At 38.1% G+C, this 72,089-nt stretch overlaps 1 protein-coding gene and 1 long non-coding RNA gene across 2 annotated transcripts; one reads left to right on the top strand and one right to left on the bottom strand.

The window, feature by feature from the left end:
- Nucleotides 1-14,052: 14,052 nt before the first annotated feature.
- On the bottom strand, nucleotides 14,053-64,523 carry braf (B-Raf proto-oncogene, serine/threonine kinase). The gene is given in 20 exon segments (XM_030149039.1): nucleotides 14,053-21,625; nucleotides 22,888-23,041; nucleotides 24,836-24,970; nucleotides 28,269-28,400; nucleotides 28,486-28,604; nucleotides 29,203-29,249; nucleotides 29,778-29,954; nucleotides 32,342-32,426; nucleotides 33,783-33,893; nucleotides 33,896-33,899; nucleotides 33,982-34,118; nucleotides 38,945-38,984; nucleotides 39,075-39,234; nucleotides 40,387-40,506; nucleotides 41,889-42,037; nucleotides 42,144-42,246; nucleotides 47,116-47,219; nucleotides 49,752-50,039; nucleotides 50,773-50,874; nucleotides 64,364-64,523. Coding segments are annotated over 20 exon segments (2,346 nt in total). The 5' UTR covers nucleotides 64,520-64,523; the 3' UTR covers nucleotides 14,053-21,602.
- LOC115429516 (uncharacterized) lies at nucleotides 40,047-57,359 on the top strand. Its single transcript, XR_003936796.1, has 3 exons — nucleotides 40,047-40,171; nucleotides 46,358-46,362; nucleotides 57,348-57,359. It is a non-coding gene; the product is annotated as an uncharacterized LOC115429516 (long non-coding RNA).
- Nucleotides 64,524-72,089: the final 7,566 nt, after the last annotated feature.

The following is a 72,089-nucleotide window of genomic DNA, read 5'->3' as shown; positions in this document are numbered from 1 at the left end:
GAGATTTCAGAAATAGTTGGAGTGTCCATAAAGACTGTTTATAATGTAAAGAAGAGAATGACTATGAGCAAAACTATTACGAGAAAGTCTGGAAGATACTATTACAGAAGAATGGGAGAAGTTGTCACCCGAATATTTGAGGAACACTTTGCGCAAGTTTCAGGAAGTGTGTGAAGGCAGTTATTGAGAAAGAAGGAGGACACATAGAATAAAAACATTTTCTATTATGTATTTCTTGTAGCAAATAAATCCTCATGACTTTCAATAAACTAATTGGTCATACACTGTCTTTCAATCCCTGCCTCAAAATATTGTAAACTTTAGCTTTCCCACCCTGTATAGTTCTGTGAATCCTGTGTTAAGGTACAATAGCCTCACCAGTTATGTTTATGGACCAGTTACTATCAGCTTAACTAAGAAGCCCACTAAGGACAAACCAAACTTTCCCAATAATGGGAGTGTTCACATTTTTCAGCCAACATAGCAACAGCCCAAATGAAACTCCAGACATTAGTCCAAGAACTACTGAACTCACAGTGACTGTGACAAGGTTCAAGGTTTGAGTTGCATTTTAGTGACGTTAAGGGCAAAAATTCAAGTTCTTGGTTATGGACTGAAAATATATCAGTATAGGGTCAAATTTTCTCAGGAATCTGAATCTGAAATAATTTATGCAAAACCTCTGGTTACACTGGCTTCATCATTGACAGAGCAAGTCAAAATCTAACAAATTGGTGGGCAGTTTCAAAAACGAATATGAAAATTTGGTTGTAAAAAAACACTTGATCTCACTTTAGGAAAGTAAATGAGCCTAAATAATATAAACTACTTGTAGCCCATGTAGGTGGGCATAATTGATTAAATTTTGGAGGCTAGATATTGAAAATTGAGTGAATGCAAGTTTTGTTTTTTTTTTTACAATGGTATGTATTTTTTTCACAAACTAACAACTGATGGGGGTAAGGTTAGTAAAAGTAATGATTTTACTTCTCTAATATTAGAATATACTTAATTGTAGGGTAATGTTTTATTCACAACAGAAAAAGAAAGAGAATGGTACATAATACATACAGATTTATGATAATATCAACTCTACATACAGAATTATTAGTCAAATTCTTACCCAGAGGCCAAAAAATCCAAACAAAATTGTCACATGACGTCCTCTGAGGAACTGGCTGATATGACGTCATTGACTTTGAACTGAAATCACTGAAACTGATACTCATTCAAAAGGCCATACCATAAGCTCTTCTTCTAAGGTTCAAAGTGTCATGTCGGCTTTTGGACTTTGTCTGTCTTTTCTGTTTTGTTTGTCATTTCCTGTTTTATTTTGTTAAGTTTCCCTCATGTGTCTTGTCTGTTGTCTTTACTTCCTCTTCCTGATCAATATGATAATGACACTCAAAGTTTCAACCTTGTCCTATGAACAATTCTTTTATTATCTTTATGGTGTGAACATGTTGCTATTTCTTAACTTTTTCTCATCTCAGAGTTTGGTTCTGAGTTTGTGCCAACTCCATTCTGGAACAGACCACATCAGTCCAACCTGTCTGGTCCAAGGACGTTTTCACTGACATTATGCCATAACAAAGTAAGATCTATTTGTGTTCCTATTTTCAAATCCAATGCCGTAGAGCAGGGGTGTCAAACTCATTTCAGCTCAAGGGCCACATACAGCCCAAAATGATCTCAAGTAGGCTAGACCGGTAAAATAGTCTAAAGTAGTGAAAACGGTCCAATTTAAGTAAAAGTTAAATTATGATTAATGTTTACATCTACAAAGTTTCCATAAAAATGTGAATAACATGAACAACCTGAAATGTCTTAAGAACAATAAGCACAATTTTAACAATATTATGCCTCAGTTTATCATTTACATATGTACATTACAACTTAAAGATCACAGAGAATTTACAAATACACAAAACATTTAGTAAAAGGCAAAGCATTTGGTAAAATTGCACTGACTTCTATTAAGATATTTTAGGTTGTTGATATCTTCTTCAGGTTTTTAAATTTTTTTGTGAAAGGATCATTTGTAAATGTAAACATTTTCATGTAATTTTACTTTTTTACACTAAAACAAAAAGAAAAATTTGGGGCTGTAATTATTCATTCATTTTCTGAACCCGCTTTATCCTCACTAGGGTCACGGGGGTCGCTTGGAGCCTATCCCAACTACATAGGGGCGAAGGCGGGGTACACCCTGGACAAGTCGCCAGTTCATCGCAGGGCGGGTTGTAATTATTTATAGGTTATTATAATTGGGCTGTATGTGGCCCCTGAACTAAAATGATTTTGACACCTTTGACTGTTAATATCATCTGTTTCATTTTTGCATTTCACAACTTCATCCCATGGGCTGGACCCTTTGGTGGGCCGTTTTTAGCCCACGGGCCATATGTTTGACACCTGTGCAGTAGAAGGACATTTTGCTTCATTATTACAGGGATCGCCCCTTTGGCTACCGCTTGTTTCTACAGTTTTTATGCCACCCCAATAATTGCTGCATGTCACATAACAGTTTCATCATATGTGACAGAAGTGTAAGGAGACAAAGGTAAAGTTCAGGGCAGTCCAACCAAACATTCAGAACACTTCAGAAGCACAGTCTTATAATGCATGATCAAACAAACTACTAATCAGCCTGAGATAATTCGGAAAAGACTATTGACTCCTGTATGTGATCAAAAGCTACAACATATCCCTCAATATGGACAAGTTTTAATTGATTTCACTATATGTATAAGAGTCTTTTCTTCCAGAATGAATTAAAGTCAGATAAAGTTTTATCAGTCACAAGCTGGAGGGACTTTGGAGCCTTCACAGCTCCAAGAGGAGCTATGTTTGGTCCTATTAAAAATCCCGTCTTCTTGTATTATGTAGTGGTGGTTAATAAGTCATGTCTACAGAATATTTTACTCACAAATGTCTCTGTGGGGTATTGCATCTTTTCTGCTGGCTTCATTACACCATAACCTTAGGTGCATGTCAGAGCAGCTTGCAGCTGAGATGGAAAATGGGCAAAAATGTTCATAAAAAGTGCCTGGTGGTGTAGTTCTAAACTCAGGGTCAAATTGAGTTAGACATATTGTGCAGTAATATCACGTAAACCGGTATTATACCATAGTGTTTTGTGTAGAGACACATGGCCTGAAGGTGACGATGTATAGATTTATGTTTGATAGACTTGTGTAAAAACTCTCCCTCTAATGTTATGAGCTACAGGTAGTGATCAGTGCAGCCAAATATACCGTAGTTAGCACTCCCCAATATGTTATTGATTCATTCAAAATGCTCAAACCTCTGAAGGGTCAGGGGGAAAGCTGGAAACAGTCCCAGCTGATACTGGGTGAAAGTGGGGTACACCCTGAACATGTCTCCAGTCCAGCACAGGTCTCCTAATGTGTCTTGGACAGATTATATGTGACCTGTCCAAACCTCTGAGGCACAATAGTGAAGGTACTGTTTAAATACCAAAACCTGCAGTTTCTTCAAAGTAGTACATGAGGTGGAATGAAAAACTGATGGAACGTCTGTTGACAACATGTTGAAATAAACAAACAACACAACATTTTTGAGCCTGATTAAAAAAAAGGCTTTTACTCTTTTTAGCATAATATGTCTCTTTTCATGTCTAATAACATGATGACATTATGAATAAAATACAAACAAGAGCATAACATATCTTGACAACATTTCAAGCAGACTTTAGTTGCTTTCCATTGAAAACAGGTGTCAACACTAGTCTCTACTGTACAGGCTTAAAATTATATCACTAAAGCAACATAAGTGTTGTATTCTAGCCTCAGAGGATGAAGCAGTGTTGCCAAGTCTATAATAATATTCAGACAGCTCTACTGTGCATGCATGGCCGACTGTTTTAGCAGAGTATAGAGTGCATATAAGTAGCGGATGAACGCCACTTGACACCAATTCACAGCTTTTGGTTTGTAATGCAAAGCTTTTGTTATGTTGACTGATCAGATTTGGATAAAATGGGCTGAACTACAGGAGCCCAAGGGATCAGAGGTGAGCTGATCCTAAATGCTTGCTTACTGACTTGGTAAAAGGGTAAATTTCTTCAAAAATTAGAATAGAATAGAATAGAATAGAATAGAATAGAATAGAATAGAATAGAATAGAATACTTTTATTGTCATACACATGTACAACAAAATTTAAAAGACAAAGTCATTTCAAAGTCTTTATTGTGGAACTTTTTCACCACTACTACAGTCCAGTTGTCAGGGAAAAGCATTTTATTAAAGAAACTAAAACCCCAAAAGGCTGTCGCACAGACTTATTCATCGAAGACAACACAACAGACCTCAAAGGCTTCTATTTTCCTTGGGATCTAATTAACAGAGGGGGAACTGATAGATGGAATGAATGAGTCCTGGAGAAGAAATAATCTACTAATAATGTACAAACAGTACTTTTAGAGATCAATTCAATATAAGTCTATGAGAGCTCACTTCCATGGCCGTCAGTGGTTTTACAACTTGGCTTCATTTTTAAGTCCTTGTCCCTTGACAGTGACACAAATTAACTTTTTGCATAATTGCAATTTATTTATAACAGTCTTGGAAACTTATAAAATAAACCAAATAAACCATCATGGTGAGCCATAAAAAGTTTGTCTGAACTGGAATGTCTTCAGTCCTTTTTTGTAGGAGTCCAGTGACTGTGGCACTCTGAGGTGACACAACTGTCAAAGGATTCTGTCACACAAATGTTTTATGAAGTTTATTGTCATGACAAAACTTAACCTTAGGTACATTACCTAGTGTCAGTATTTAACTGCATTTTACTCTGTCGGCTAGCCTGTTGAGGATAGGACACTAGTGCTAATTAATGTTTTTATGTGCAAAGTTGGCATTACTGTTATAAAACACAGCTCCAAGTGTTAACATCCATCCATTTTATGAACTGCTTAGTCCTTTTGAGGGTTGTGGGGGTGTGCAAGGGCCTATCCCAGCTACCATCAGGTGGAAGTATTTTACACCCTGGACGTGTCACCAGTTTATCACAGAGCTGATTTACACAGACAAACTACTAGTCACGTCTTTGGATGGTGGGAGGAACCTTTTAAGAGACACGGACACCATTCCAACTCCACCTCTGTAAATTACTTTCAGCTGTGTCACTCACTCTTCCCCAGTGCAAAACTCTTGTACAAATATAGAACCTTCTGAGTCCAAGATGACAGTCAAAACACAAAACAGTTGTCAAGGACGGAATCTATTATGTTTATTTTTTTATAAAGTCTAGCTTCTTGCCAAATTGGTGTGAGAGCCGGCACTTTGTATATTAGGAATAAATATGATGGGGAGAAGAACTGACAGTTCAGCAAATCCTATGGGGTAGACTGGCCCTTCTGGTAGGGTGCAGAATAGTACTTAGGCACTGGAAAACTACTACTTAAAAAAAAAAAAAAAGCCAGCTATGAACAACTGATTTTCAAAGTCAATAACAGGAGAAAAAAAAAAAAAAAAGGGGCCCCTTCTTAGATGAAGTGCACAATAGATAATGGACCGGACTCAGCTGCAGTTTTGGGTATTCCTATAATAACTTAAAGCTGCCGGAGACTTTCGTCACCAATTTTTCATCAAATCTGTAAAACCCCAGTTATATCCTCAGTATCACAAATCCATAAGTCTTTCTGTGATTACTCACCTGAATCTCTTCCCTCACAGTGAACAATTTCAAAGTGCCATCCACCATAAACAAACCATGTGTTTAGAAACAGAGCCGGGAGGTAACTTGGGCATCTTCGGAATTTTGTTGTGACGTGCATTGTGGGAAGTGGAGCTCCAACCATTTCCACGTCTTGTTTGTTTCATCCATTTATGGTTTCATCCATATAATATCATATGGCTGCGCTGCCAGGCAGCTATGCGAGCATCCGCTTCCCACAATGCTGTTACAAACTCGCAAGACTTGGACCCAAATGCACAAGACAGAGACAAAAGAGAACTTAGAGTATTTATTAACTGAATATATAAACGCAACAACAACAAAAAAAAGTCTTCACAACTGTGGAATCAAAAATTAACACAAAAATCTTCTCAATTGAGATATCAAAAAATTCTAACAAAAAGATCTTCACAAACATGGTATCAAAATATTAACACAAAAATCTTCTCAGTCGAGGTATCAAAAAATATAACAAAAAGATATTCACAAATGTGGTATCAAAAAACTTACAAAGTGTATCAAAGCAGCACAGAGGATCAGGAGAAGGTTCAGGGAGCTCTTGTCTTGACGTAGCATGAAATACACACTGGCAACAGACACGAGGAGAGGAGGGTATATAAAGGGTGGAGAGACAATGAACCCCAGGAGCAGACAATCAGGGAATCAGGGAGGACGCAGACAAGACAGACACAGTGCACACAGACGAACAAAACCCCTCACCAAAATAAAACAGGAAATGAACGAAACCAACTAACATAAACTACTAGCACCGCTGAGGGCGGTGCGTCACAAATGCACGTTGTGACAAAATTCCGAAGATGCCCGAGTTACCCCCCAGCTCTGTTTGTAAACACATGGTTTGTTTATTGTGGATGGCATTTCGAAATTGTTCACCGTGGGGGAAGAGATTCAGGGGAGTAATCACTAGAGGTGGGTAATCCCAGCTCTATAGAATAAAAATCCTGCCATGAATTGGTTCTACCTGTTCACTTGACACAGGTGATTCCATTAATTATCCCTTCATCTACCTGGATGAGGAGTTGTGCTCATCAAACTGGGCTGGTTCAGTGAATGGTTGGAACAAATACATGGCAGGACTTTTACTCTATGGAGCTGGGATTACCCACCTCTGGTAATCACAGAAAGACTTACAGATTCATGATACTGAGGATATGACTGAGGTTTTATAGATTTGATGAAAAATTGGTTACGAAAGTCTCCCGCAGCTTTAAGGGACGGGTATTATGATACCACAATGTATTATGGCAAATGTTTTATTGTCTTGGCCTTGGTCCTGTATCACCTGGAAAGAGTTATAATGTAACAACATATACTGTATAACAAAACTGACAGTACTCTATTGTTTTTGTTCATCTTTTTGTTTGTTGGTTGTTTGTTTTTTTTTTTTGTTTAATGTGTTTTTTGGGGGGTTTTTTTTGCTGTTTTTCCTTGTTTGTTTTTTTTTACATTTGTTTTTCCATATTTTTATTGATATATTTTCTTATAACTATATCCTGTTGTATCACTGTAAAATGTTTAATGGGTGAAAAGAAAGAAAAAACAATGAAAAGTGAGTTACAAAAAAAAAAAAGTCTTTGCTTCTGTGTTGGCCTGAAGTGAAAAATACTTTGAACTTGCTCTTCATCACACTCCTGCTCCAAAACATCCCCTCTATTCGCAGTGAAAGCTAGCCATTTCCTTTTACAGCAGTGCATATCAAGTCTTTGAGAAGCTCCTCCTTCACTGCTTTGTGCAAGGGCACCTCCACTGTACATGAGGGAGTGGAGACAGTGATTCATTCACCTCTCCCATATTTTCCCTGTCACCATCTTCCCAGACGTTTCATAGTGTTGCACCGTGTGGGAGGATTAGGATCGTATAGCTATTACATGCTGTCATATAAATAAAGGTATCCACATTGTAACCACAGTGGTGATAAATGGGAAATAAGATATGAGGGACAGGCAACCTCTGTGCTTTTATGGAGGGTGGTAAATATGTTTAATCATGTGCATTATCATATTTCAATGACAGGCTGAACACCATCTGGAAAATTGAGATAGAGTCTGGTCATGGGATGATGCTCTGCCATTATATAAACACCTCTGAACTGTACACATACATATGGTGTGAAATGACTGTGCTATGGTGGTATCTGCTAAAACACATGAATCAGTCTAACGGACTTTATTATGTGTGTGTGTGGTGTCTTTGGAAACTCAGTTTGAGTTTTTAACCACTGAACTGAGGAAGTCACCGACAGAGTGGAGATATTATGGCTGGTGCTGACCAAGGTTATTATCGTTAATGAAAACTAACAAAATGACGAAAACTAGAATTGAAAAAAACATTTTTGTTAACTGAAATAAATAAAAACTACAACTAAAAGAAAAAAACAATAACTAACTGAAACTGTATTGTGTTCTTACAAAACTAACTAAAACGTATAAAACTTATGGATAAACTTCCCTTAGTTTTTGTCTTTGTCAATGTCGGATTAATATGAAATCGATTTTTTTTTCACTTGAGCAATTTTAGCTAGCGGCACCATACAGCACTTCATGGTTCGTCACTTCTCGTCACTTGCCGTTTAGAGTCATCTTCTCGTCCCCACTCTACTTGGGAACATGGAGACTAAAGTTGGGAGAAAACAGCAGAACACTGTAAGGGATTTGTTTGAATATGACGGAGAAGATATGAAAAAACTAAAACTAAACTAAAACTAAGCATTTAGAAGAAAATGAAAACCAATGAAAACTAGCAAACCTGCTCTAAAAATGAATTAAAATGAACTGAATTGGAGAAAAAAAATGTTAAAACTAAATAAAACTAAACTATAATGAACTAGAAAAGCACTTGTAGAGCGCAGACCTCCGCCAAGGCAGATCAGCCCCCCCGATCATCACCAAAATTTAATCATTTGTTCCTTGTGCCAGTATCATCATTTCCTGAAATTTTCATCCAAATCCATCCATAACTTTATGAGTTATTTTGCGCACGGACAGACAGACAGACAGACAGACAAACCACCGCTGGCAAAAACATAACCTTCTTGGCGGAGGAAAAAATCCAAAACAATTAGAACCTTGGTGCTGACCTCTGGATGAACCTTTAACCCATTAAGACCCAAACATCCACCATCTACCAAAATCATCTACTGATATCAACTATTCAGTACCTGTTGATCCACTAATTCTATCAATCCATGTAAATAATTGGTGTAAAATACAGTTTGTCATCTTTTCATGGTCATCAGATATGACCCATTTGGATGTTCAGAGGCTCTGCAGTTACCGTGGAAACACCGTCATCTTCTACAACATTGATTCACCAGTAAAACCCATGGAGCTGGATCAATGACAGTGGATGGAGACACTGGGTTTATGTTCAGTTTATGATATACTTACTGAAAAAGTCACTTTTTCTTCCATTTTCTTTATTTTTGATATAATAACCCTCAACTTTACTCCGAGCTTTTATGGACATCTGTATGTTCAGTAAATTAAATGTTGGAAAATACCTGATTTTCACAGAAAAAAAAACAAATACACAAGATAATATTACAATAAATTTTGATAAATCACTTAAGAATGATTAAATATAAAGAAAAATTCATTTGAGAACTGCAACAAATGTCACACTGGGTCCTTATGGGTTAAATGTCTTTTTAGGGGTTTAGACTCAGGGTTATGGTTTGTTTGTGTGTGTGTGTGTGTGTGTGTGTGTGTGTGTGTGTGTGTGTGTGTGTCTGTGTGTCTGTGTGTCTGTGTGTGTGTGTGGTGGTGGGGGGGGGTCTATGCATGAAGTATAATTCATCTGCTATTGTTCACATTTAATGAAAAATACCAGATTGAGGACTATTTTCATTGTACAGTTGTAAATGCAGTTGTATGGTGACACCACAGACTGTATATGAAAAGTGGATGCTTGTTTCCATGAGGTCACCTGTTAGTTTGTGAACTGCTGTTTACTGAAACCTAAAATATAAGTCATTTTCGGCGGATGGAGCTGGGTAAGAGCTAGGTCTAAAACTCACCAACATCATGCTAAATGAAAACACTGACCTCATTGAATAATACTGTAAAGTAATTTCAGCCTCATAATATATATATGATCACATACAGTTGTGTTTGAAAACACTGATGTCAGTGTTAAATGATGTATAAATTAACAAAAAGTTGTGGTGACAAGCCAGGTCAGGACAGGTACTGCAATTCATTTCCAGTGAACTGTGTGAAATATTTGTGTGACATCCTCAACTACAGTTATAGTAGAGGTGACTGCAAGAAATACTGTTTTAGTCAATAAACAGAAGAGCTAGTTGTTGATCAAAATAACACAACAGAGAAAAACAGTATTCACACACCTGTCATAAGAGCAGCCACACTCTTAATGAATCATGCATCATTTTAAAGCAGTGGTTCCCAAACTTTTTTGGCCCGTGACCCCATTTTAACATCACAAATTTCTGCCAACCCTAGACATTCAAAATGGAGACTTTTTTTTTGATAAAATGAATTTGTTTTCAATCATGTAATAGTTTGCTATACTATTGCAACATCAATTTTAGACTACATCTAGTCTATATAATGTATATTATTATGGATGGAGGCAGAAAAGCCAGGTGTAGATTACTGCACAAAGTGAGAATTTTATTTTCCTTGGTCAGGATATGTACAGTCAGTCCAGCTTGGATTTACAAGGCTGACAATTAATACTGAACAAACAAGAACTCAAACTATGAATTATGAAAGAGCTGCAGCATCTGAAACTGACCACAATGAACATTTGAAAGATAAACAGTACCACAGTGCTTCAGTTTCAGCTTCAGAGTTTGTCCTATGTTTTATGGATTGGGATTGTCTCTCTCAACTCACCATATATTTTTTATTAGTACTTTTTAATAATTTTTATCAATTACTAGAAATTTCAGGCAACCCCATCTGAATTCCAGGCGACCCCATGCGGGGTCTCGACCCCAAGGTTGAAAAACACTGCTTTAAAGGAACTGCATATAAGAATTATGTTCCCAATAATTATAAAATGGCCCTGAATGTTACCTGACATTAAAGAATCATGTTCATTTCAAATACTGATATCACTGACAGTAGTAGTCCAGCCAGACTATTCAAATTTGACAAGTTAAGTGTCAGCCCCTAAATAATGTTTATGTTGTCATTTTGTGTTTTGGTCTGATGCTCCGCCCATCAGCTATCTACCAATCATAAAGTTGGTAGTGTTTGGGCATCCAGGTTTCCAGTTCCCACTGAGCTGCAGCTGGAACATTTCTGATCACAAATGTCTGACATTACTAAACCTAAAAGGCCTCTTATTATCCCCAAATATGTCCTGACAAAGTGACAAACAAAACAAGGATATGAGTCAAAAAAGAAATAAAACTTAAAGTAACAACCTTCATATATATTTTAGATGCATAACAGTGAAGGGATACTAACAGGAATAAAGATTTATGAATACATGCGTCATCGTCATCACCATCTGCTCTTACAGCACTGCTGATGCAATCACACATTGTACCTATGAACAGAGGTGAAGTCGAGGCTTTATCACGTTCAGAGGATTTTTTGACATTTATATCTAACATCTCGACATGGTTCCACAATTCAACAAAGAACAGAATCGAAATAGTTCCTGACAAACGGTCCCTTCTGGAAAAAATCCACTTAGCATAATCGAGCATCTACCTTTGAGGAAATGCTTTTGAAACATGGAGAAGTGGAGAAGAATTTGAAGACTGACGCTGGCTCTCCCATGGTCTCCCACAGCCCAGGCCACTTTCTCACCACCTGGTAAGAGCCACTGAATGAAGAGACCCAGGCCTGGGCGGCGGTCTCTTCACCGGGTCCATATTTATACCAGTGTAGGACTTGTCGCTTGCCATGGTAGCTCCTTGTAGTAGACACTCATGCTGGATCTGGCAACCCCTAGTCTGGGGGGAGGGGGAGGGGATACCTTGCTCTACAGTATGTTGAATGTGATTGCAGTACCAGTTTTGGCCACAAACCTACATATGACTCCTTTAAGCCTTAACACAATAACTCGTGACTCAATATAAAACTTCACCCCCATGAAAGGGGAAATTAGCTTGTAAAAGAAGTGTTTTCTGTGGCAAATTGGAATCTTTTTTTTTTTTTTTTCCTGAAGTAAAGTGGTGCATTTTAACATGAAAGTCTATGGAGATTGACTCACTTTTGGAGTCAGCATCCAGTGGCTAATAAGGAAATTGCAGGTTTTTCTTGCTTGCTTCATCTCTCACCACTGGAGGGTGTCCCTTGGTCTTGTCATAAAACTGACTTCGCTTTACTTAATTGTAGATCCTAGTACTTGTTGGTTGCACATACCAAAATCACAGATACCTTCTTTGAGGCTTTGTCAGTTACAGTCTCTGCAGGTCCTGCCTATCTTTGCTAATAAACAAAAACTATTGGATTCATGAATGACTCTTTAAATTGACTTCTGCAGCCAATGCATGTCAAAATACTGAACTTTTACTGTGAAGGTGAGCTTCCTCTGGATCCATCTCTTGACTTTCTTGCTCAGTTTTCATTGTACAGGTTGGATAATAGAAAAAACTCGGCCTTGATGCGGAGCTTGTTCAATGTGGCAAGGACGATGAAAAAGGGAAATACCTTTAAAATGGCATTTTTCATTAGACTAGTTGAACAACTGCAGATGAATTATATTTTATACAAAGACCGTAGGGAATGCATATGTCATTGAGTGCACTCACAATGTTATATGGTGTAATTGTGTGTGCTATGTGCAGCACAGCCACTGATGAACTCCACTACACACATTTCTAGGTAATAACTTGTGTTCGACAAGTATTTAATACAGATGGATGAATTTGACATGAAATTAATTTCTCCTGGCTCGCATTTTCCCTACAAGCCAAGTTATCTGATCTGTATTTATGTGAGTGGGTCTTTGTGTGTCTGCGACTGTGTGTGTGTGTGTATTAGACTCAAAGAAATTGCAGCTCCTTAGTGACTCCTGCAGCATTAGCGGAGAACTACCTTGAGACCATCCTTTCAAAAGGTACTGTTCTTTTATTAGTCCTCTTTTGTTTACCAATACACACATCTGAGACAAACAAATGAATCACATGTTGCTGCCAAAATAATAGAAACATGTATTCAGAAGGGACATGAGTGGTTCTAAAACATACTGAAGGGAATCCTGACAAAAAGGTGCACACATTTCAATTACAAGAATTATTTAAGGTTAAGTAGACCTTTGCCATGTTGGCTCAGTTGACATCCTTCCTTATTTTTTCCTTTGAAAAAAATTACATTTATAAACAATATACTAAGCATTTTAGATATTATGTACATTTAGAAGTCACTTAATGCTCCAACCAAGCAAAGCAAAACAATTTTGTGTTCTGAATGGCTTCCTTGATCCTGTTCAACTGCAGTGGGGTAGATGCCAGAATGGACTTCCAGTAGGGACAGTCTACTGTACGTTAATGCTGTTAGCTCCTGTGGTTAACAGTTAACTCTGTGGAGGAACTATTATAAGTATTTTCTACCACAAATGTCAAACATGGCCCAATTTCTACCCCAGAAATAAATCATAATGAAAAAAAAAAGAAGTAATTTCTTAATTCAGTTGAAGCTTTAATTAATAAGTGTTTTCATTAACTGGCGTAATTGTATTGTGTCAAAGCTTTAGTCTAATATTTGCCTCTGCAGCTCTTCATACATATTTCGTTGAGGCTTTCATCTATGGAATATCTATTGGTTTCTTAAATTTCTTCAGTTAGTGTTAGTCTCTTCCACATATACATACATTTAATCATAATTTATTCACTCAGTCTGTTTTTATTGCACTTGTTTGGATTAATCTTACATATACTCTGACTTTTCCACCTCACAGGCACAAAAACATTTATGATTTATTTTTTTTTAATAGTGTTTTTATGTTCAAACCGAAAATCTCTTTATACTTTAAGTTTTAAGTATAGGAGCAGGGAAAGTTGCATTCAGATAAAACAGGGTTTTTACTAAATCTTATGCTGAAGACTTAAAATCTAACTATTGTAGTCTATATATATATATAATTTAAAGCTAAACACTATATTAACATGTAAGGGGTAACATATCCCATGTTTTCTGACACATACATCCTCTTATCTCACTCCGATCTGGTCAATACTTCTGACCAAAAAACAAAATGTTTTTACAGTGTGTGTACTGCACATCGCTCTGTATGACCTTATATTCCAGCAGCCGATGCTGCCACCATGTGGACGTCAAGCATCTCTAGTGAGTGTAAAAACCCCCTTTAGACTTGAACCCAACAGACAATGATCACACATGAATCACACTACAGTTTTCATGCACTTCTTTAATATATCAGTTTTTCATATTCACAACAAATACATTAAGCTCTTTCTCCTTATGATACAGCCTTAAATATTTATACACTCAACCAGTTTTCTCAGAAGTCTGCCTATCAAAATGTCTTTTCATCTTTGTCTCTTTATTTTAACATTTTATAATTTGTTACATTTGTAGTCTCCATGCCTCCTAGCAAACTGACAGTATTTCCTTTGTACAACTATTTACAGGTGAAAAAAAAAATCTTCATAAAGTTTTTCATGATAGTTCTCAGTTGAAAAGGAATTGTTGGGTTTAAGGTGCAGGCAAGGAAGAGGAAGAGGAGGGAATGTTTAAGAAGAGAACAGAACATGAGGGTCAGGTTGAACATAAAGGATGAAGAGGCGGAGCTAAAGGTGTAGGGGGAGGGGCCAGGTCGGGGAGGTGGAGACCCTCAGTTCGGTGATGGAGGTCAGTGTTTACTCCTGTAGACTGAGTGGAGCTTTAGGACAGATACGTCTGTGATTATATTCTCCGAAAAGAAAGATATCCAAGCAAAAATAAACAGCACTCTGAAAAACATACTGTTTACTTCCTCAGGTCGGGTCATGTGATCAGTGACGAGCAGATCAGTAAAGCACACAGCTGCAGCTTTGTCAACATTGAAGAGGATGTTCTTTTTAAACCTCTGCTCATACTCACAGTTCATTCCTGTCATGAAAACAACAGCTGGTGAAAACAACGTTGAACACTTCCTAAATTGTTCTGCATCGCATGGTCATTGTGATCAGCTGTTGCCATGGAAATGAAGACTTTCAATCTGATGCACAGTTCTAAACATCTCTATAATCCCTCATGTCAGTTCATAACATGAGTTTAATCCAGAACTGGAGTTTTCGTTTACTGCTGTTTGCAAGATCAAGAATAAACTCAAGCGAACGTGGATAGATTATTGAAGCGGTATTTAGTCACATGGATGGTTTAGGTTTCACTTTTCCAGGTTGAGAGAGATCTGTCTGAAACTGGAGTTGGCTGCATTATTATTATTTTTACCTCTTACAGAAATGCACTACATTCATTAAAGAAAAGAAGACACCTTTTCTTGTAATCATGCAATAAATCTGATTAATATACGAAAAAGATGATTAAATGAAAAAAAGTCCCATAAAATCATCTGAATACAAGAGTGGGGTTCCATAATTATCCAGATCTCCCGAGTCCAAGTGTCACTGTCGGATCAGAACCTGAAGCTCACTTTGTCATACACATGTGAAACTACCTACTGTCTCCAATATTTCTAAACAAGTGTCCTAGAGTTAAAAATAATATTATTATGGTTTTACTGCTAATAGAACACAAGACATTATTTCTATTTTTTTTTTCCTTTTGTGAAAAATGTATGATACATGGTGCTAATGAAATACAAGATTAATTAATGGATAACATGTAGCTAAACAGTTTGCTTCTGGGGCTGCAGACAAAAGTGTCACAACATCCAAAACTTTGCACAAGAAAATGTGTACAAGTTCCTCTTGACTGACAAGCTGCTGTTAGCTTGCTAGCTAATGTTAGCTGATATTAATGTTACAACATAGCAACAATAAAATGTTTGATTTCATTATAATGACAAAAACTATTATCAAAAATAACATTATTTTAATTAAAATCCCAGAAGTTGGAAACAGGAGATAGATGCAGTTGCAAACGTGTATATAAATAATCTTGTTTCTGGTTCAGGTCGGGTAGTGACCTTTCCAGTGAAATGACAACAAGTGCGCTGTTTACATCCTGTAAAAACAGGAAATTAGGGAGCCTGGTCCATCCAGGAAAGCCCAGTCTGCTCTGATTGGTCAACAGACAAACAAAAAAAAACAAAAAAAAAAAAAAAAAAATTCAAGAAAGCATATCATTGGACGCAAAAGTAGTATATGTAGTATATGTCCCTGAGCACTGGACATGTCATCATTCAGTGTTTTCCAAAGAATGACAGTCTGAAATATTAGCACCCACATACCTCAGCTAGACGTGTGTATAGATAACCTGGATGGGTATCAGTCACTGTCACAATATAATATGGAACCTACTGAAACGAATGTGAATACACAGGACGAATAAGTCACATCTCATTGGATTTGAGAGATTTTGTTTTGTAATTAACAAGATAAGTCTAACTTTTTCCTTTAATGAATGTAATGCACTTCAGTGACTTCTAAAGTCACATAAAAGAAAAAAAGAAATCATTCCAACATTTAATCCTACTGTCTGACCTTTGAGACCAACTAACTCGAATAATTCCCTCTCCACCCTTACAGTGGAATGTCTGAATTCAGCATTAAGCTTATACTTTAAAAGAAGATTCAGAAATGTGTGAAATCTGGATTAACCCACTGAGTGCAGATGACTTCATATAGGCAGCAGTTAATGAGGGCAGGCTTCAATCTCAGAACTGTAATTGTCCTTCACTTGTACCAGTGTTTTTGTGTTGATGGCACAGCATTACAGTAATTATTGTTAAAATGTTTTGGAAAATAACTTCCTGTCACTGCCTGTCTCATTCTGTCTCGAGGTGGTTCTAGCCCTTTTACAGGATTTATTTGACCTTCTGTTAAAAATGCTCCCTGGCAGAGTTACATAAGAAGATCAGTACCACTTTTATATTTCTCTAGAAAATATAAAGCCGGCTGTTCAGCAAAGCTTAACACAAAGGCTGGCATCAGGGAATAGTTAGTGTGGTTCTGTCCGAAACTACTGAATTGACTTTCCTACAATTCAAGAAACACATTACGTCTCATTTGTTTATTAATCCATGCATTAACAGCACATTTAGCTGCTGTGTTGGCTTATGGGCCAGATAATCAGACTAGCTGCAAAGACATGATCTGATGGGACCCCTAATAAAAGCAACCAAGTGTAAAACAGAGCAGCTCAGTATTATAGTGTTGAAGTTTGGTTACTGTTAAAATAAGTCTGTTAGGCAAAATGTTATGCCTCTCAAATTTAACATAGAGGTTAAATGGTTACTGGTTTCAACTGTTAAACCAAGTTTCAGTAATAAGACTTCAGAAATATCTATGAGAAGTGGACAAAAAGGGCCACAATATGTGTTTGAAACCTCCATAAAAAATAAAGAATGAATATGGACATTAAAAACTCCACATAGACAACTGAACATTTAATTGTAGGTAGGTTGTAGGTTGCATGACAGATGTTTTCTATCAACTAACACTATAAAGCATCCTACCAAGCAGAAAATGAAATTTTAGTTAATCGATTATCAGTGAAGGTCTCACATACAGACATGTAGTACTGCACCTCTTTCCATGTACTTCATTTGGATAGTTCAGAACTATTGAGTGAAATTTATTGTCATTTCCTGTGCAATATTTATTATCTATTCACTGAAATAGCTGAAAAACCAGTCAATCCCATCACTAGATCTCAGATTAATTAAATATTAATTAAAATTACCTGTTTTTATACACTAGCAGGCCAAAAACAGTCCTCATCTGGATTTAACTGGATATTTTACTGCAGTGATTAATGTGTTTCAACTACAACAAATGTGTTAACCCTGTAACTGATTCAATGAGTAACTTCTAATTTCTTAAACCACCTTTAGTTTTTTTTTTTTTTTTTTTTTTAGTTTCTGTGTTTCAATGGAAAAAGGTCATGTGATCAGAGTGATGTACTCATTAGGATGAGAAGAGAGACAGGTGAAGTGATTACCCATCATGCCTAGTGCCTACAGTACAAGCCTGTGGGGGCAGTGTTATGATCTGGGGTTGATTCAGTTGGTCAGGTCTAGATTCAGCAACGTTTCATGTCCAAAAAAATAAGGAAATAAATATTAGTACATTGCGTAAGCTTCTGGAAATGATACCTCAGTTAATTCATGCCTTAAAGCTAAAGGCTGAATAAGGCTAAACATTAGAACAGCCTTTTTTTGGCCAGGCTGTGTATGTCCATGGTCATTAAAGTCCATATATTACAATGAGAACTTAAGGATTCAGCTCCAATTGAACTCAGAGCTTATGTCACCGTTTTAGATTTACACATTGTTTCAGCATTAGCACTTACTCTTAATGCTCAACAGGCCTCTTGAACATTGTTTCAGCAGCAAACATGGCATTTTGGGGATCTTAGTGAGAGGCCAATTAACTGGTGATATTTCAGTAAAGTAGAGGGTGTGTGAAAATCTACACTATCCAGATGAGGAAAAAAAAAAAAAAAACCTCCACTAGCTGCAGGATTTTTTTGCTTTGTGTGCCATATTGCGATGCTACCTCCTCAAACCTTGCCAGTTAATTATCTGTCAGTGAAACAGCTCTGTGACGCAATGGATGCTCATATGAGAGGCACAAATTGGGCCTACTGCTTCCTCGGGGTAACATGAAATGTGGAATTATATGACTTTCTCTGTATGTTGACAACAGAAATGCTGTTTCTGAGTGAGTTCAGTATTAGCTTTGAAAATACTTTATGGAATACTTGTGTTAAACTATTTTTTTTTTTCCAACAAAGTAAGTGCAGTTCCTAATGGCTGTTTCTGGCAGACATCTGTGGAAATGTGTAAAACCAATGAAGTGAAATGCAGATATCTGGAAATTAGTTCCATGGTCCTTAAAGAAGCGGTCTATCACAGTTTATATGGATGCTTCAGCTGTGTGCTCTACCTCCACCACATTCATTTCTCCAGCAGTCTCATTCGCTCAGCACTCATCACTGTAGGTGTGGCTAAATACTCGGCCGCTGGAGGCTTCATCAGAGTGGGTATTTAACAGACAACCGAGCCTGCCCAGCACTATATTCACAGTTCAGCCCCTGCAGATGACTCATGCATTTGAAACTGAATTTTGGATGATCAGCTCCGTATGTCACTATTTATTCTTCAATGAAAAAAAAACCAAACAAACAAAAAAAACAAAAACAAAAAAAAAACAAAAGAAAAGGCAAGTTGCTCATTTGCTTCGATCCATCTCTACAAAGTGCAAGTACACGAGTCACAAAGACTAAAACAAGCATCAAAAGAAAGACTGATAGCTTCAAATAAAGCATTTTGGAAAATAAATCCATGTAACAAATAAATCCACATAAATAAGTCAATATCTGCAGGCCTGCCTGTACAGAAAAAAGGCAAACAACGACGATAACAAAATAAAACGAACCTGTAACAACATCTACAACCCTTAACACACACTGGAATGAAAAAGGTACAGGTGTGTGAAGAGAGAAAAAAAAAAAAAAAAAAAAAAAAAAAGGTGTAACTGAAAGAACATTTTTTCCCCCCAAAACCAACAGAAGAATTCTCCAGAGGATCACTGGTCCTCTCAGCAGGTAACGCTGCAGCATTTAGTCAGCAGCTGCAACACTTAAGTTCCCATATATGAGCCGAGTGCAATATTAAAGCCGCATGGTCAAACAATTAAAAAAAAACAACAAAAAAAAGCAGTTGGTGTCACTAAATAAAATCTGAGGCTGAGGGGAAAAAAAAGCAAAGGAGAAGCTTTGTTGCAAAGAAGCTTAGAGAAGCCACAAGTACTGTACACACACTTACACTGGAAGTCAGTGTAAACCCAGCAGCAGCTCGGCTCTTTAAACACAAGAACAAACTCTTGTTGTATAGCATCATTCAGCAAACAATCTGCATTTTCCCTCTCCAATAAAAACAGCTCCTGTGCTTGGTAGAACACAACAGGCTCCAGAAGTTTCTACCCCTAATCAACAGGAAAAAACACTTCTGCTTTGACGTTACTGTGAAGTTCTTCATCTCAGGAAGATATTAGTCTCGCCTACAAACGCCTCTAAAGCTCATACTGGATCTTTTTTTTTTTTTTTCCTTGCTCTTTAAATAAAAAGAACCCCTCTGAAGTGGCTTCAGTTGCCAAAAAAATCAGTATTTTTCCCTCTCAGAACACAGCTCCTGTATTTAGCAGAGCCCTCCAGACGTTGTACCAGGACTCGACGTAAGAGCCGATTCTCCCTCACTAAAGGTAGACAAAGAGCGGTTTCATCTAGTGTTGTAGTTGAGACCATCTGAACCCAGACCGGGTCGAGACCAAGTCCAGGGTGCATCGCTGCTGAGAGAAGACCATGACTCTGAGGGTTTGAGACCAAGTCAAGACCAAGAGGAGAAACACACCATTACGGGTGGTCTGACCATTATCGCAAGCAAAAATGTAAGTTAGGAACAACAGTTTGTCACCATATGTGCTATATCCTGCAGCCTTACAAAGCTAACACTGAATGAGCTCCATCCCTCAGTAAACTAATTGCATAGGTCTACTGAGGGATGACGCTAATTGAATTAGCTAAAGTACTCTGCTCAGCTAGCTAGGTGGCAAGCAAATGAAACTAGCATCCCAAAATATACAGTATTCCTAGGTGGCTAATCTGTGTAGCTAATATTAGCTAAACCTCTTTGGGTGAGATTTTTTGTAGAGTTTTGGTACAGAGGCACATAACTAGTTAGCGCTGCTAGCTTCACTTCCACTCCCCTGTGCTGATAAGTTTGACATGGTCCCAACCGTCTCAGCCAGCATTGCACTGCAGAATTCACATACTGCCCCCCAAACCACACAGATCCTATTAGAAATAAGTCAAGTTATTGGTTGCATTTGAAGCAGAATTTTTACACCAAATCACAGTAATCATATTAACAAATAAATCAGACAGTGCACAGGCAGTTTAGTGAAATCCCCACAGTTGTGGTCCCGACTGGTCAAGAAACAAAATCCAGTCTTCTTTGCCAATACAGAGCATAAACAGCATAATTTCTGAGATGCAGTGGTCTTGAGAACGGTCTAATCTCAAATACTACAACACTAGTTTTGTCGCAGGTGGTTTGGGCAAGGCAAACAAGAAGGCAAAAACCATTTGGTCAGCACTACCCCAAAAAGAGAAAAAGCAAAGGCCTGTGCTGTGTGACCGGGAAGAAAGCTTTCATCTAAAATAGCTACCATCTCTTCAAAAAGTAACATTGGACACAAAAGCTCAGCATTCCCAGCTTGGTAACAGGAGAAAGAAATGGAAAAAATATCACAATAGATTTAGCTTTCAAGTGTTCTTCCTTCGGGGATAACCTCAGCTGAGTGACCTCCTCCGGTTCATCTCCGGACCGGGACGACGCCTGGTCTCTCGTCTCAGCCGATGGACTGGAGGCAGCGTCTCGTCGCTCACAGTGCAGTTCAGCAGCCACGCCTCCTCACCCTGCAGGAAATGATCGCCACCTTTTTTCGCCTTGATCCACCTCCTCCAGCAGGCAGCTTGATCCTCTTCGAAACCGTTTTGGTATGGATCTTTTTGTGTCTTTTTTTGTGTTATTCAAGTCTTCTGTTTTGTTTTTTTCCCTAATTGTCTGTCACTGCGGCCGTTTTGCCTGCTGGACAGCTTTTGTTGGAAGGACTCCAGTGAGGCCGCCTTCTTCAGGTGAACAGAGGAAGAAAACAGCACATTCTTTGAGACTATTTTTTCAGTTTTTTTCAGTAATGAATGAATCTGCCGCAGGGACACGAGACTTTTGAAGAAGTGACGAGGGATGGACTGGTGGGATCTGCAGCACTTACTTAAACGCTGAAAACTCCCCTGGAAAAGAACAGAAAGAAGAGGAAAATGAGGATCTAAGCACTGCTGCTGCAATTATTCCAACCGTTCCCATAAAGCCCTCTGCTTGTTTACATCTCCATCAGTTTAGAGTCACATAAAAACACAAGTTGAAGACTGTGGATTTTCAAATGCACATCTCTACTCACATCATGAAATGTCTCAGATATAAACAGATATCAAAAATCTGACTTATTCACTCCGACCTCATTTTTATTGTGCCTTTTTTTCCGTTGTCTATTCAGCTACAGTCACTAACCGTGCTTCCATATGTATTCAAGTGAATGTGACAGAAAAAGTTTGATCTTCAGACCTTTTAATGCATTGTGTGTGTTTTGATTTTTTTTTTTTTTATGGCCACTATTAAGACATTTTGCAAATCCCACGCCCAAGATCCAGTAAATGTCAAAAAATGTTCCACATTTGTGTGCAAAGTTGTGCCCCACCTCTGAAAATTAGGCTCAAACATCCACCCGATGATATTTATGAGTCCTCTGAAGGTTCCAGTATTTCTATCACAGTCTGCTCTTCATATAATGTTTTTAGATAAGTTGAAGTTACTTCTTTGTTTTCTAGGGTCCCGGAGAAAGAAAAAAAAAAACTTCAAAGGTTGTCTAGGACTCCTTTGAGCGACCAGATTGAACATCTCCAAATGAAAAAGCTGTGTTTCCAAAACTGATCGTCAGCTGGTTTCTGAAGTATTGCATTAAAAAACATTCAAGAAGAAAACCAAATATGAGGGCAAAAACAAGTTTAATATTCAGTTGAGTTCTTTTTTTATTGCTATTTTTAAGAGTTTTCACATCTATATCATCTCAAATATTTCCATAAAGTGGAAAAACATGGCTGGTAATACAGCAGTTACTGTGGACTGATGAGACCAAATTAGTTATTACTAGGCCTCGTCATCAATGAACAAAAAACACAACATAGCCATCAACAACAACAGAGTCTTCTACCTCTTCTACTCTTTATTACACCCACATGTAGCAGACAGTAGATGAAACCTTCTGACCACACAGTACAACCTAGTTTATTTACCTCAAACCAGTAAAAGCAGATGCACCAGATTTGCATTTTCTTATTTTTTTCCCCAACAACAAGAAAGCCTCAAATTCATCTGACATTAATGTTGGTTCTGGCGATCCTTCATTATCTGTGTGCGTGTGGACTACTGTAATCCATGACCGGTTCTCATTCCGTGTTGTTTAGAGGGATGTTTACATCTGTGTGTGTGAGCTCACCGTAGCCTCCGGCCTGTATGGGAGTTTTGGGTGAGGCGCAGGCATACAAGCTGAAGTCCTCTGTCTGAAAACCGGCTCGGTTTAACGATGGCTCCGAGGCGCTGCGGTGGATTTTGGGTAACGAACGAGCCAGCAACTCGATGGATGCCAAGATCTGACAGAAGACAGAACACAGCCACAGGGTCAACAGTCACAGTCTGTGTTTTGTTTTTATAAGTCACGCAGAGCACGAACATGTTGAGTGCTGCTTGTCTTTACCATGTAAATACTGAGGCACTACTTCAACATGTAAACCTCTGAGGCCATCTGCTGGCAGAGCTGGTTACATTCATCACTGATTCAAACCAAAGTGCATGGACCAATGAAAACGGCAAGTAAAATTCACACATTACAAAACAATAAGACGTTACTTTAATCAACAAAAAAAATCCCCTTTTAAGTAATTATCTATATGTGTGCTAATGTCTCACATCTCCTGAAAAACCACAAGAATATAATGTTCGCAAAAGCATGTTGGCATGTGATGCACGTGAGGAATACGGGTTTAGAACATTTTTCTAGTGTGGTGTGTCTAATTTGTTTAAATTCAAACATGAAACCTACCTTCAGCAATATTAGAACAAATGGCAACATGTTTCTAATGCCGCGTTTGCACTATGTGGAACCAGCTCGACTCAGTTCGGCTCGACTCAGGTACCAGGTACTATTCCTGGAGACCGTTTTCATTACAGGATACCACCGACTTTACAGTACCTGGACGTCGTAGCGATGCTGTCAAGCTCATGCTGAATTTTTACGTCAGCCACCAAAGACTGAATCTCCTCGACCAACAATGGTGTAGTTTTGTGGGCTGTCATCATGTGGATTAACCTACACCACCAGTCAAAAGTTTGGACTCACCTCCTCATTTAAATGGCATGAGCTGGACCGCAGATGACCAACAAGTGCTCAGCCTCACTGGGAACTCCTTCTAGACTTTTGGAAAACATTTCAGGTGACAACCTCATGAAGCTCACTGAGAGAATGCCAAGAATGTACAAAAGCAGCAATAAAAGCAAAATGTGGCTATTTTGAAGAATCTAAAATATAAAACATGCTTTGAATTATGTCAGACTTTTTTAAACTACATAATTTCAAATGTGTTCATTCATAGTTTTGATGCTTTCAGTGAGAATCTACAATGTAAATAGTCATGAAAATGAAGAAAAACCAGGTGAGTTCAAACTTTTGACTGGTAGTGTACCGCTATATTTAGTGTCAACTTCTGCATCTGTGTTTTTTGTAAAACGGCAGGTCACAGAGACAACTGTCGGACCAATCAGTGGTCTGCAGTGTTTACGCGTCACCTTTCAGTATTTGTTCCCCAGTCTTGGAACCCCAGCAGAGGTGATACCAAAAAAACTAGTACTGGGTACCAGATTCCAGGTCCTTTTCATAATGAAAATGCAAAAAGGCCAAATCAAGTTGAGTCGAGCTGGTACCACGTAGTGGAAACGCGGTATTACATATCCCATGCAATCATGGGAACCACACATGCTCAAGTTGATATGTGTAAACTTGGACACCATGCACACAGCTTTACAGACTGTTCAGTAATGCAAACACAGAACCTGGATAAAACACACAAATATTGAAGTGTCTGTATCATCTGGACAGCATCTATGTCTCTCTGCTTAACAGGTTTACTGCTAACCAAATGTCCATTTACAAACACCCTATGATTAAACAGAACACCAACCTTTAAAATCCCACTTTTAATGGAACCCTAACCTTCAGCAGTGGCTCCTTTACCTTCAGGGGTGTTTCTCATGCATGCTCATTTTCAGATACTGATTAAATTCAGATGCATCACTCAGTACCCACTACAAAGCCTCTTCAAGTCATTTAAGTATGAGAGTGTCACAATGTGACAAAGAGACGAGTGATTCACATTCACTTATTTCCTCACCTGGGGAAACAGGGGTCTCTCCTCTCTCTTCTTTTTCAGACAGTCAGCCATCAGTCTCTTCATGGCCTTTGGACAGTTGCTGCGAACCTTACTGAGATCAGGAGATAAGTAACCTCGACCCACCATGAATATAATCTGTAGAAAAAGACAAAATTAGGGCTGCACAATATTGAAAAAAAAAAAACAGATTTTTTTAAACCCTGCGATATATATTGCGATATGAAAAACTACTCAGGAGGATATAATAGCTGTGTGTTGCCGACGTAAATGGTCAAACAAATTAGTTGTGTTTCCTCTTGTTGTGGCGACAGGTGCATTAAGGCACTATTGACACAGAACATGCGTTTCAGTATCATCCTTCTTGTAGCAGAAATAATTCCAGATAACTGACATTGCTTTTCTTTTTTGCACCAAGTCTTCATTTTTTGTGATTTGTGATTTTCTCTTGTTTAATAATTGGTAGAATACAGAACAAAACATTTTTGAGATATCCAACCCTGTTGTAAAATCATACTGGGAGCAGCAGGTTTTACCTAGCTTGTTCATTGCTAAATGTTTTATTTATTATCTCCGTTTTGCTGGCGTTGGTTTGTTTGCTTGTTTGTGTCTGTCTGTCGGTCTGTCTGTGTGCAAGATAACTCAAAAAGTTACGGACGGATTTGGATGAAAATTTCAGGAAATGTTGATACTGGTACAAAGAACAAATGATTAAATCTTGGTAGTGATCAGAGGGGGGTACTGATCGGCCTTGGTGGAGGTCTGCGCTCTCCAAGTGCTTTTCCAGTCTATTTATTGTGACGGCCCCACACCTTCTGGGCACTAGGGGAACTGTCAGTTTTCTTTTACAGATGGCAACCTCCTGATTAGTTACACATGTGACGGATGTGATGCCTATTTAAGTAGCTCGACGCAGATGATCATTCGCTCTCTCTGGTCTGGCCCGATCTGCTCTCTCTCTGGTCTGCTCCCTGCCTGGTCTGGTCCCGGTTCTGTCCTGCCCTGGTCCACATGCTCCTCTCGACTGGCATTTTTTGTTGCATATTGTGTTTTGTTTATTATTAGTTTATGTAATAAATCACTGTTATATCTTTACCACCTCCTTTGTCTCCATTTTTGTCCAACCTTAGAGCCAGGTTGTGACAATTTTTTTTTTTGGTACTCATTTTTTAGTGTTGTTACTAGTGACTCACTCCATTTGCAGGGGCGTGGTCTGCTTCGGCAAACTGATAAAGAACGACTGTGATTGGTGGATGGCTGTGCGCGGTGTGTGTCAGGTACCCAGGATGACATTAGATGAGAATACGTCGAGTTCATCTGCCTCCTACATTGCAGGACTTGCGATGTGACTATTGCGCACACGTACATTGCGATGACGATGCTCAAACGATATATTGTGCAGCTGTAGACAAAATGTTACTTGCTGACTGGTTATCCCGCATCACTGTGAGCAGCTAAGCTCTGTCAGCTAACCCAGTGGTGGTAGTTTTTCCTTTCCTTCCTTGGTTCTAACAATAAAGTAAATTTGAAGCTTATTTGCCAACATTTTTGGTTTTGTAGTAGCATCAGACAGAAAGATCATTGATAGTGACATTGATTTGATTATTTGACAGTGTTTTCAATCATTGATCGTGCACCTCCATTTAACATTTTTGCGCAACTGCTCTTTGATAATAGCAGTCTCCACATTTCCACTTCTTCAGTTAAATGGGATTAAGTTCTTCTGGTGGAGTAAAGCAAATGAAGCCTGTGTTGTTTACTAGATTTAAACCCAGACGGAGAGTTCAGCCATAGCCTATAGTTCTGCAGCTCCCCTCTGGGTTCTCTTTTTTCACGCAAATCATTTATTTAGCATTTAGCCTGTAAAGGAATATTTATATCCAGCACTTTAAGGATCATTACCAAGTTCCATAAAAAGCAAAATCACAACTAGAAGCCTGTAGCTGTATTCCTCCAACCATGTCCATGTCTGTCCAGAACATAGAGCTGTGATTCAATACGATATATGAAAGACTGTGTAAAGTATAATCTGAGAGTTCATTATACATCTACCACGTGTTAAAGTTGTTTTCTTTACATCTGTATCCTGATGAGATCCCATTAGGTGATGCATTTCTCTCTTAGGCAGACAATCTTTACACTCTCCAGTTGTGTGTCATGTAAGATAGTCTGAACATCCTACTGTTGAGTATATGATACAAACTGATTACAGAATTGTTTAAGATTTTAAAACTCCCAGCAATCTGAGCCAGGCTTTAGAGTGAAACTGTACCAGCTACTCTGCCTTAATCACAGAGATTTAACACGTGGTCAGTGGGGAATTTTGGGCAGCATGTGGTCGTGTATTTAAAGGAGTGATATTTAGCTTTTTTTAAATGGAATTATGCAATTTAAAACATTTCCCTGTGGTCTACATAAACTGTAAATGCTATGCTTGGGTCTGAATTCTTCATTAATTAAACTCTACAGGCCCATCTTTAACAATATTTCTAAGTAACAACAGGAGAAATGTAATTTTGAGTGCTGGCCCTTTAAATGCAATGAGCCACTTCATGCCCCACCCCCTCCAGGTTGTTGGCTGTGCACTCTGTCCCGTTCAACCACTTGTACTCGTTAATACAAAGAACAACTGAACATTTTAGGTAATCGGCTCGAAGTTTGGACATATTTTCAGTATGGACTACAACTGCTGCTGTTGACAAACAATTATGTCGTACTCAGAGAAATGTTTGTCAGAAGTCTTGACCTTATATGAGTAAATGCCATGACGTAACTAATTACAGACGTAACAAATTAAAGAAGGAATTAAAACGGGTTGTAGAAATCCACTTGATTTTTGCCAAAATGAATATAAAGATAGCTTTGGAGCACCTGGAGGGTTCAAATTCAAACTTTATGAACTGTTAGGGTCCAAATACACAAGTTTCAAGTTTATTTGTCAAGTGCGCTCAGGTACAAGTACCATGGCAATGAAACACAGTTTGCCCACAAATAAATGTACCAAAGACTAATAAAAGTGGGTTTAGCAAAATATGACCCCTTTAAGTCAACTTACCCACTTTGTGACTCCAGTGCTGTCTTGAAGTTACACAGGTGTAAGAGTGACATCTATATGAACATTTTACTTAGAAAATAAAAAAAGTATTTCTAATGCTTAGTCAGTTTTGACCATATATGATGGTTTTATTTAAATCATACAAATGTAAATGATTGGGCAGAAATCAACTTCTATTTTGGGAAATGTTTAGTTGCTCAGTGTTTACCATCAACACTTATGTAAATATAATTATATGAGACATGGGCAGGGTTCCTATTTTTCTGGTCACTGAAGTTATTTTAGTTGAGATTTGTTCTGCATAGCCAGCCATGTGGAAACAGCTTTTAGCACATCTGTAAGTTGTACAGTGACTTCACCAGATTGAGTAGAACACGTTACCTGGTCTCTGTTGTTGATGTTGGAGTAGGGCAGTGCTCCTGACATGAGCTCATACAGCACAATGCCAAAGGCATAGACGTCTGACTGGAAGCTGTAAGGATTCTTGTCCTGCAGCCGGATCACCTCAGGAGCCTGAACACAAAAGGACAACAATTTAGAAGTTCAATTAAGCACAAAAAGAACTTTTAAAACCGAGTGGAAGGTTTGTGGAACTCACCATCCACAGTATAGAGCCAGACAGCTGTTCAAACTGGTGGGAGCCACTCCAGCGGGACTTGACCGTGGCCAGGCCAAAGTCACCGATCTTCACCGTCAGATCCTCGTGGAGGAAAATATCTGAGAGGAGGCGAGTTCAGGGAAATCTCCAGATCTAAAATGCTCATTTTCAAGTCACCAGAACAAATTGAAAATCAGCAGGTTCAGACAGAATTCTGAACAGCAGTTTTTCTTATTGTATGCTCTATACTGACTGTGTGTTAGTTAGCTAAGGTTCACTAATGCATGCTAACAGCCTATCTACCTTCAGATGACTGAAAGGAAAGGCTAGTTTGTAATCTGTTACACAGGTAAGAAATCTGCTGTCCATTTAAAATTATTGCCATAACTATAATATAAACAGCATATATAGCATGTACATTAAGGGATTTCTAGCTAAACTTCTTCCTAAATCTATTCTAAGAGATTAAATCCAAAAACAAATACAACATACTGACAGGAATCATATTAAAGGGAGGTTTTGGTCGTCCATATCCCACCAGCTACACTGCTCTTCAACACTGATTCTGGAGGGTTTAGCAGTATTCTTCTGAATGATATTCTCTTTATTGGTGTTTTGATAAAATATTCAATGACTGCAGAATTACACTAAATGTAAAAATGCACATGAACGAGGACAGGACTCTACATATATATGAGGGAATGTTTCAGAGGATACTGTTGCTCTTTAGATCTCTGTGGATGATAGATTTGGCATGCAGGTAACTGAGGAAAAGAAGCAAAGACAAAGTTATTAGGCAGAGTTTGAATTATTAATCAGCACCAATAGGATGTTTCACAAATGTAAAATGTAATCTTTTTGTGTGATATGCTGACAGTGGACTGGCTTCTTTGCATTCTCAAGTGAAAGGACACTAAATTGTATGTATTTTATTGTTTAACAGGATTCTATATGTTAGAATATAGGCTGCATAAATTTCCTCAACTATGTGTAGAATACAAAAGATAAAGATCATGGTGATTTCCAGAAGTTAAATATAGATGTCCTTCACTCCAAAATACCATAAAATTACATAATAAAGAGAGTAAATTAATATCAGAACCCGAATAAAATGTCCTTGGTTATTGCAGATAGTGTTTCAGAAATTCCTTTTTTCCAAGGCTGACACATGATGTCAAGTTAATGCCAGTGATATTGTTTATTGATCCTTCCCTAATCCCAATTATCTTCACTGTATCGGCCTTAAAAGCATTCTATTATTCTGTTTCTACATAAACCAAATAGTAACTCACTCCATGCCCTGAGCCGTCTGCCGGGCGATGTCGATGAGCTTGATCATCTCAAACTTGGTCTCGATGATGTGCAGGTGGTGGTAAAGACTGGAGCCTTCACACCACTGGGTGACAATGGCCAGCTGAGGCTTGGTGGTGTAACCCATGAACAGCAGAATGTTTACATGACGGGTTTTCCTGGTGGAAACACACACATACACGCTCATAAAAATATAAAAGCTGCATCAGTATTTTTACAGTTAAAGGGAGGCTGCACATGTACTCTCTTTTCACAGTCTGTTCCTAGTTCTGGGCTGGTGCTAGTCGGGGTTTTTAGGTGGTTGCAAACCTTGCAAATCAGTTTTCTTTTTCATGGGCCAGAGAGACTCCACAGAGCCATATCATTATGTCCTCCTGACCCAGGAAAGTAAAAGTTGGCTTTTTTTTACTGTAAATAACTGTCTTGATTGAAAACAGTGTGATGCAACAGTTTTTTTTTTTTCAGATATTTTTATTCATTCTTTTATTTATTTATGGAATGTCCTTTGCAGCATTTTTTTGTTTTTGTTTTTGAAGTCAAGCTTGGGAATGTCTTCTTCCCTACTGTGGACAAAAATGCATTGCTGGGTTTCAAGAGGAAATAGAAATTCAGGCTGTTGTAGCAAGGTACCCTTCAATATTGGTAGGATGCTGACTAACTTGCCATCTGTTTGTCAGCTATATCCCTGCAAGAACGGGTACTGATTTCTTGCTTAAATGTTATTGACAGCAAATGTTTAAATTGACGTGAGAAAGTAGTGGCCACACTTGTTTGAGTAATGTTAGCCAAGTAGCTAGCTCTAAAAATGTCAGTGTTATACAGGGTAAAGAGACAGGGATCAATGATTGCACATGTTCTTCGGATGAGAGACTTAGTCCTACAAAATCTCATATTTTTAAAAAAACAAAGACTAAGTTTCATTGGTACTTTGACATCATCTATTGGTTTTTGGGACTGCTATGTCAAGCTTCAAATTTTCAGTATGGCTGTCATCATCTTTGCCTTTTAGAGCCAAATGAGACTATATCTGAACAGGAGGATGGAGCGAGGGGTGATGGGCAACATATGGACACGGTTGAATGTGATGAAACATTTTTGTAACATTCTGTTTTACTGGATGCACAATAACTATCAAATCTATTAGGGATGCAAATCATCGATTAATCCATTAATCTTTATTTGGTTGACCTTATAGATCAATTAAAGATTAATTGATAAATGGCGATTTTCCTGAGAACCTGAATTTCTATTTCGATAGGGTCTATTAGAATAAAAGCTAAATACTGTTTATATACTTCAGGAAAAAAGCATGTCATATTCCTTAGTGATTGATTTATTGAATCATTGGATACAGTACAGACAATGACATTTATGGAGTAGAACTAAATAAATTCTACAAAGAAATTCAATAAAATAAATGCAAAATAAATGCATCTGAAGAGGGGCAGTTTAGAGGAAGTGAGCATTTCTGACTTTGCATCACTACCTGATATGATGGAGCGAGATTTCAGTGGAGATAACCCCCTCTGCTTTTTTCACGTGGCCACTGGGGTGACCGCATGACATAATGCGGGACATACCTGTGGCCCAGATCAGGAGCCTGGAGGATGTTTTCAACTTCTGTCTCACTGACCAGATAGTCCAGATGACCGTGGACTAGACCAACCTCCAGGGCAAACGCGCCGATCCGATATGACCCCACATTTGTGTGTGTATTTAGGCGGGGGTGCACCACTCCCACAAACAGACAGGCCGGTCTGTGTTTCGCTCCACTATGTCCCTAAAGCGATTCTAACTCATCAACACTATGATCCGGTTTGATGACCAGCTATCGCAGCCGCAACGTTACAGAAAGAAAGCCTAGTTTGGGCAGTGGCACCGCCCACTATCGATGCCACAAATCCCACCGTGGAAAAGGGCAATTAACTAGCAATGAATCATTTATTTATTTATTTATTTATTTAATTAATTAATTGATAGTCGATTAATTGTTGTTAGGGATCCCTAAAATCTATCATACATATCTGTATTTATTCTAATGTTATGTCTTTCTGGTCAGTCCTTCTTATTGGGATGATGAATATGACTCACGAGCACAGCCACCTGCAACTTAAATCTTAAGCAATTAGAAATTTATATAGGTATTTTATATTGAATACTGTAACATACTGCAAACTACTATATTTTCCCAGTGCAAATCCTTTGTTATGACATATGACTACAATAATTTCCCCAAAAATATGATAATCTTAAACTATGGACATGATATCTAAACATTTTCACATATTGTATTAATGGTCTTGTTGTTATAATTTATAATATATAATTAATTCTAATTGTAGAATTTTTTAATCACTACCATAGTTTAGCTTTCTGGGGGAAAAAAATATCAACAGCCTGGTATTCAGCAGTTGTCAGGTCATGATAATCCCACTCACAGCCACTGACATAAGTGCTTCTTTGTTCTAGGCAGTGAAGCATTAGTGAACTTCAAGATCAGGCACTGACTCTGATCTGGCCTTGGAAGAGTCAAAAGCTGAGATACCTGAGAACTCCCACTTCATTCTTGAAGGCCTGAAGCTGTTGTGGTGTGGGAGCAGTGACGTTCAACATCTTCACTGCCACGTCACCTGAAAACAGACAGAGGATGTGTCACAGCTACAACTCCATTCAGTTTCATGTTCATGTCAGATAATCACCCTGTACTGGTACATGGGTTTATATAGAATGGAACTGTGTACATACACAGGGTGTCCACAAAGTCTCTTTACAATTTAAAAAGTTATGACAAAAGCAACTGATAAGATACGCTAATCAGATTTGTTCTATGTACTCAGTGGTTATCGAAGTTTTTAATCACATTGCATTTGTGTATTTCAGGTACCCTGCTGATGAAACAGGTTCTGTTAAATAAACCCTAAAAATGACTACTCCTCAAATAAAGGCACAATGTGTATCATGGTTTTACCACCACCAGAGTGAGAATGTGAGAGCAAATGAATAATGGATCAATAATGTAAAGCGCTTTGGGTGCCTTGAAAAGCGCTATAGAAATCTAATCCATTATTCTTATTCTTATTATCATTATTACATCCACCGTCACGTCTTTCAATTCGTGCATGACAAAGGACATTTAAAGAGACCGGGACAGTATTGGATAAAGGGAGGAGTGGACGACTGAGAACATGTTCCATCTTGATGTGCTTCATGTAACTAATGGTGTCCATATAGAGGTGCATTAAATGAGGCAAAAAAACCTTCAATATCTACTTTTCATTTTAGAATCATTTCCACAGATTTGTCTAATCATTTGCTTTTGTAAAAAAAAAACTGTCAAACAGCAAAGAGACTTTATGGACACCCAGTGTATCAGTGGTTCCCAACCTTTTCAGACTCATAACCCTGTTTTAACATCACAAATTTCTGGCGACCCTAGACATTCAAAACAGAATTTTTTTTGCGACAATTCATTTGTTTTTGATCATGTAATAGTTTGCCAAACTATGTTGCAGAGAAAAATTAATTTTAGATGACAATTAGTCTATATAATGTATATTATTATGGATGAAGGCAGAAAAGTGAGAATTTTATTTTCCTTGGTCAGGATATGTACAGTCAGTCCAGCTTGTATTTACAAGGCTGACAGTTAATACTGAACAAACAAGAACTCAAACTATGAATTATGAAAGAGCTGCAGCATCTGAAACCGACCACAATGAACATTTGAAAGATAAACAGTACCACAGTGCTTCAGTTTCAGCTTCACAGTTTGTCATGTCTTTTATGGATTGGGATTGTCTCTCTCAACTCACCATACTTTTTATTAGTAAGTTTTTTTTTATTTTTAGCTTTTATCAATTACTAGACATTTCAGGTGACCCCATTTGAATACCAGGCAACCCCACGTGGGGTCCCGACCCCAAGGTTGAAAAACACTGCAGTATATCCAACACAATACTGGTTTACAATGCATCTGTTGAACTTACCATGCCATTTCCCTTTGAAGACCGTTCCAAATGATCCAGAGCCTATCCTCTGACCCAGAGTGATCTGACCCTCAGGGATTTCCCAGTCGTCGCTGGAGTCCCTTCTCCCAGGGTTTTCTGTTTCACAAGATACTCCATCAGCAGCCGCGGACATGCACAAAGCTGCATTAATAACAGTGTATCCGTGTCATACTCTCACCATCTTATTGCGGTCCTCGGATGAAGACGACGACTTGCGCTCTCTCTGTTGGCATGGTGACTTCTGTGGAACCTTGACGTTGGTCAGAGACCCTGGTAAAGACGCAGGAGGCGTGGCCGACAGCCCTGTAGTGGACCCTGGAGTGGAATCATGGATGGAAAGGCCAAAAAGGAAGGGAAACAATAAAAGAAGAGAGGTGAGGTGGACAAGAAACACGGTAAAAAGGAGGTGAGAGAGAGTAGAAGAGGACAGAAAGAGAAGAGGAGGCAGGGACAGCGACTGAGGTGTGTGTATCTATTGTGTTTGTGTCTTCAGTCACATGCAGTGGAGAGGTGAGGGCGGGGTGGATGGCAGTTAATGGTGCAGTCTACTTTAGTGAATCCATCTAAGTATCAGTATCTCAACTATTTAACAAGTAGTTTACGGACATGTTAGGATGCCAAATAGTAACCTGGTTTGGTAATAGAAGTATGTATAAGAGTATTGCAAAGACAAAAATTTGCCATAATTTCGGCTGTATGTAAATTAAAAGCAGCTAGAGAACAACATTGTATAAATGCACTTAAATATGTCGTATAAACTAGAAATACTGAGTTTTGTACAATTCAAAGCTTTAAAAGAAGTCTGTCCAATCAATCTGTAAAAATTAGTATTGTGGTTAGCTTAAGTGGCTAAAGACTTAAAAACAATATGCTGTATTTTTTATGTTTGATATAAACATACATTTAAAAAACTTAATTGAAGGATTTTAAATGCAATTAAAACAATTATGGCATTGGTAAAAAGAAATGTTACAATACCAACTAGCTTGGCTATGCTTGATACCAATCTTTGCTTTTGTTGCCATCAAATGTTTACAATAATTTGTCATAAAGTAAACGGTAATCCCATCTTAAATATCACAGCAAAGATTTGTCTTGAACATAACTAAAACCTGGAGTCATGTTAAGTGCTGCCTTTTGCATTACTTTCTTCGCAGGAAACAAAAATGATAATAGATCAAGTCTTCGCTAGAGCATTTTCAGGGTTCCTACAGGTTTCTACAAGTTAAATTTAAGACTTTTTAAGACAATTTAAAATAGAATTTAATGCCTATTTAAAGGCCGTACTGGCAAAAATTTGTGACTCCTAGAATTTAGGAAAATGTATTTCTTTGCTGCAACGCCTTGATTTCTACCGTTCTGAGTCTTTTCTCACTGGGGGCTGTAAAATTAGCGATAATTGGTTCCTAATTTCAGTATAAATTGTTGGGTTGGAACAGGTGGAACTGAGTACAATAACATTACTTTCTTTGCAGCTTGGACATTTAACAGACACATTTAAACACAACACAGCAAACAAGTTTATGGCAACATAACTTAAGACCTCCCATATTAAATTTAATACCTTTTAAAGACTTTTTTTAAGGTATTAAATGCAGATTTGTAAATTAAAGACTTAAGACTTTTTAAGACCCCGTGAGAACCCTGATTTAAAGTGATCAAACCACCATCTGTGGAACAGTGTCTGACAGGAGAAGTGGTGTGATCTTTGTGGAACATTGGATCTGTCAGGTGTGTGGTAGAGAGAAAGAGAAAGCATGTGGACATAAAGGGAAAAACGGAGAGGGGAGGGACACACAGTGGATGGGACACAGGGCGGGGGTCGGTGTGGAAGGGGTGAGGAGGAGGGGGGAGTGAAGGACACAGGAACACACAGAGGCCTAACTACCTCGGAAAACAGGCTCGGGCTCAAAATCAAAGACTATGTCATTGGGGTAGGAGTATAGGAGGGGGCTTGAGGTCCGTGTTCGGTGCTTCCTCAAGCAGCGGGCAGGGTGGGTCGAGGGGGCTGCAGGGCAAAGAGAGACAGACAGACCATCACTGCTACTCACCCTGCCCCTCTCACCACTCACTAACTAACCAACTACCTGTCTCCTACCACACTGAGGTCAGTTCTGTTCATCACTGTATCTGCAGGTTGCACAGCCAATACCAAAGACATTCTACAGTATTAGCAGTAAAGTATACTTTTCAACATGTCATGTAAAGTGCTAGTCTTCCTTTTCAAATGAGAACTTTTCAGAATGTTATCTAGCACATTACTGCAGTGTATAATAGTGAAGCTTGTCTAGTTTATGCCAAAGCACCCACCAAAAACCCACTGTCACTATCTAATCCATACCAGAATCCCAATTTATTCTATACACTCATGAAAATGTGGCTACTTCCTTTGACAACTATTTAAAAGTAATTTACAGCAGTTTGAGAGATTTACATTAAAATCTTTCATTTTCCTATTTATGAAGAATTAGATTCAAATTTCAATTAAATATATTTTTTTTTACATTTTATTTACATTAAATTTTATTTCTATAAATTATACTCACTGAGTAAGCCTGAGGGGAAATTAAAGTTATTTTCTGGTGTAACTTTGCCCATGTTCGAACCTATGACATGATTCTACAAATTGCTGGAAAATTTAAAGGAGTGATATTTTGCTTTTTCTTTTTTTTTTTGAAATGGAATTATGCATTTTAAAACATTTCCCTGTGGTCTACATAAACTGTAAATGCTATGCTTGGGTCTGAATTCTTCATTAATTCAACTCTACAGGTCCATCTTCAACCCTATTTTCGAGTAATGACATCAGACAGATCAGTTTGAGCGCTGGCCCTTTAAATGCAAATGAGCCACTTCATGCCCCACCCCACCCAGGTTGCTGGCTGTGCTGCTCTGTCCCGTTCAGCCACTTGTGTTTGTTAATACAACCAACAACTGAACATTTTAGGTAATCGGTTTGGACATATTTTCAGTATGGACTACAACTGCTGCTGCTGACAAACAATGATGTCGTACTCAGAGAAATGTTCGTCGGAAGTCTTGACTTCATATGCGCAAATGTTGTGGCTAGTTATAGATGTAACAAATTAAGAAGGAATTAAAACAGGTTGTAGAAATCCACTTGATTTTTGCCAAAATTAGTATAAAGATAGCTTTGCAGCACCTGGAGGGTTCAAATTCAAACTTTTGAACTATTAGGGTCCAAATACACAAATAAATGAACCAAAGACTAATAAAAGTAGGTTTGGCTGAATATGACCCCTTTAAGGATGCTGAGAGGCAACTGATTTCTATCGGAGTCTCCATGCGTGGATGTGAGTTAAGACGTTCTCTTAAACTTACCGGAGTTCACAGAAAAAAAGTGCAATGCTGCCTGTGTTGTGCTGTTTTAATATCAAATCAAATTTTATTTATACAGCGCCAAATCATAACAAAAGTTATCTCTTGATACATATAGAGTTGGTCAAAACCAGACTCTAAGCCAATTTACAGAAACCCAACAGAATCAGAATACGCAATTTCGGATTCAAACCGATAAATAAATTAACTGGCCAATTGATCTGCAGCAATTTGACGAGGTCCAATCCAATGCGGTGGGTGATGGTTCAGAAAAGAGTGACAGAAAGGCCTCAGTTCACCCTCATTGGCAAATGGTCAACATTTGGCAGAATTAGACTGAGAACAGCTGGATTAGAGCCATTAACAACAACAACCGAGAGTCAATAATGGTCGACTGCATCATCAAGGGGGGTGAACCCAAGACATTTTTAAAACAGAAAGTAGTGAATTGAGGTGTTTATTTGTCCAAGGTAATGTGAACTATCACCAACATGGATGTATTTCATAATAATTAAATCAGATAATTCAGTTTACACCAAACAAAATTAAGATTTTAGGGTTTAGTTTCGCTTTAAATGATTCAGGGCTTTTGAAAAAACATTTGTAGCTGGAGCCCCAGTTGTCATCCACCACTACTACCCAGTATTTCAATGTTTATTTAGAAAACAAAGCTAATCTTCTATTTCAGTAGTACCATTAGCCTCATAGGAAAATTGCCTGAGTCATTTTTTTTTTTTTTTTCAGATGAAAGCCAATGATGAAAAATGAATCACCAGTGTTAGGAGAGTAAAGTTTTGCAGATATCACAATTTGGCCAAAAATAAGACTTAAGCAATTCTGTAATGAGGTAAACCATATATTAGACAGAAAACAAAACTGTGTGTGTGTTTAATAAGAAATGAAAGGAAGAAGCCACATATTCGCACATGGGTAGCACAGAGCATGGATTAAGTGCTAACACCAAGTATTTATGTGCATCATTTTAATATTAATCTTCTTTTCTTCGTCAAAAGAAGAAAAGCCCTTTACTGGAAGTCAAAGTGGAGTTACACCAAAGCTGCTGCCAAGCAATTAAAACACTAAAATCTGGAGAAAATCTGTAAACAAATGTTTCTCCACAATGTTGCCAATCATTCATTATTTTGAACTCCTCAGTTGCAACCTGCAATTAATTGAAGATTAATGAGATGTTACATAAACCTAACCATGCTGTTCAGCCTCAACACACTCATATTGTAGCGCTGAATGTTCTGCTTAGAAACATGTTGTATTATTATCAGTGTTAGATTCAATGAACAAGTGAACCTTGAAATTTAAAATGTTACCGGAAATTCTGCTTAGATTGATGCACATCTACATACAAGTAAAATGTTCTGAGTAGTTTTGGAGATTGTACAGTCTTGGCAGAGTTTTTAGAAACAGCATCTACAGAATTTTCCATATTTTAAATAAAATGTAATACATTGTAAACTGTACCTCTTTCTAACACCTATACCGAGTAGCCTAAATAAAATGACCCTTCCTACTTCCTGAGAAAATGTACCTAAAATGTGTGTGTCCTAACTCTTCTACAGGAGAAGGCATGGCAAATTGAAAGCATGAACAGACAGAGGTCTGTGACAGTGTTAATAATGTACTGGTCTAACTGGAGGGAGCAGGACTTCACAGAACTGACTCAACTTCTGGGGTCTAAACTCCACACACACACACACACACACACAAGAAAGACCAAAAGCACGCAGACGCAGGATGGTGGGAAAAAGCAACAGAATGAATTGGAATTGTGCAACTGCCATCCTTACCTCCATCTGACCTCTGTAAACCCTGATCTCGGATCAGGTCCTGAAATTAAGAAAAAAAATATTTTTTTTCTGTTGCACATGTCCCTTGTGTAAATCATAGTATCTCAGGAATCACAGAGAAAGGACCTACATCGATATTGACAGGCTCAATGGTGTTGATATGGACATTGGGCGCGGAGGATGAGCGATCCCGCTGGCCAAACTGGTTGCGGTGGTCCTCCTCACTGGGCCGGAAACTGGGTGGGATGGGTATGGACTTGGACGGGGACACAGTGGTGTGGCAAAGAGACCTGAGAAGATTACATTTAGTTAAAAAAAAAAAAAAAGAGTTTACATCAACATTAGACTTACTTCTGCACTGAAACACATGGAAAAAATAAGATGCACAAGTTGAAGTTTTCAGCTTTGATGAGTCCTGACTAGGGATGTCACAAAACCAAATATTCAGTAGTGGATACCAATACCACTAAAATCACATGACTCTTGATACCAAAGTTGATACCACGGTTAAAAAAAAAAAAAAAAGCATCAAAAGAACCCATAAACTTAAACAAGAAATACTTGAAGTACTTGCATATAAATGAATATTACTATTGCCTCTAACTCTCTCATCCATCTGCACTGTCAGTCACAGTTTACTGCTTTGAATGCACAGACATGATTGGCTGAGTGGTATCATGTAGGATGACTCTACATGCATGTAACTGGTCTGTACGTTTCCTCATCTACTCTACCTGGTTAAAACAGAAGCGCTCCACCAGTGGCTGTAGGTCCGGGTCTGGTTCTGGGTCCGGACCCAGACCACGGTCTGCCTGTTAGTGACCGTTGGTATAGTTTTTTGTTGTCAACATTTTGTATCTTCAGTGGCCCGCCCAGGCCAGGCTGTAGAAACTGCTTTTATTTCTTTAGTTCTTGTCTTTCATTATTGGACACACTGATTAATCCAGGTGTGCCTAATTAATCAGTAGTCACAACCATCGTAGCAGGTACACCTGGATTAATCAGTGTGTCCAGTAATGAAAGACAGGAACTAAAGGAGCCACCAGAAATTAAGGAAGTAGTGGGGCTGTGCATAGAGCCCATTCTGGAAGAGTGGTAGCCTACCGATGGTACCAATTCTTACACAGGTATCGGTTTTTCCGTTTCTTAAAAAAATGAGTATCAACTGTTTTTTTTCCATCATAGTATTGAATGGTATCATGAGTATTGGTTCTCATGACATTCCTAGTCCTGACTGTTAACCGGCCAATCAGTCTCAGACATATTGAATACTGACCCCGTCTGAGCTGAACTGGGGTTCACATCATTAAACATTCAACATTAGTCCCACGGTGGAGATAAACATAATCATTGAATGTCCTATTAACAGTGTGAAGCCTTGTCCCCTTATTTCACTCAGGACTGTGAGGGTCTATGAGGGTCTATGGTGGTGCAGGACTCACCCGGTGGAGTCAGATGGGGGGAGTGACGGACAGGCCTCAGACACAGGGGTGGTTCCTTCTGAGGACACTTCATCCTGAGTGAACGGATGATGCTCGAAGAACTTCGACACTAGCAATAAGCTGCAGAGCACACGTCAACGTTACTTTATTTATTCATTCATTAGGAATTCTCTGCCAAATCTGTGCACAAATCATATACAAATTATTTTACATACAACATGTACTCTTATCTTTTCAGTTTTTTTTTTTTTTTTTGGATTACCAGCTAAAACACTTATAAAACACTTCTGCCTTTTTTTTTTTACTTGCTTTTACTCATTGTTTGATGTTGAACAAACATTTTTAACATTATAACTGGTTTGAATGTCTCCATATTTCAGAAAAAGTATGTGTTTGGTAAGTTTTGTCAAGTTTGAAACATTAAGATTAGATTAAAATCACCCATAACAATTTGGTTAGATCATGATGACATTCTTGGTAATACCGCGCTGCCATACTTAGATGCAACATAAATAGAGGAAGTTACTTATTGAAACATCAGTTTCAATACCAAACAAACCATTAAAATAAAGGTGGCTCATATAAAAAATACTAACAAAAACTAAAGTAAATGACAAAAGAAATCCTAAAATATCTGTATCAACAGTTGACTTGTATTAGAAAAATGCAAAATGTGCTTTTATCCAATTAAAATTCTATAAGAACATCCACTTCATATATAAATAAAAATATGTGCAACTATGTGTGAATATGTGTGTCAGTGATGGTGAAATTGAGCTGATAAAATGAGACGAAGGGTCCTACAATAATCAGACACAAACTAAATGACAAGAATATACTGTGTGTGTGTGTACAAAGGTTCTTCTCAACACGAGTCTAAATATGATTTGCGAGATGTTTATAAATTTCTTGTACAAAAAGCTAAAAAAGAGACTAAAAGAAGATGTATATCTGTTGTTGGAGTTAAACTATGGAATGAGTCCAGCATGGATTTAATAATGTGTAGCCCATTTTTGATATTTAAAAAAATGGTACGCAAGTCAATTTTTGAAGGATACAATTGTTAAGAGCTAATAAATAATAGGTAAATAATTTATTTTTGATTCTACATTAAATTACCATTAATTTGGTTGGTTAAGTTTTCTATTTTCTGGTTTAGTTTCACTTTTTTATGTTTTTGATTGTTTGTTTGGTTGTGCATTGTTGTTTTCTCTTTTTCCTATATTGAATCCTGGGTAGCTGAATTTGTTATGCAGGACAGGCATTAATATAAGCATTCTGCTTCTGCCTGTGCCTTTTCAGTCATTAACCTGTTGGTAATGTTTGTAGTGTTGACACTGGTTGTATTATTATGTGATGACTGGATAAAGAATTTCATCATTTCATTTCATTTCAAGATATACTAATAATAAAATACACCACTAAACGCCTTGATGTTAAAGTTTGTTTTTCTGGAAGTGAAAAGCCAGAGTTTCACCACATCGTGCTTCAATGGGACTTACTCTAGTTGGTCATAGTTGACACACATGAGTGGAACCTCGGTGCTGCAGCGCTGGTGGAACTTATACCCACATGTCTGACAGCGAAAACCCTGGAACAGCAGCTTTCTGCAGAAGTCACAGAAGGCCAGAGTGAAGAAGGTCTTCCTCACCTGTCAAACAAAAGCGCAGAGCCAATCAGGACCAAGCAGGCCGAGCACGCATAGTTCACCTCATAGTTCAGTCACAGGGGAAAGTTGTGTTCCTCTTAGTGCTTACAAAGTTGTGTGTGGTCAGGGGCACATTCTCCAACACTTCAACATGTAACTCCTCTCCTGTTAGCCACGAGATGTCTGTGTCCCAGCCAATGGGCTTCTTCTCTCTGAAACAGGAAGTGGAGAGTTAGGGGGAAGTGTCTCCACCTCACGCTGCTGTTGGTTAAACCACTCGGTGGAAAATTGTGCAAAACGTAACCACGATGGTATTAAGTAGGAAGCCAGTACATTCTAACATGAACTTCAACCCGGAGCTGTGATATCAATACACAGAAATACAACACGGCCTGATCATAATCAAGGGTACCAGAAAGGGTGCACATATAGATAAAAAATAATATTGCTCTATCAAAAAAATCAGACAGGCCATTTTATTTGTCTGATTTGTCAAATCAGAAATTATTGGGTGTACGGACACTCCAGCCTAATAGCCTCCATATTTAATGCCTACAAAGATATACAAATGTTTCAGCACTCAGGATAATCATGCATTGTTTATTGCATAGATGTTGTGTCCAAAGCATGTGTGCTGAAAAATGCCATATATTGACAGAAACAATAAAATTAGACCCACATATTTTGATATGGTGTACGGACACTACTTGGTGTACGGACTCTACAAGATCGAAATGGAAATCTGGCTTACCACATGGTCACATCTCTGTTAGGTCTGTAACTAAGTCTTCCTGGTACAGGAGTAAATAAACATTTGTGAACAAGTTATAACAATATATCTATAAGGCATATACGTGATATTATTGATGGAAGTATATTGGTGTACGGACACTACATGAATTTTGGTGAACAACGCGCCATTGAAAACATGTGGTTCAACATAAACATCCGTTTGCCACATTGTTACCAAATTTTCTGCAGCCAGGGAGCATACAAAAATCTGTCTAGTTGTGCATATTTAGTCATAATAATACTGAAATAACAGGTTCCCATTCTATTATTACAATTAAAGGGCTGTAAAAGAAGGGTTTTCAGAACAAAATGGTTGATTGTCTTAATACTGAAAATAAGAATTGATAATCAAACAGCTGTTCAATAAAAATGATCAATAAATGAAAAGCAATGTGATGTGTGTATTTTGTAATAAAAAAGACACAGGAGTTGAGTAGTAATTATTTACTGTGTTACAAAACATTATGTACAATAATTTTGCTCTCTTAGAACAATAAAATTGTGCACGTTTTCACGCTCATTGGGTCGCCATTTTATCAGTTTTTATCTGATTTTCTTCAAATTTGGAGGATTGCAAGATCTACAGGGTGTCCCATAAGTCTCCATACATAGGAAAAATAAACATTTCTTGACATAAACCATTTTTATTTATATAATATGCTCTATATGACTGCCATTTTGTCGGGAACACATTTCAATACGTGTCTGCTGAAGAACTACAAAGAAGAAATATAAAGAAATACATGTTAGAACCATATATGTATGGAATGTATTATGTCTCCTATGTATGGAGACTTATGGGACACCCTGTAGTAATAAGATGACCAAAGAAACATTTTGGGAATGGTTTTGGGGGTATCTTTTTGCAATACTGATTAATAACTGATGCAAATATACTTGTACACCTTGAATGTGATCAGGCCAAACACGAGACATGAGGGACTCATTATCAAGCAGATACAGCAGACACACACTGTAACCAGCTGACAGAAACATGTGATCAGCTGATGTGATGATCAGCAGGAGACGTATCAGAGCAGCCTGAATAACTAAAGCCCAACCAGGTACAGGTACTGACATCACTACATCATGTCCGTATGGATTCTTAACCTGTTAAACCCAGGGCCATGTGTTTCCAGAGGGAATAATTTCAATGTAACATAAAACAATGAATTAGCCGATAGCAGACGCTTCATTCACACAAAACCAAGTTATGGTCTGAAAACAACAAACATAATGTTAAATTAATTTTCATCACATCATAATGTAACAATTTATTTTTGTTCTTCTTTGTCTCATTCTGTGAGTTTTAATACAACACAAATAATACTAGTACTGTTGGATCGCCTTAGTGTTAGCTTAGCCACGCAAAGTTTGTCCCATTAGTCTGTTTTATTAAATTATTCGTAACATCCACTGGTCTCGGACTATTAGCTTGTTTTAGATATGTGCCTATTTAAGTGCTAGCTGTTTGTTTGTGCTCTGTTGTCTGACAACTGGATTTGTTGAGCATTTAGCTGATGTTCTTCTGGTTACGTGGATGTCTAGAATGTGTATATTACTACAAGAATCGTATAGCATTGCCATGGCAACACAGATGGAACTGTGGGCACTGAGGGTAAGTGGGCGTAAGGGACTATCTAAATGTTTTCCAAGATTATTTGAGCTGTTGATCCATTAGTTTAGGCGTTCCACATTTCAAACAAGCAACTAGAAACACATATATTTCAACTTCCTTAAAGAGAATGAAACTATTTCTTGCTGAATGTGTCAACCAATCAAACAAATGAATGAGATGTGAATGGATGAACCTAATGACCAATCACAGATGCCCACTGTTTTATTACTTAAAGGGGTTATCTGTATTAATGCCCCAAACTGTCACAGACAGAGGGAAGTCATGTACCAGAACACACACTGTACAGACTGAATAAAGTATAAAGCTCACTGTTCACACACATCTGTATCATGGTATCATCAAGTTTTCTTCCTCAGATAATGACTGATCTTCGTGTGTTGTGTAATCTAATAGTTTACATTATAGCTCTGTTAGTTTAGCTTTGTTTTTAGGCAGAAACCAGCCACGGTAAATCCTCAAATCATCTACATTCTCCACGTAGTTTGTGTTGTCAAATAAAGATCACAGTTTAGTCTGAACTGTGGACAAACAATGGCGAACATACAGTCGCGGAAAAAATTATTAGACTATCAGAAGTCATCAAAAACAATAGTTACGCAATCAAGTACTAACTCCTGTGTGTATCATGTGACTAAAACAGACAGAAAAGAAAACATGGAATGCCTAAAAGCACTGTTTTTGGCAGTACGATGCCATAGCTACTGATGTAAGAACTTAAGTCCTTTTGGTTATAATCAAGAAAATTATGAAAAATGGCTAGATATCAGCTCTGAAATTAAACTGTTATGAGCTATTTTTGTTGTTATCATTACATTTACCCAAAGAAATGTACCTTTAGTTGTACCAGGCATTAAAATGAACAAGAAATTGAAGAAAACAAGGGTGGTCTAATAATTTATCCACGACCGTAGCAAAGATAACATCCCATAATAACTTTACGGCTTTTGGTTAATGGTCAGAGTGACTCACTACTCCCTCTAGTGGTCATATAAATCCCTCAGACCCCTAGTATTAATACTTTCAGTTCACATCTCCACCATCCAGTACATCTGCATCCTTGGCATAGCTTCTGAGCTCTTTATTCTAAACACTCTAACAATAATTTTAGGCAATTTTTAATCATTACTACATATACACCTTGGTATTGGTATTTATCTGAAGATTTATTGCATCTAGATACACACATAATGACCATTGCTACTTCAGAGGTTTTTGATGAAGGTCTTCATCGTCTAAGGCATGGGTGTCAAACTCATTTTAGTTCAGGGGCCACATTCAGCCCAATATGATCTAAAGTGGGCCGGACCAGTAAGATAATAACATAATAAACTATAAATAATACTTTAATACACATTTTTTACTTTGTTTTATTATGAAAAAGTAAAATCACATTATGAAAATGTGACTAACCTGGACAACCTGAAATTTCTTAAGAGAAATAAGCGCAACTGTAACAATATTATGTCTCAGTTTATCATTTACACATGTACATTCCAACTTACAGATCACAGTGGATCCACACACACAAAACATTTAATAACAGGCAGAACAGTGGTAAAACTACATATTTTTCTTAAGAAATTTCAGGTAGTTCAGGTTTTTCACTTTCATTATAAAATGATCATTCGTAAATGTAAAAATTTTCATGTAATTTTACTTTTTACACTAAAACAAAAAGAAAAAAAATTGTAGTTGTCATTATTTATAGGTTAAAGGTGGGGTATGAGATCTTAGAAAAACGGTTAGAGCAAACTATATTTTGAAAATACTCAGTTCAAAAGTCCAAACCCCTTTCTTCAGACATCCCGCTGAAGCCACGCCTCCAGAGTACTGGCATGCACAATGCTTGTTCTCGAGGGTTCATGAGCGCTGCATAGCAACAATTCGCCCAGCTCTGGTGGCCCCGATCCATGCATATCTCATTCAGTCTCCTCCAACACACCCACTCTTACAGAACAGCCCCAGTTCATACCTATCTGGCTAACGTTCCATTTCCTAGTGATTTATGTTAGTGACAAAACAGTTTGCCGGTGAACTTTCCATCCTAATATAGCTAGTATAGCCAAGCTCTGGCTCCGGCTTCGTTTCCTGTACAAGTGCTCCAAACCTCTGAGAACGTATGATTCATGCATGAAGAGGGGTATGCGCAGAGGGGGGAGGGACATACGGCGGCTGAGTTTGATAGACATATCGCCGTTCAATCATTTCGATTGGGCACTCAAAATGATTGGATGGTGTTTTTTCAGTCTTGTCTTTTCCACAGGTGACAATTTTTTTTTTTTTTTATTTCTGTGTTAGAGCATTTAATTAATTGGTTGTAATCGGGGTGTGAAGGGAATTTTAAGCATTATCGTAAAAAATGCTCCAGGACAACATCTCACACCCCACCTTTAATATGATAATATTTTACTTGAGATTGAATTGGTCTGTATGTGGAACCTGAATTAAAATGATTTTAACTCCATTGTTTGTTAATATCGTCAGTGTAATTTTTCCCTTTCAAAGGTTGGAGTGGACCCTTTGGTGGGCTGGTTTTGGCCCACAGGCCTCATGTTTGACAACCGTGGTCTAAGGTCATTCCCACTCAGAGGTACTATAACATCTTTTCATTTTCCTACAGATGTATCAGTTTGTGCAGTGTCAGACTTACCCGTCCTGTATCCTGTAGACTGCACAGCACTCTGGAATGAGGCCTCGCATCATCAGAGCCTTCTTCAGCGAGTCTCTCACAGTCATCCCACAGCGGGCCGGGACCTGAACACAGCACAGAGCAGAAGTCAAGAGCTCTGTTACACAGGGAAACACACCAGCACAAACACACCACATTAACATGTTTAAAGTGGAAATTCCAAAAGTCCTTTGTAGCCAGGATGTTGTGATGAACACAGTTACAAGTCGGCTGGTTGCAGAGCTGTAATATGTCGGGCTACAGATCTCACTGAGGAGCTCATCAAAGTGAAAGGGGGTCACCTACATTCACTCACCATGTTCTACTCGTCATCAACCTGCAGAGACTCACAACACTTCACTGCACAGACAACATGGAGGCACCCTCTAAGTCACATATAAACATTCCTGAGGGGGTCGAAGAAATCAAGTGGTTTTAGTTTACAGCTTGGGAACAAAGTATGAGGAATAAAAACAGAAATTAACCACGTAAAACAAATCTAAACTGGCTGTGCAATAAACTGACTGTTATGAGCTCTTCTGTAAGTATTTGAAACCATCACACAAATCCTACCAGATGCTGACTGTCCAAAAAAAACCCCAAAAAAACAAAAAACCTATCTATCCATCTATCTATCTATCGCTCCAACTAGCAGCTTACACTGTTTATATGCACTACAAACACACTGAGAAGATCATAATAGAAAAGACAAAGTCAACAGCTAGTGGTGTAATCAGTCAGTTATGACAAATATATAAACTTTTGAAGAATTTCTGGCACCAGTTAGATTAGAAAAACCACAAAACTGAGTCCTAAAACACCCCAGTTTATTTACTGACTGACAGAGGACAGCTTCATCAAACCAATTATTGCTTTCACTTTCAAATCCCTCATCAAATCCTATAAACTGATTTTGTATCAGCAAAACTCATGAGAGGATCATTAAATCCAAACATGACATGAGCTGTGGATAACCTGCTTCTACCTCTGGGGGGCAGATTCACAATTTACAACTTAGTACCACCAAAACTCCCAACAAACAACAGCCAGCTGTTTTATTTTAGGGACAATGTGAAAGGTCAATCATGAACTGTACTCTCATTATTGAGTTTTTGTTGTGACTCACAGCCTCTCATCCATCATGTCTTGTCATAATAAAGTCTAGAAAACGTCCCAACCCACCACAAAAGGCCCCATTTTAGCAATAAGCCATAATAATCACTTACGAATGACGCAATCTGCTGACTAGTCAGCTGTCTGTGGTCATCTGTCATGTCACAGCCTCTTTGTTTTATGGAATAATTGAACCAAAGAGGAACTGTGATTTAATTTGACAGTGGAAGAAGAAAACATTTATAGTTTTTTATGTTTTTTTCGTCTGTCATCACCATTTCCATCACGTTATTGTCGACTGATGATCTTTTACTGGCTTCCTGTCATGTGCGTAGTCTGAAACAACAATATGGGTGTCATTATTGTACAATTGTTTTATTTTTTTCAAAAGTCAAAACCAGACCAGGAGCAATTTAGGGTTCAGTGTCTTGCCCAAGGACACTTCACCATGTGGACAGTCGAGGCCAGGATTCAAACCTCCAGCCCTTTGGTAATTGAACTACCTGCTCTGCCAACTGAGCCACAGTCGCCCCTAATAATAATGTTCACTGAGGAAGAATGCTGCCTTCATTTAGGGACCATTTTTACAAAAGAGTCTGGAGTTGAATAATGGACATAAGGGTCTTGATGTCACAGTGCAGTTGACCTTTTCTCTAACGCCCTGCTGCAGACTGGTGACACAAAAATGGCACATTTCTCAATTTCCAATTTTGAGCTACAACAAAAAAAAGAAATGGGGGAAAAAATTATTTAATATAACCCCTAAAACCATTAAATAACGCCATTACAACTAGTTGACACTGTAATCAAGTTAGTGGAGAAAAAAATGTCAACACTTTATCATTTATGTTCCAGCTTAACATTTTTACCACTTGAGAAATGACTGCAATTAACATCATTCAATTACAATGAATCACTGTAACATAGGAAATGTAATGTTAAAATGAATGCATTCATTACAAAGGGAACCGCAACTGGTTTCCATTTTTAGTGTGTTGCTAAAAACACAACTTTAATGACATCAGTTGAAATTAGGGCTGGGCAATATATCAAATTAATTCGATTAACTGAGGGTTTGCTTGCTGAAAATCATGAAATAGGCCTTAATCACAAAATCTAACATTATTCCTCTGGAGACCTTTCTTGCTCAACAAAAATTACAAATACACCTTGTCTACTTCTTGGAATATATTAATTGTGAATGTGTTTCTAGTCACATATGGCATATAGTTTTAGTAAAAAAAAAAAAATTTAAGTATTTTTTAATCATGATTTGTCTTCAGTTTCTGTAGCCAAAAATGAATCAGTTCAAATTGTAAATCGTTCATAGCACTGAAAACTTGAGATTTAATTTTAGCTCTACTTTAATTATAGCTGAAATGTAGCCCTAAACCTTACACGGACCTTTCATGACCTCACAGATGTTGAGGTTAAAATAAGTCAAGCCCTTGCAATCACATTCAACCTGTGTATTAATGTATTCTCAGTGAGAATGTCAGACTTACCACTGTCCTCTGTTTGTTGGGCAGGAAGACCCTGACGATGGGCTTCTGAGGGGACCGAGGGTTGACTCGGCTGGCGTCGATGGGGGTCTGCAGGACAGCCAAGGTGTTTGGGGCTGAGGGGAAGGCTTGAGCCCCACCTCCGACCCCACAACCTCCCATCTTGACGTCAAGCAGCGCTGGCATGGGCGAAGGAGAGCAGGAGAAGTCTGTCCCGTTGCCCATGGCCTCCAGGAGCTGCTGCTCCCTCTGCTGCAGGGCGTCCAGTTTACTGGTGTACTCCTCATAGGCCTACACAGGGACGGCAACACACAGCACTGACCCAACGGCTGCACAGTCTCAACAATCAGAAGCAAACTTATTTTCAAACAACCATGTTTTATTAGATTCAGATTCAAGTTTATTTGTCATTCCAGCATATAAAAAATACACAGAAACAAAATATTGTACCCAGGTCCCCGACTGTCAGCAGTATTTAGTAGCATTTAGCCTGTTAGACCCTGGGCCATTTGTTTCCCATGGGAATCCTTTCAATGGAACACATAACAATGAATAAGCCGATAGTAGAAGATTCATTCAAATAAAACTAAGTTATGATCGGGAAACAACAGAGGGAAAACAAAATTCATCATCATCGTTCCATAATGTAACAATTTATTTTGTCTCTTCAGCTCATTCAAGTTACAGCAGCAGAGAAATAACACTAGTGCAGTTGGATCTGCTTTATGTTAGCTTATCGCTGCAAAGTTTGTCTCACTGGCCTATTATTTTATTAAATTATTCAGGACATACGCTGGTCTCAGACTGTTAACTTGGTTTAGATATGTGCCTGTTAATGTTCTTGCTGTTTACTTGTGTTCTGTTGTCTAATAATTGGTTTCGTTGAGCATTTAGCTGATGTTTGTCTGGTTACGTGGATGCATAGAATCTGTGCATTGCTACAAACATCGCATAACATTACTATGGCAACACAGATGGAATTGTAGGCACTGAGGTTTTAAGTAAAAAGCCAAAAAATTCTTACCTCTAGATATATGGAAGGAGGATTGTGTTCTCCTCCAAACTTGTCCAAAAGAGCCTCTAAGTGTTCTTGCGTCAGCTTTATCATCTGTTTGATATTCCAAATCTGTGGAAAAGAAAGGGATGGAATCAGTGTGCAGCGTTATACAATAAAAAGCATCAGCTCCAGAGGCCTTTCTGGCAGTGCACCTGAATACTACATTTATTTGTTGCTCCGCCCCCCGAAGGGGAGGCAAGGGGTATTGTTTCTGGTTAAGCTTTAGCAGCCAAACTATTGGTTGAATTCATACCAAACTGGGTTTATAAATTGCCAGTGGCCCAGTATATAATGTGATTGCATTTTGGGAAAGGTAGATCAAAGTTCAAGTTTTTTATGAATTTTTAAAATCTTTTTTTTCCCCATTTACTTATAGTGGCCAAAATTTGTCTACGTTGCTGACATCAGCACACGCATAGACATGATTACATCAGCTGGATCGATGCCAAAATAAGCTACAATACGTGCAAGGGGCGGGGTTTGTTGTGCCTGGTACCACTTGTCTTGGTTTCACTTACTGTATTCATTTGTGTACTAGTGTGTTATGTTTTACTTATCTGATATACTGTTGTGTATTACTGGTTTTTCATTGATACATTTCTGCAAAGCACTTTGGTCAACAGAAGTTGTTTTTAAATGTGCCATTAGGGGCGTAACGGTGCACTCGTTTGTACCGAACCGTTTAAGGCTCGGGGCCTTTCAGCCAATACAGAAGTGTACCAAACAAATATATGTAGCCTATGTGAAGAACGCAAACACTTGGCAAGCAGGGCGGCCGCAAGCAGAACCCATGGTTTCCTTTATACAGTCAGTAGCGGCACGGCACCGCTGCTGAATTCTCAGTGCTGTTGCAAAAAAAAAAAAAAACCCAAAAAAACACTTCATTCTGAGGCTGGGGTGCCGATATGGGGGCGGGGGGGGGGGGTTAAAAATGACAACAGAGAGTATAACAGATGCACAGAAGTCAGGTCGGACGTTCAAAGACTGTTAAGTTTCACTTTCGGTTTTTGGTAGTTATGGAGCGCACCCACACACCCCCACCCCCTTCACTGGACTCCTTCCCTGTACCGAAAAGTATCAAACAGAAATTTTTTTGTACCGTTACACCCCTATGTGCTATACAAATAAACTTAAAATGAACTGTTGCCTTTTGTGATGATCAGTGGTCTGTGATCCTCCTTATCTTAATTATAAGTCTTTGATGAGGCTCTTCAGATGGATCCAAAAAATATTAGACAGTACTGTTTTAAAGCCTTTTGGTTTTTGCCATCCAGCCAATAGTACAAAGCTGAGGAACACAAGAGGCAATGGGTGAGGTACTCCAAAATACAATGGTCAAGAAACATTTGGTTCACTAATCCTTTGATGGTCTTGTCAGTGTAACCTCTTAACCACAAAAGAACCACAATGACTCAGATGATCCGACTTGGTAGGCGACAAGCTGTGAAGAACACCTGTCAATCAAAGCCCAGCCAGCATGGCAGACATCAGAGCCTTCTGGCCACAAGATTTCGGTTTATTGGTCGGTGGAGGTTTATGGGTCCAAGGCTTTTCTGTGTCGGGTGATCTTCAGTGGTGTTACACTTCAAAAGGTCTGGAATCTGTAGTGACTGAAATCTTTAGTTGCCCTATGGCAGCTGCTCAAAATATTGAAGTCAATTGTTAGAGATGGTTTTTTCCTCTCCATTTTGAAGACAAAAATCCATTTAATTCCTTTGATTGCATAGTTCTGGGAGAAACATGGTGGACTCATTCTAAGCTAAGGTAGACACAGCAATTTTCATTTTCAAGTGAATATACGCCAACAACACAAGTGGAATAATACCTTCTTTCTGCAATTAAAATATCCCTTAATTTTACACACTCAACCTTTAAAACAAGAATTGAATAGAAATTACAGATATAGATGAGACACAATGTAATGCAACCATGTACGAAGAGCTGCAGAAACAAACGTTATATGACACATTATACGATCCAGACCAGTAGCTCAGTTTGGGAATAAATAGGAGCAAAACTTAGTCATTTTCAGAAGTTTTGACAAAAATACTTCTTGCATCTCCTCAGTGCTGCTCATTCAGTATGTTATTGTATGAATCCATGCATCTAAATCACTACAAATCACAAAGATGATGGTAATGACAAAGATGATAATCTGTGTCTATTATTTCTATAATAGTTCTGTATGGAGATGGTCACAAGTCCACATTTAATTTTGCGAATTTACAGAAAATGTGGTTAAAATTTCCATTACGTAAGATGGAACTCATGCTTCCATGACACTCATTTTGAGGTAACCCAAACTGAGATGTTGCTAGCCTGCTAACAGCTAACATCTTATGCAGGGTTTCTGCAGGTATCAGCAAATCTAATTTAATGCTTTCTAATGCCTTTTTTAATGCCACTTTAAACAAATTTAATGTCTAAGTCCCACTGCAGATACAGTTTTATATATAGTTTTATATAAACATGACGGTTTACTGTCAACAGGCTTTAACCAGGTTCTGAACAGTTCCACCTCCACTCACTGCTGTTGAAACTTGCATTTTCCCATTTTTCCAACATTTGCTAATATTCCCTCCGCTCTTTCGCCACAGCATGAGCACGCTCACAGCACGTTGCATTCCAAGCATCTGATGTTGATGACTTCATGCATCGGCCATAAACCATAGACAATTAAAGGGTTCTGCCTGTCAATCATCACACTATACTTCTGATCAAAATTATTAAATGTTTATGCAATCAAAATAAATCATGAATAACAAAGCTTTTTTTTCCCATCAAGTGTATTTAATTTTTCAGTGCCTCTGGACATCAAATGTAATGCTTTTTAGAGCCATTCAAGGCCTTAATTTTCACAAAATCTATTTAATGATTTTAATGCTTTTTAATGACCCGCAGAAACCCTGTTATGGTTCTGGGTGGAACATGTGCTTATGGGTTACTCATTACAATCAACTTTTGCAGAGGCTACCTTATAATCTCCATATGACAGTGACTATTCCACGTACTGTTACAGTTCTGAATATGTTCATTGAGCATTTAAGCTTAATGGAGGGACAACAAATAATAGTGTTGAAATAATAAATTACAGGGACATTGTGTTTCCAAACCAAAAGTTACGGAGGAGAAAGTGAATGAAGGCTACGCTACTGTAAAGGTAATTGTAAGTAGTTTATCTTTACTAACTCTAATGAAACCACAAATATGCACAACCACAAAATGATGCTGATAGTCAAGGATAACCAGTTAGGCAAGAACATTGACATTCATATTACTTCCAGTGGGTTGACACTGTGTGCTGCTTCAAAAATCATTAGCCATTAACTGTTGCCAATTACAGTTTAACGAGACAACAGTGTTAAATTAAAGCTGCATATGACTTTCATCACCAATTTTTCATCAAATCTGTAAACCCAGAGTCATAGCTTAAGTATCCTGAATTCATTAGCCTTTCCGTGATTATGAACCTGAATCTCTTCCCTCATGGTGAACAATTTCAAAGCGTACTCCAACATAAGTAATCTATTTGTTTACAAACAAAGCCAGTATGTCAGTCGGGCATTTTCAGAAATTTGTCGCGACATGCACTGTGGGAAGTGGAGCTACATGCAGCTGCAGCAGCAAGAGGCAATGAAGTCGTTTCCGTGTTTGTTGCCGATGTGGCCGTAACGCAACTGTGTGGAAAATTGATGATGAAAAATTGGTGACGAAAGTCAGTGCTGAAGCTGTGAAACTACATGTTAATGTTGAGTGGTTCAAAACTTTTAAGATGCAGATTTATGGAAGTTCTGCACAACACAAAGACAATCTGCATTGAATAAAAATTGTTCAATATCACAATAAGACTCATGATAAAATTCCTAATTGAACGCAAAGTTGCAGAGACGAGTACATTTGTGTACATCATTATACCAATACTAAGGATTTGATAACGGTTCTTAGATACTGTTTTTTGATAGCAATTTTATATTTTAATTAAGAGAAATCACATTGCAGATTATAGTATAAATATTTCATTTCCACATCATCCTCAAATATTTTTCATATAATAAAATTTAAAAATACCTATATGCTACTAGGGATGTAACGATTACCGGTATAATGATAAACGGTGGTAAAATCACAGATGGTTAGTTTTACCGTTTAAATTCTAATTATCATGATAACTGTGTTTGATTACCACACTTTAGGGGAAAAAATCCTATGTAAAGATCTGCTTTTATGTCAAATATTTGAGTATAGTTTTAATTTATTACAATGTTAATTTTCTATACCTAATATTTGGAACCAATATTCACTTTTAAAGTCTTTGAAAAGGTTCGTTAAGCATCTGTGTGTTATTTATGCAATAAATTATATACATTTTTCTAATCGGATTTTACATATTTTTTGTGTTTTCTGTCCTTTTGTGTTTTTATAGTAGGTTGAAATGAAACAATAATAGACAGATTAAATAGATGAAGTTGTGCTGAAAAAACAGATCCCAAACATGGGTATAGTAAACATTTGTTTATATAGTATATAAAGGCAAAATCAAAAGGACTGAAAAAAACGGACAAAATAGGCTCAGACAACTATGGGTTAATACTTGAATGTTTCTGCAACAGAAGGTACATTGTGACTATTATTTTATTTGGTTTTTTTTGTTTGTTTTTTTTTAATACAACTTGGTTAAATTATTTCAGTGTGTGCATTAGTACTTTTTAAACATTTTAAGCACAATTTCAACAATACCGTGATAATAATGATAATCATGATAATTTTGGTCACAATAACCACGATATGAAATTTTCATATCGTTACATCCCTATCTGCTACATATTTCCATTTGTGATTGGATTTATCGGTCTTATCATTTGTCCGCAACTCCTGACATCTTTCAATACACAGAACATTAAATTGTTAAATTATTTACTCAAACAGGAAGTTTTCTACTGACATAAAATCAAATTAAATAAAATGTATTCATTCCTCTGGTAGGGCTCGGTGATAAAACAATAATGATATATCTCGCAAATAACTTTTCTTCAATAGAAATATGAGACATACAATTTTGATAGAATTCATTTGTCCATGTTATGACAGACATAAGAACAGCCAATCACAATGAAGCAGCGCCGCAAAGAATGAATCACGCTAGAGCCAAGGCAAGTTAGGCTGAACCACAAAGTACAGGTGTAAGGGCAGCCGCAGCACACACACTAATGTTTGGGCTGCAGCGGCTGTTCCCTCAGGAGAAAATTTGACGAAGAACTCTGGCAACCGGGATACTGAAAAGTAGGGTGAGGCATAGAAGCTGGGAGTCTAACGTTCGAAGCATGTTAGCTTAAGTTTTATTTTCAGTTTACGCCACTTACAATAGTTCTAACAGTTACAGAACGCACCCCCGGGTATAAACCCCCGGTATTGTTTGGTGAAGATGGTCTGTTTTGTTTGTGTTCTCTTTTAAAACTTGAAAGCTTTTGCCTGCTGGTCAGACTTTTAGTTTAGTTTTAAATATATGAGGGGTGACTGAAAAGTTTTGAGCCTAACATGGAAAGTAGTAAGATATGAAGACTAAATTTGGTCCATGAAATCTTTCGCATATCTTAATCCTATCCACTAAATTTCTTGGTCATAGCAATCTTTTTCCCCGTTTTACAGGTCCCTGAACTTTCTGTATCAAGTGTTTCCTGAAAAATGGACAAACTTGGACAAACTCGTGCTGTCATCAAGTACACGTACGACCTTTGCCTTCTTTGGGGTTGGTGACATGGGATGTTTCCACTGTTTTGACTGCTCCTTGGTCTCAGGCCGATAGCGATGGACCCAAGTCTCATCCATAGTCACAAATCAGCCCCATACTCAAGTTTGGCCATTTTTCAGGAAACACCTGATACAGAAAGTTCAGGGACCTGTAAAACAGGGAAAAAGATTGCTATGACCAAGAAATTTAGTGGATAGGATTAAGATATGTGAAAGATTTCATGGACCAAATTTGGTCTTCATATCTTAATCCTTTCCATGTTAGGCTCAAAACTTTTCAGTCGCCCCTCGAATATACCCATTTTATTTATCTGAAACAGTTGTATAATGTTCTTCAGCACATCTGTCATGTTCAACCTCTGACAGAAAATAAATCATATTTAAATCAAAAATAACCTTCTGATGTCTTCACAACTGACTTTTGAGTAACAGAAAATTTAAGCTTGACAAAAATAGTGATTTGATTTATATCGTGATACATATCAATATCGTCTGATGTGGAAAATAAATTATCGTGATATGATTTTTTTCCATATCGCCCAGCCCTATCCTTAGGCGATGAAATTCGGTATCAAACAAGACATTACATAATGCAGTTCTTGATGTTGCACTATCTACATTTGTTACATTACACTAGCCACCGCACTGGCAAAAAAAATTACTTTATCAAAAAAAAGCTTCTTCTAGTTGGTCAAACACTATGAATGTTAAGTGCAAATGAACAAAATTATATTTCTTATTCACTGTTTTTGTTTTTCAGTGATGTCCTATTGGCTAGCGCTACCTTGTAGCAGTACAAACATGACATTTTTTCACTAAAATAGCAACTTCTTCAAACATTCAAATTAGTTATAAATGTTTGCACTGATTCGTAAGTTTCTAAACCAGTCTCCACATGTTTCAAAATTTACTTTTAAGAGAAATGGATTAATATAAAATCACCACGACAATACCAAACATTGCTAAAACATCATTTTGCCACCTCATTTTGTTCAACTCAAACACTGCAGACAAGAAACATGAACAAACTCAGATTTTTTAACAAGTGTACCTAATTTCACCCAACGTACAATGGAATGAAAAGACACCATCACTAACATGCACGAGAGAGATGAGAAGTAACACTTGGCTAATTTTACAAAGTGTGAAAATTCAATTAGTGCAAAATGTTGACGAAAATCTCAGCTGCACACATAGACAGTATTGACTGCAGAGTTTCTGGGTTTACACGAAAAACTAATTCTCTGGACTAAATGCCACAGATTGTCAAAATGTGACAGTTTGCTGCCATTTCCTTATGGCTGCAACTTACTTTTGTTGTTGATTTATCTGTTAACTATTTCATTGATAAATTAATTAATGTTTTTTTCTAAAGCATGGGAGAATATGTGGAAAAATTGGTGAATAGATTAAATACAGGGTTAATCAAAAAGAATGAACCGATTTCATTACACAATATATTAATAAGGAAAAGCAATAGAAAACTCCACCTAAGTCACAAGTATTCTACTCACAATCAACTTTTATTTCCTGTCTTACAAGTGTTCAATGTGGCCACCACCTGCAGCATGGACAAAATTAATGCAATAAGAGAATTCCTCCCAGATGCGTATCAGCATATCACGATTCACTGAGTTGATATCCACATGTTAACGCAACTACAGCGCCCCTGTGGCAGTAGGGGTGTGCCAAAAAATTGATTCATATAAAAGTCGCGATTCTCATTTACTATGATTCAGAATCGATTTAAAATGTCCCAAAATCGATTTAAAAAAAATAAAACCAATCTGCTGGCAGTCTGCCTCTGTTTTCTACGCAGGACGTCCTGACGTCATCATGCAGCCGGTTCTGGAACATACATATGCACGGTAAGGACCAAAACAAAGGAAACTAATGGAGGCGGTAGGGTTGGCAATTAGCGGCTAGCACGATAAGCAGTTAGGGTTAGCGATTAGCATGATTAGCTAGCGCACTGACACACCATCAAATGGTGTTAAATAACACGCGAAAGGATGAAAATGCGTATGTATAGCATGCTAAATGCAATAACCTGGCATCACATACAACGCGATTTCATGTGATCAGTCTGTCAGCAGGCATCACCCAGAGCTTAAGGACACAGTACAAAATCTACCACCAGTGGTAAACCAATGCACACTGCTGTGCCTCATCAAACTCCCTGCCAAGCATGGACAAATGTTTAAAACTTAATAAATGTGAAAAAGACATTTTAACTCTTTCAGTGCCATGGGCCGATTAAATCGGCTTTACGAATACAACCTTTAAAGTGCCGCAGGCCGATCAGATCGGCTTTGGAGAACACGCCGGATGTTACCGAGCGGTTTCCTGCAGGATTCTTCGAATATTATAAGAACGACGCGAAATACTGAAAAATTCTGTGGCACTTTTAAGGCTTTTAAGGCTTATTAGCCCCTTAACTGTCTGGCACCGAAAGAGTTAATGTCTGCATTTTTCATTCTGTCTTGCAAAGCAGACTGGAGTAGATCAAGAGCATCCTTTGCACACCTATAGACTGAAGCAGAAATCATTAAGAATCAAATTGTTTTGAATCAAACTGTTTTGAATCGAAAATTGATTTTGGATCGAATCGTAGCCCCAAAAATTGGAATTGAATCGTGAGATAGTAAAAGATTTCCACCCTTATGTGGCAGACACTCAAAACTTAGAAAACGCTTATTTTAAATGGTCACTGACTCATTCCATGACCATGCTTGAGAACTGAAGCAATGCGTCATGAAATTAGTTTATTCTTTATGAATATCCCTGTACATTGATTAGTGTTTCCCAGATGCCAAAATGTTGTATTTGCTCTGGAACCCCCAAATATATTCAGTTTACTCTCACGAAGGAGTCAAAATCCTGAAAATATTTAGGCCTAAGTTTAAGAAGCACGAGTTACAGAATTTAGATTTTTCAGAATTACTCAACCCTTAACCCAACTACCAAAATATTTAGCAATTCATGGAATAGTTGATACATTTATTCAGTTTGTTGCCTCGAGTTATGATCAACATTTTAGTTAGGGTTTTGTTCAAGTAAAACATTTGACCGACATCACCCTTGGAAATTACACAAGTTATTACATTATTTTAAGGTAACAAACAATCAAAAAATTAGCCAACACATTATAGATACTGTAAATGATTACCAGCTCAACTTTATTTTAGTTTGACCTGTTCAGTTTGTATTTTCTGTGGAGATTTCCAAGTAATTTAAGCTTTGCCAATCACCATTTATTATATATTTATGATCCTCTGAATTTTGCACTTTTTGGGGAAAATTAGACATTTTCCTATATTTAATTGACTGATTGTGCACATGTTCATAAAAGCTCAGGGTAAATTCAAAGAGTATTATAACAAAACAGAGAAACCTGAGGGAAAAAGTGACTTTTTCCAACAAAATATACCATTAATTTAAAGCTAAAACAAGCATCTATAACAACTGTCATTTGTCAACCTCCATGGGTTTTACTGATTAATCAATGTTGTAGAAGATGACGGTGTTTCTACGTTCCCAACGGAGCCTCTGAACGTCCAAATCAGACACATCTGATGCCACTGAAAAGCTAAAAAAGAGGATTTTACTTCAATTATTTCGACGCAATGATAGGATGTGAAATTCAGAAATGAGGAAAAGCTTTAGACCAGTAGATACTTTTGGTCAAAGGTTTCAGCTGAACTAGAACCAACCAGGACATCAGTTTTAAAGTAATGTTCAGATAAAAACATTATATACTATAGGAAATTACCGGTATGCTCCTTCGATATGATGCATCAACAGGCAATGCAACCTGTACGTTAACACAAACCTCTAGTCATCAGTAGCTGTGTTTACATCAAGCTGCTCAGTCTGTGCATAAAAATCTTGAGTGGAAATGCTGTCAAATTAGCATACCAATAAAAAGGTAAATGCAAATAAGTGCACTGGACACAGATTTGGTGATTTAGAGTATCTGCATGAGTGGACCAATGAGCAGAGTTCAGACAAATAAATAAATACATAAAAAATGGGAACTGCAACCAAACCAAACATGGGACACAGGCTTTGAAAAGATGTGGAAGTGTTTGAGATGTTAAATGATCTGGTTTTGTTTGGTCCAATTTCAGTTGTTTTTTGTTTTTTTTTACAAAATACTTCTTACATCTATCTGCTCCTAAATGAACAGCTCAAATACTATAATACTGTTAGAAATACTACATCTATCTGGCAAATTTTTAACCAACTTTACATTTTTTCTGAAAATCAAAAACCTGACTGATGAGATGCATTTTTAATTTTTATTTCTACTAAAGCCATTGTGAACTAAATGTTTAACCTAAAAGCCAGAGTACAGGGTGTTTACAGTTATCAGGCATATGCTTTTTTTCTCCAGACATTGTTCCTCTAATTAAATACATTTTGTACCAATCGTGGTTTTCTTCAAACATTTACAGGTTAAGATTAGAGGTATATGTTAATCTACATTAAGCCAATAAGTAAAACAAAAGGCAGAATTAGGTTCAGTGGTAGGTTTTGCACTTAATGAAATATTTGTGGTAACTAAGACTAAAATTTAATCAACTGAATGCAAGATCTTTTGAGACTTTGTAAAGAACGTGCAGACACCCTTGTGTAGTAGTTATGGCAATAGTCAGTGAAAACAGTTGCATAATACTGTAACTTGTGTGACTCAGGAAGAGCTGTGTGTCAACTGTGAGAAAGTAACCCTGATGATGCCATTAGGATTAGCATTTAGCATTTAGCAAAGGAGGCTTTAAAAAGTTGCATTATGGTAAAGGTAGGATCCAGTCTTGCTTTAACGTGATCTAAAAACATGTCAGGGGCTTCTACCAATTTCATTTTAGATATTCTTGATAAAAATCTGCCTCGCGAGAGCTCAATTTTGTGGAAATTTCTTGCCAAATATCTGCACTTACCCTTTAAATGTGTAACATAACTCAAACTCCTTATCAGTCCTACAAGGTTGCCATAGTTTTCTGCACCCCTAGAATGGTTCTGAGTCCAGTTTTGGACAAAGATAACTAGGGATTTTGATTTAAGATCAGTAGGGCAGCACAATTAACTGAACCGTATTATCAGCCTGTACAACAATGTAACGTCAAATCGCTTAAAGTTAAAGGTCTGAATTTAAGAGGTGTTAACGTGTTCTACAATCAGGACAAGCTCTCATATTAAAAAAAATTATTTGGATTGAGCGACAGTGAGAGGCAGCACTGAGAGACAGGTACTAAAAATGCCAAATTAAAGTCAAATATCTTGCATTTCTTGAGTAATCTGTGCATTTTCCTTGATAAATCGCGCACAATCATCACAAAACGTACTGTCTTAAGTAACGGTCAAGACCACAACTGTGGCAATGTGACTATACTGCCTGTACGCTGTCCGATTTATTTCTTATCATTAGTGTAAAACTTCCTGCTTCCAATGCAACAAATAGCTTGAGTCAGACTCGAATTTACGGAAGAACCTGTGGCTGTGGGGAGGAGATATCGGACTAATCTTCTGTAATAAAACTTATCTAAACCACAAAGGCTTTGTCTGAAACAAAAGTGTTCCATAGAAAAGACAGAACAGTATGTAAATTCTGCAAATGCAACATTTACTGAGACGCCCGAAGCCATGTCAGACTTTTATCAGCAATCAAGAATCATAAAGAAGTGTACTGTAAATGATGTGTGTCTGTACTGAAACGCTTCAGAAATCTGTCCACACTAAACCACAGATTGGGTGGATAATATCTGGACATATTAGCCACCTACTCCATATAAATATAGCACATTTCAGGGCGTTTGGTTCATTTGTGGCCTAGGTAGGTAAATTAGCATCTATTTATGAACGGTACTGTAATTAGCTTTGTGAGATGTTGAAGGGACAGACCGTGTGACAAACCGTGGTCCCTTCGTACCATTTTGACATGTGATGTTACCTGAGGTTCATTCAAACACTCTTTCTCAAACTCTGTTGCCATGTCATTGCTGTTTTCACGTCTTGGTCTTGAAAACAACGGTAATGTTGAACATCTACCTGTCTGTCAGTGAGTGTCATCCATCATAGAAGCTCATGGTTAATGTCTGCACAATCCTTTTACATAAATAATTTAACCCCATCTCTGAATGATACTGATCAAATGGGTGAACTAGAGTCAAATTGATATGTTAATATATGAGGAACACTTGGCAAATATCTAGATCACAGGTGTCAAACATGCAGCCCGGGGGCCAAATCCGGCCCACCAGAGGGTCCAATCCAGCCCGTGGGATGAATTTGTGAAATGCAAAAATGACACTGAAGGTATTAACAAATAATGGTGTCAAAACCATTTTAATTCAGGTTCCACATCCAATCCACTTAGCTTTCAAGTGGGTCAGAACCAGCAAAATATTATCATAATAACCTATAAATAATAACAATCTCACATTTTCTCTTTATTTTTTTTGGTGTAAAAAAGTAAAATGACATGAAAATGTTTACATTACCAAACTATACTTTTACAAAAAATGTGAATAACCTGTGCAAATATGAACAAACGGAAATGTCTTAAGAAAAGTAAATGCAATTTTACCAATATTCCGCCTGTTACTAAATGTTTTGTGTGATTGTAATGCACATGTGTAAATGATAAACTGATAAACCGAGGCAGAATATTGTTAAAATTTACCTTGTTTTTCTTAAGACAATTCAAGTTGTTCATGTTATTCAGATTTTTAAGTAAACTTTGTGGATGTAAACCTGATCATAATAGAATTTTACTTTTTTCACAGTTATCATGTTACTGGTTCGGCCCACTGGAGATCCAATTGGGCTGAATGTGGCCCCTGAAAGACAATGAGTTTGACACCCCTGATCTAGATTAAACTCCCTCAGAAGACTGTCTGTGAGTGACAGGTCAGTCTGAGTTTCCACGTCATGTGCGTGGATGGACATGACATGAGTCCAGTGGAGCCGTGGGTCCTGTGTTGTGGCAGAGCTGTAGTGTTGTGCTGCCTGTGTGTGTGTGTGTGTGTGTGTGTCCTGTTGTCATGGTCCAAGCACTGAGGCCTCTGACCTGCACACCGACCTGAGACACAGTTCCAGGCTAGGCTACATGCCCGGTGTGCACTGGATGATGAGGACACAGCCCGGCTCACGGTCCCCAGTGGGTGCGTGTGTCTGTGGACGTGGGGGGGCCGGGGTTGTGCAGGCTGGAACCCCAGTAAAAGTAGCCCGTGTAGCTAAAACTGCACCTCAAAAGACACCAGCACGACTTGGGTTAGCAGCCACCTCCATCCTCCTCCTCCTCCTCCTCCTCCCCCTCCTCCCCCTCCTTCTCCTCCTCTGTGTGAGGTTCAGGGCGCCCGGCGGTGCGTTCGGATGCAGCTCGGGGCGCATTAACGCCACTCGGAGCCATTAGCGGCGGCGGAGTTGCGCGTCTTTGTTGTGTCAACAGCGGTGTGTGTGCCGTGTTAGCGCACCGGGCTGCAACTGCGGCGAGCCTGGAAAACCAAGCCAGGAGCCAGTGGAATAAAGCAGGCCCGAAATAAACACAGGCTCCGCCGAATGAAAGCATCCCCTCCTGCTCCTGCTCCTGCTCTGTCGCAGACGCATTTTGGTGCTGGCGCAAACCCGGGGGTTGGGGAAGCTCCGACCGAACGCTTTACATTCGCATCGTCCGCCTCCTTCCCCACATCCCCCACGATCCGTGTGTCGCTGCCGGTGTTTCCCGAAGATTCACATCCTATTACCTCCGCTCGGAGCCCGTGTCCCCTGCCCAGCTTTAGACCCGACACACGCCGCCGTTTGCGCCTACCTCCTCATCCTGCGGACCTCCGGGGATCCCCGCCGTGCACGACGAGTCCAGCCCGGCGCCCAGCTCCTCCAGGCCCCGCTCCGTGCCCGGCTCCCGTTCCGCGGTGTCTCCGTTAAAGACGGGCGGTGGAGATTCGGCGCTGCTCAACGCCGCCATTTTATACTGCGAGAAACTGAGTGGAAAATAATAGAGGGAAACGCAGGCTGGTGCTGAGGACGGGAGGGGGAGACAGAGACGCAGCACGGCCGACAAAAGTCCACCAACCTGAGACAGACAGCAGCTTATCATGTCAAACATCTACACCACATACAGACTAACCCTCATTATTATTATTATTATTATTATTATTATTATTATTAGTAGTAGTAGTAGTAGTAGTAGTAGTAGTAGTAGTAGTAGTAATAATAATAATAATACATTTACATTTATGCATTTGGCAGACGCTTTTTTCCAAAGCGATTTACAGAGGATAATAACAATAATAATAATAATAATAATAATAATAATAACTCCACGCCAGGTTTAATTAAATAGCACATTTAATACTCAGATAAAAACTTAAATTAAAAAAAAAGTTAGAATTATAGTGGAAGGAATAATATAATTTCGTCACCATCCTAAAATAATTGCACAGTTCATTTTTTTCAGATTTTTCTGGAAACACAAAATCCCTAACTAGAATTGAGTACTTGATCATTATAGCAAAAAGTAGGACCAATGGCCCTGTATCTTACTGGCCAAATTGAAAGCTTTGGGAAATGTATCCAGATGGCATTTATTATCACCCAGTTATGTGTGTTTATTATATTACAGAAATAGCCCATGTTTTGGTCACATTCCAATCAGATCTGTAAAAAATCCAAATTCCAACTTGATATCATTGATACTTACAGATTTATTGGATCAATCCACTTCCTATCTCTTATAAAGGGTAAATTTTTCAAAGTGGCACCAAATCCAGAATCAGATACGGATCGAAATAATTTCAATACCTTGTGTTGACATCATCATAAAGAAGCTGTATACCAAGTTTGAAGTCAATCGGAATTGTAGTTTCTGAGAAGAAGACGATTGAAAGTTTTGTAACAGATGACAGACGAGTACTGTAGAAATGTTCACTTGATATCATTTATATTTACTGAGTTATTGCATCGATTCACTTCCTATCTCTTATAATGGGGAAATTTTTCAAAGTGGCACCAAATCCAGAATCAGATCCGGATCCAAAGAATTTCACTAACTTTTGTTGACATCATCATACAGAAGCTGTATACCAAGTTTGAAGTCAATCGGAATTGTAGTTTCTGAGAAGAAGACGATTGAAAGTTTTGTAAGGGACGACAGACGATGCCGGACACCGCATGACGACAATAGCTTACAGCTTGTCGGCCGGTAAGCTACAAAATGGGGAAAAAAAGCAATTATTTTAGAGAAGTGAATGATTTTAGACATTACAATGACACCTTTATCTGCATCCTAGCAATATATAACATACAGCCAAAGTATTAACAACTCAAGGGAACAACCATTTAAAAAGTAGGACCAATGGCCCTGTAGCTTACCAGCCAAATGAAAAGCTTTGGGAAAAGTATCCAGATGCCATTTATTATCATCCAGTTATGTGTATTCATTATATTATAGAAATAGCCCGTGTTTTGGTCATGTTCCAATCAGATCTGTAAAAAATCCAAATTCCAACTTGATATCATTGAAACTTACTGATTTATTGGATCAATCCACTTCTTAACTCTTATAAAGGGTAAATTTTTCAAAGTTGCACCAAATCCAGAATCAGATCCGGATCGAAATAATTTCAATACCTTGTGTTGACATCATCATACAGAAGCTGTATACCAAGTTTGAAGTCAATCAGAACTTTAGTTTCGGAGAAGAAGACGATTGAAATTTTTTCCCCATAACAGCCTATATTAAATTTTCGTAACTTCCCGAATCCAGAAGAAGATCCTGATCAGCATGTGGCCATTATGTTTTGGTCATCTCCCCATCAGGGCTGGACTGTAGAAATTTACACTTGATATCATTTATATTTACTGAGTTATTGCATCGATCCACTTCCTATCTCTTATAATGGGGAAATTTTTCAAAGTGGCACCAAATCCAGAATCAGATCCGGATCCAAATATTTTCACTAACTTTTGCTGACATCATCATAAAGAAGCTGTATACCAAGTTTGAAGTCAATCGGAATTGTAGTTTCAGAGAAGAAGACGATTTAAATTTTTGTAACAGACGACGCCGACGCCGGACGCCACATGACGACAATAGCTTACAGATTGTCAGCCGGTAAGCTACAAAAGGGGGAAAAAAAAACAATTATTTTAGAGAAGTAAACTATTTTAGACATTACAATGACACCTTTATCTGCATCCCAGCAACATATAACATACAGCCAAAGTATTAACAACTCAAGGGAACAACCATTTAAAAAAATGTACGTTTTTTCTTTATATTAAGTTGATGGTCCTCGGCAAAATCTAAACTTCAACCCCAAATACTTTTAAAGTTTGGAGAAATTAGATTAAACTATCCTGCTGTTTAGTTTTCACTGGGCTGGATTGAAATTTTTACTGAGCATCCAAGAAACTATATGGATTTGTAACATGTAAATTCACATCTCCTCTACTCACATAAAGTAAATACATAATTCCATCATTCAAGTATATGGCTATTTTTTCCTAATCTCAGTCCAAATCAAAAGACTAATTCTAATCTAAATATTGATGTCCTGATGCTGTTTGACATCACTATGTAAAAATCAAGCCCAAATCACACTTAGAGAGGCTGTCAGGTTGCTTCTGGTGTGAGTCACAGAGAATAGCACAGTATTACAAGTTTTACTTTTAAAATATATTTATTCATTAACTGTAGTATGAAGATACATCTGATCCCACAAGAAGGATGAAAAAGTAGATAATGTCAAAATCCATTGTTCAAGTGGTACAGTGTATGTATTTACTGGGCCTAACTCCATTTATATCCTCTTTCTCCCATTCATGTTTATTCTATTACTAAAAGTTAAACCTGTAACTTGGGAGGTTAAATTCACTCTTGACTGAGTCTTACAGTAACTCTAATCTCTCAAGAAAACCAACTTAGGAAGGCAAGTTTCTTCATATAAACTTAGAGAAAGCAGATTTGTGTTGATCTGGTTTCAAAGACAGTTCCAGTCAAAATTTCAGCAAAAAGTTGTGGTGCTCACTATCTATTTTTCGGCATTACCAAGACTCCATGAAATCTATGCCTTTCTCTTGTCTCTGTTTTAAGGCAGTCGGTGATCAACTCTATGAATGGAGGTTTTGTCCACTATTTTCAGACAGATAGGGGGTGACTGACACCTGTAATTACCAGGAACTGTTAAAATTATCTCATAAATGTTACTGTGACTCATCATCTATCTTTGCATTTAGTCTTTTGATTTGGACTGAGAGGAGAGAGCTGCAGAAGGAAAGGGAGTGTTTTTAAAGTCTGGCATTTTTTCTCCTTTGATTTCAGCATCTGCAGCTTTTATGTCCGTCTGGAATATCACCATAAAATCTCTTCTTTTAAAGATTTAGGATGTGATATTTATTGGTGTATAATAGTGACATTAAAGATTGGAATGAACTGATAAGCCCCGCCCTATTCCTCCTAATTCTCCTTGCTAGTTTTGCTGTGTTCCAGGCAATCCGTAACTCATGTTTTTCCAACCTTCTACCGGTGAAAAGGCACTGGAATGGCAGTCAAACCTGTGACTTCCCACCTGTGAACTCGCACTAGATCGATGTACTCCCAGTTCCAAGTTCTGACATCATGTAGCAATGGCAGTACCCATAGATGTGGTGTTTCTGCAAATTGTTTATTAAAACAAGGTATTGCTCTGATATTATTTATCTGCAAATGTTCTGCATAATCAGCAGCTGCTCTAGCGTTACCTAGTTTTCAGTCCATTGAGTGCATGAATAAATTAATACCTAAAACGTATCCAAATATACAAATAACATAACATAAAAGGTATAACAGCTTCTCTTGCCTTATGCACCATTTTACCTCCTCTGTTTCCCTCAAATAAGCAAAGAGCAAGCACCTTTGGTGGTAGAAATGACTGTAAAGATAATGTATGGTCCACCATGCTGGTTTGTTTACATCTAGCTACCATAATTCCTTGCGCTCAGGCAGTTTGGTGTGGCTTGCCTGGAATGTTACAAAGTCATGAGTCGTGGTTTGAAGTCGTGACTTACAGGCTCAAAAAATGGCCTGGAACGCAGCATTTGTTCTTCTAGTTGTAGTTAGGGGTTTTTGGGGGTGAGTCAGCAATTGAAGGAACGGAAAATGTAAACTTAAAAAAATGTATCAATATTTTCTTTCACTGCACTTTTGCTCCTAAGCACACATAACCTGGTATACGCCATCGCTAAACTCTATGGGAGTTTTCTAGAGGGAAATACTATCAAACTAGTTCTTCCTGCACTGTGTATCTGGTAGAAGGCAGCAGGAAAACAATTCACTTTGCCCTGAGTTTTGTCTCTCAAGCCCCTTTGACACAGCACTTCTGTTATGGGAATATTTCGCCTTTATTCTGGAACGACATCTGTGTAAACAAAATGGTGGGATCATTCGGTCCCACCTCTGTCATGCCTCTGGAGGTAGTAACAGAGCTGTGATAAAGGTGGAATCATGATTCCGGAACGCTATGTACACGGAACACCTCCCATTCCATAACCAAGGGGTTGTTTTGATGACGTATTGCGTGTGCGACCCCCGCGCCAGTGGGATTTAAAAATGACCATGGGCCGTGTACAGTGAACAAACATATCAACATGACCAGAAAGATGTCGAACTGGGGAGACGCTGAGATCTGTGAGCTGTTGTCACTTCAGGCGGAGGACTCTATCCATGCTAATGTAAGGGAGCTGCCTATTTTGGTCAGTAGATGGTGCTGTTGTATTATTTCTGCCCTCAGGGGGGTTTAGCGATTTTGGCCATTTGTACTTATAGGCCACTGTATTTAATGGTCGATGGCCGCGTGAGTGCCATTTTACATTGAAGGTGTGGGAAACTTTCGTGACCAATTTTTCATCAGATCTGTAAAACCTCAGTCATAGCCTAAGTATCACAAATCTGTAAGTCTGTCTGTGATTACTCACCTCAATCTCTTGCATTACGGTGAACAATTTCTAAGTGTCATCTACCATAAACAAGCCATGTGTTTATAAACAGAGTCAGGAGGTAACTTGGGCATCTTCAGAATTTTGTCACAACGTGCATTGTGAGAAGCGAAGGCTCGCAGCAGCGGCAGCGCGACCATATGATATTATATGGATGAAACAAACACGACAAGGAAACGGCTGAAACGCGGAAACAGCTGGAGGAATATGCATAGAGGGAAAGGAGCTCCTGCCGTTTCTGAGTCGTGTCTGTTCCAGCTGCTGATGCCAGACAGTGGCGCAAACCTGCATTTCCCACTATGCACGTCGCAACAAAATTCCGAAGATGCCTGAGTTACCTCCCGGCTCTGTTTGTAAACATGTGGTTTGTTTATGGTGGATGGCACTTTCTTGTTGCTTGAAAGGTAAGTACAATGTGAATGTGTCTCTGCACTATAGTTAAATATTTGAACTATTAACAGTTGTAAAGTAATTTGGTGTGTGTTAAAACAAATATGAAAGGGTCTGATGAAGTTTGGGAATGCACAGTTGTTGTTAAATGTATTTTTTATGCTTATGTCGGCCGTGAATTTGGCTAGTTTTTGAGTTGCACATGTGCTAGCTTCCCAGTGTCAGTCATCTGTGAGTTAATGGAAATATAGCGCTACATTGTACATGTTACTGAGTTTTATGCAACATACTCCAATGTTAGAATGTTTTTCTTGTTTGAAAGCTGGAAAGTGTGAAGCCATCAGCATCACTGAGGTTCTAAAAATAAACAACGAGGTGAAAACCACAATCAAATAGCCACCGTATGTCCGTCTCATCCCTCTACATTACATCCACACTAAAACACAACGCAGAGTCTCCGTGTGGAGAGAAACGCCAAAGGCAACGCACGGGTTGGGTTACACTAACATTTGTGAAACGGTGAAAGTTCCTCCACAACTCTGGAGAGGTTAGCATCACCGCCATGCTCGGGGTGTTTCCGACGTGCAAGTTATACGTCACACTATACGCTGCACTGCGTCTCCCCCCTTTGATTCGGGAACGCAGGTCTGTTGTGTGTGTCCAGCCTGTCTCACCTCTGTTACTCCTTTAGCTCAGCTGTGGAAATCAGTCAATGGTAGGGAAAAAAGGTGGGATCACCATCTCACCTATTTTCTGGGATCTCGGTGTAAAAGTGACTTCAGGTAGAACTGCAGTCCCTCCGTGAGCACTACTGGAAGAATGAACTGTGGTTCATTCACCCAAAAATGAGCCAAACGCACAAAACAAGAACAGAAAATTCAAGCAGATGGCAGAATCTCTGTGGGTGAACACATGGTATACTGATTGACAAGGTTTAGTATTGCCTGAACTTATCCTAAATAGGGCCTTTATTTCTCTCAGTTGGAGAAGGTACGACACCTTGATTTGAAGAAAGCTTTTATTTCTGTGTTCCTCTTTTTGATAAGTAGAAGTGCCTTCTTATTTTCAAAAGTTATTCTTATTTTCAGGTGATTAAATGAAAAAAACTAGAAAAGCATTTGGAGAGTGCAGACCTCCACCAAGGCAGATCGCCCCCCCCTGATCACCACCAAAATTTAATCATTTGTTTCTTGCGCCAGTATCAACATTTCCTGAAAATTTCATCCAGATCCTTCCATAACTTTTTGAGTTATCTTGCTAACAGACAAACAAACAAACAAACCCTGATGAAAACATAACTTCCACCATTCCTTGGCAGAGGTAATAATCATTAATGCTATATTCATTAATGTCATTAAGTCTGTCTAAGTCTTGGACCCACTGGACATTTAAACAGGAAACCAACATGTTCCATGACTTTCAAGTACCTATAATGTAATTTCTATGACCATAACCCATAAAGACCCAAACATCCACCAGTGACCAAAACCAGTTCTTGATCTAAACTGTTCAATACATGTTGATCCACTAATCCTGCCAATCCATGTAAATAATTGGTATAAAATATAGTTTATCATTCTTTCATGGTCGTCAGATGTGACCCATTTGGATGTTCAGAGGCTCTGTAGTGAATGTGGAAACACTGTCATCCTCTACAGCATTGATTCACCAATAAAACCCATGGAGTTGGATCAATGACAGTGGATGGAGACACTTGGTTTATGTTCAGTTAATGGTAGACTTTACTGTAAAACTCCCTTTTTCTTCAGTTTTCTCTGTTTTTGATATAAAAAGCCTCAATTTAAGTCTGCACTTTTATGAACATCTGATCACAGTACATTAAATAAATATAGGAAAATACCTCATTTTCACTTAAAAATGCAAACTACTGAGCATAATAGGTAATAAACGGTGATAAATCACTTAAGAAAGGTTAATTATGGAGAAAAATTAATTTAATAACTGCCACAAAAGTAGCACTGGGTCTTTATGGTTTAAAGTGCATGGACGTATATTACTTCAGCTGATTAAAGTATGAAAATTCAAGAAAAACCTTTTCCATTCTCTAATATTTGTTCAAATATTCAGAATAATAGGCAGTTCAATTTATTTGCTACAGAAATATCTTTACAAGTTCTGAGCATACCGAAGTCTGACACTGGATTTTGGAC

The sequence above is a fragment of the Sphaeramia orbicularis genome, chromosome 12 (assembly GCF_902148855.1).
Source record: "Sphaeramia orbicularis chromosome 12, fSphaOr1.1, whole genome shotgun sequence".
NCBI lineage: Eukaryota > Metazoa > Chordata > Actinopteri > Kurtiformes > Apogonidae > Sphaeramia > Sphaeramia orbicularis.
The sequence above is the reverse complement of the archived record's forward strand: the minus strand, read 5'-3'. Positions and strand labels throughout refer to the sequence as shown.